Source organism: Miscanthus floridulus, chromosome 13, assembly GCF_019320115.1.
Source record: "Miscanthus floridulus cultivar M001 chromosome 13, ASM1932011v1, whole genome shotgun sequence".
Lineage (NCBI taxonomy): Eukaryota > Viridiplantae > Streptophyta > Magnoliopsida > Poales > Poaceae > Miscanthus > Miscanthus floridulus.
In genome coordinates this window covers 69734835-69806923 of record NC_089592.1, presented here as the reverse complement: position 1 = coordinate 69806923, position 72089 = coordinate 69734835, and the positions used below count along the sequence as shown (strand labels likewise).

At 45.4% G+C, this 72089-nt stretch overlaps 2 protein-coding genes across 2 annotated transcripts; one reads left to right on the top strand and one right to left on the bottom strand.

Annotated features, from left to right (window-relative positions):
- The first annotated feature begins 30563 nt into the window (after window positions 1-30563).
- On the top strand, window positions 30564-35723 carry LOC136500395 (abscisic acid 8'-hydroxylase 3-like). Its single transcript, XM_066495736.1, has 9 exons — window positions 30564-30971; window positions 31091-31409; window positions 31603-31755; window positions 31911-32171; window positions 32361-32450; window positions 32618-32696; window positions 34183-34289; window positions 35018-35139; window positions 35266-35723. The coding sequence occupies exons 1-9, from the start codon at window positions 30736-30738 to the stop codon at window positions 35363-35365; spliced, it is 1467 nt and encodes a 488-aa protein (XP_066351833.1). The 5' UTR covers window positions 30564-30735; the 3' UTR covers window positions 35366-35723.
- A 12351-nt stretch (window positions 35724-48074) lies between these two features.
- On the bottom strand, window positions 48075-57758 carry LOC136501134 (glycoprotein 3-alpha-L-fucosyltransferase A-like). Its single transcript, XM_066496628.1, has 7 exons — window positions 57228-57758; window positions 55441-55601; window positions 52310-52551; window positions 52031-52135; window positions 51458-51614; window positions 48875-49102; window positions 48075-48539 (listed from the first exon to the last, which is right to left on the bottom strand). The coding sequence occupies exons 1-7, from the start codon at window positions 57594-57596 to the stop codon at window positions 48284-48286; spliced, it is 1518 nt and encodes a 505-aa protein (XP_066352725.1). The 5' UTR covers window positions 57597-57758; the 3' UTR covers window positions 48075-48283.
- Between the last annotated feature and the right edge of the window lie 14331 nt (window positions 57759-72089).

The following is a 72089-nucleotide window of genomic DNA, read 5'->3' as shown; positions in this document are numbered from 1 at the left end:
TTCATGTAGATAAGATGTCCTCTGCACATGTATATGTGAGATTGAATAAAGGTCAAACAATGGATGACATGAGTGAGGGTTTGCTAGAAGACTGTGCATAGCTTGTCAAAGCTAATTCCATTCAAGGTTGGATAAACTACAAAGAGACAATATTATATCATAGATTTTGGCTTTATCTTTTCTTGTAAGAATGTGGAATATTATACTAGCTATAGTCTGGCACATGTGATGATTTCTTCATTTTGGTGCAGGTAATAAAGTTAATAACATTGATGTAGTTTATACTCCATGGTACAATTTGAAGAAGACCCCTTCAATGGATGTGGGTCAAGTTGGTTTTTACAACCCTAAATTGGTGAGAGCTCATCAACTTTTTTTTCTGTTCACTATTTTTACAGTAGGATTATGTGCATATGCTTTTGTATGTACCTTGACAAACTTTATATGCTTTATATGGCTGTGGATAAAAATGTGTAATACACGCTTCTGATAGGGTTTCTTAGTCTAATCTTATGTACTAAAATAGTACCGCTGCATCGTCGAATTCAATTTCTCATCAGCTGTTTATATTTAATCGTGGACAGTGCATTAGAACTTAAGAAATTATACACCATTCTAAACAAACAACTAAAGTGGTGGATAATAAACACTAAACATTTGACGCACAATAGCATGTTGTTCTCCTCCTCTAAATTGCTACGAACATAAACTACTCACTCCGTCAAAAAAATCTCATTTGTTCTATGAATCTAAACAAAACATACGGAAGTGTGGAGCATGGATCGATCGAAGGTCTAAGTCGAGTTATTAAAATTTGAAATAGTTGCCATAAATCTAAACAAATAGTAGGAAAACGTAGACCATGGATCGAGTCAGGTCAAGTTATTAAAATTGAAAATGGAATTGAGGAGCACGGCGTGGTATGTATGATACAGAAGTGAGGAGTAGTAAGTTCTAGATCTGGTGAGGACTCGGCTCGGGAGAGAAGATGCAAGCTAGGACCGGGATGGAGTTCCTTCCCTTCTCTTGCAGCTGCCACCGGAAGAAGATGTCGATGAAGGCGAAGACGATGGCAGGAGTCGGTGCTGCAGGCCGACAGACAGTGGGCGCGCACGATGATGATGAGGCTAAGATCCAGATGCAGAGTTGTTGCGGTGGGTGTGGACCTCTCCTTGGTTGCTCGGTTGGAGATGGATCGGGGGAGGTACGACATGATGGAGGTAGGGTACGGAGGCGGTGGAGGTAGGGCATAGAGGTGGCAGAGGGAGAGCGCACGGGCACTAGGGCCACCGGGGAGAGGGAGCACGGGCACTGGCAGCGGAAACCCTAGCTATCGTGGGAAGAGGAACGGCGGTGGAAACCCTAGCCACCGGGGAGAATGGTGGTGTGCAGGGTAGGAGACGCACCGAGGGTTGGAGGCGGATCAGGGGAGGTACGGTGCGACGGAGGTAGGGCACGGAGGCAGCGGAGGTAGGGCACAGAGACGGCAGCCTGCCAGCGTCGTGGAGGAGAATACCGCTCGGACTTAAAAAAAAATTTGCCTGCTCGCGGGCTCTGGTTTATATACTCGAGTTCATTTGTTGGGGCGGCTCCTGAGTTAGCCGCCCCTACAAATCGATTGGTAGGGGCGGTTCCTGAGTTAGCCGCCCCTATAAATATTTTTCAATTTATTTTAATTACAAATTCTATAATTTATTCATATATAAAGAACACAATGTAAATTTATATATTAGTTTTTTATTATTCTATATATAAAAATATATGTATATATAAACAATTTTATTATATATATAGATATAATTCTATATTTTCTTCTTTACAAAAACAATATTTTAAAAATTGAAAATTTGAATTTCAAAACAACTAATAGAATTTTTGCACACGAATGGACCTCAAATGAAAATTTTGTAAACATCAAAGTTATAGAACTTATCAACATGTACAACTTATATTTTGGTCATCTTTTCATTTGAAAAAATTTGAAAAGTTCAAATTTTGAATTTCAACAAATGGCAACTTCAAACAAGCTTTTGAAACCTTAAATGATTTTAAATAAGAAAGTCATGAACATAAAGTTGTTGAACACAACACTATCTACAACTTTTATTTTGGTCATCTATTCATTTGACTAAATTTGAACAGTCCAAATTTTGAATTTTAATAAATGGTAACTTTAAACAAGATTTTGAAACCTTAAATGATTTCAACTAGAAAAGTCAAGAACATAAAAGTTGTTGAACTCATCACTATCTACAACTTTTATTTTGATCATTTCTTAATTTAACAAAGTGTTAGTGAACATTGTTCATAAATCCATATATCACTCATAGTTTCATAAACTATACAAGAGACATATTGATTTATGAATAATGTTTACTATCACTTTGTCAGATGAAAAAATAACCAAAATAAAAGTTGTAGATCTTGATGAGTTATACAACTTTGGTATTCATCACTTTTTTAGCTGAAATCATTTAGTGTTTCAAAATCTTGTTAGAACTTGTTATTTTTTAAATTTACAAATTTGAATTGTTCAAACTTTGTCAAACGAAAAGAATGACCAAATCAACACAGTAACTTGATAGGGCATGATTTTAGAAAATTTTAGGAAAAAATCATCACATTTGGAGATAGTATGAGGGAGAAAGACTAGTTACAAATTTTACCCAGAGATTTCATAAAGTTTTAGTAGTAATAAAGTGGATGTTGAAATAAATTCATCTGGATGTTGCAAAGGGTAGTCTCACACACATGCATAAATGTAGTCTCACACATATATATAAATATATAATCTTACACACATATATAAATATATAGTCTTACACGCATACATAAATGAAGTCTTACAAACACATGCTTACACAAACACTCCACGTTCAACAACTAGCTAGCTTGTTGTAATGACTTTCCCCTTACACCTTTTCGTTCCCATGGCAATGTCTTTGGGCAGGTTCTTTTCCACAACACTGATCTTCTTAGGAAAGTCTGTGAATAGCGACATCTCATCATAGTTATTATAAGCTTCAACATCATCCACGCCATCAACTCTGATAATATGCTATTTCCCGGAGGCAACCACGTACTTTGTCTTCTTCTTTGGGGGAGGTTACTTTGTGGGTCAGACATATAGGAAACTTGTGCGATACGTGAAGCGAGCACCCAAGGGTCATCTTGGTAGCCTAGATTCTTGAGGTCTAGGACTCTTAATCCGATCTCGTTCAGTTGGTGTTGTTTGATCCAGCGGCATCGAAATAGGGCCACCGTTATATCCCTTCCATAGTCAAGTTCCCATATCTCTTCAATGATGCCAAAGTATTGGATCTTTTGCCCTGATCCATCGAGAGCCTATATTCGAACGTCGCTGTTTTGGTTCACATATTTACTATCCATTGCGTGGGTATAGTACGTATACCCATTGATGTCATAAGCATTCCAAGATGTCACTTATCTCGATGGCCCCTCCGCCAACCTACTGATTATAATAGAGTCTATGGTTTCTCTAGGTGGTATGTTTTGGTCCTTCAACCATGTAGTTAGTCATTGCTTGTGCTGTTTCATGACCCAATCATCCAAACGACCATTTCTCTCCGCCATAATGATAGCCAAGTGTTCATCAATGTATGTTTGCATCTGTTGCGTACTCTTCAAGACACTATAATGCGCCTGACTCACCTCTTTGTAATCATGGTCGATGAACACTTTTCTACCACTGGTGCCCTTCCCAGCTAGCCTACCCTTGTGACAAGAATCGAGTTTACCAATCCCTTTCTGTACTTTTAGGTACACTTGACAACACTCGATGACTTCTTCAATACTGTAACCCTCTATCATGGAGCCCTCCAGGTATGCTCAATTATGCACGTATCAACTTAGAACCGACATAAACCGCTCATAGGACCACATTTCATGCAAGTAGCTAGGGCCCAGCGCCTGTATCAGATGAACCATGTGAATTATGAGATGTGGCATTATATCAAAAAAAGCAGGAGGTAAACACATCTCTAGTTGGTTTTGTGTCTTCACAAATTCATGTAGGTCACTCAGCTCTTGCTTGCCAATCATCTTCTATGAGATCTTTGAAAAGAAGTAGCACATGCATGTGATGGCCATTTTCAAAAACTCTGGCTTTATAGCCCTGATTGCAACAGGTAGAAACACTGTCAGCATCACATGACAATCGTGAGCCTTGTAGTGTGTTATTGATAAGTCCTTCATCGATACTAGCTTCTTCACATTCGCTGAAAACCTAGTCAGGACTTTGACCCTCCTCAGGAAAGTGCATATAGCTCTCTTCTCATCTGGTGTTAGGTTGAAGCATGCCACGGGCAGAGTGTATTTTTCATTAGCCTCAAGTACCGAGTGAAGCTGTGGCATCACATTTAACTGCACCATGTCTTTCTATGATTTCAGACCATCCTTTGACTTGCCTGTGTTCATCAAGGTAGCAATGAGACTCTCAAAGACATTCTTCTGCATGTGCATAGCATCAATGGCATGGGGGACCTCCAAGTCTAGCCAATAAGGCAGATACTGAAAGAAGATCGGTTGTTTTTTTAAAGGTACGCCTTCGACAGGATGTGTGCTTCTATCTCTATTCATCCCATCTGGATTCTTCTTTCAATAGATGATGCATATGTTTTTCACCATTCTATACATGTGTTCTCCATTATGACATCTCTCTGGAGGGGGTTCAATCTCTGGGGTGTTGTCATAAAATCTAAAGAATAATTTGTTGTGGTACTTGTGACTTGTCTTTAAGAAGCATCGGTTCCTTAGGTAAACTATCTTCTTGGATGCATCTAGATACACCCATGTAGTACCATCCAAGCAAACCAAGCATCACATCTTTCCTTTGATCTATCCAGACAAAGCAAACAGCGCGGGGTAATCATTGGTAGTAACAAATATTATTGCTCTTTAGGGTTTAGGAAGATACATCTCAAGCGGTCGGTCACTGGTAGGTACCACATTACCAAGGTAGGAATCTTCTCTGCTTTGCATCGTTGCCTAATGGAGTGTCCTCTAGGGGCTGAGATTATTTTACCATCTTTTTTGTACCCTTCTTATTCCTCTTTTTCCCCATGGAGGCTTCGTCCCCAACATAAAGGTCATTGTTCTTGTATCGGCTGGCCCCATACCTGGGACATTTATCCAGTGACTTGAATGTTTTGCCACAAAAAAGTATGCAATAGTTGGGCATGCATGGATTTTTTCAACCCCCATTATCAATGGACTTATGACCTTCTTCGCTAAGTATGTGTTGGCAGGAACTGAGGTTAGTTGTGGCAGCACCCATGACATGAGACACAATAGATCATTAAAATTATAGTCTAACCAGCCGTACTTAGCCTTCAGGATGAGTAGCTCAAGCACAAAACATAGCAATGTCCAATGTGTCAGACAACCCTTTTCAACACCATAGACAATCTCCTTTGATGCTTTTGTCATCCTTTCCAAATTTTCTAGATCTTTCGAGCTCTTTAGTAAAATCTCTAGTCCAAGGGCTCAAATTATGTCCTCCAAATCATTTTTATCCCCGACATGTGCTCCACCATTATTATTGGCACCACCTTTGTTGTCACCATCCCAACCACCAGTATCACCACCTTGTTCATTGCCAAATTCAGGATCCATTCATGCATCAAGCTCTGTTGAATATTGGGATAGGGATTCTAGGGTTACGTCATCGTATTCCTCCTCATCCTCATCGTTAACAATAACCATCTCACCATGACGAATCCACACTGTGTAGTCCACAACAAATCCTCACATAATCAAATATGATACGATGATAGTCACATCTGTCCATGCCATACGGTTCTTGCAATCTTTATGGGGACAAATAATTGTATCCTTATTCTCTGTCAACTTTGTTGCATACTTCTTTGCGGCTTCAATAAATTTATCCACCTCTTCACAGAAACCTACCTTGAACCTTAACAAATCATACATCTAAGAGTTCATGTACTCCATCTTTTACAACAACAACAAAATAAACATTAAATGACTACTTAATCATATATATATATATAAATGAATCAAATTAATTATTACTTGATAATAATTGTATATACTTCAGATATATATGAATATAAATCAAATATAATTACATGAAGCATACAAACACACCATGGTAGAGGAAAATTAATTAATGGCCCATTTATCCATAAATAATTAAAATACATAGTTGTTGATTACAATAAACAATTTCAAAGACAACAATTAGCAATAATTATATTTTACCCAATATCTTTCATGCAAACCCTAGTCCAATTTCATCAAACATAAATTTACAAAAACAAAATTAATAAAAAAAACCAAACCCTAGATCTAGATATACATGCACATGAAACATCCATAAAACTAACTAATTGTTCACTAAAATCAAGAAACATGGACCAAATAAGGGTATTATCTTGTTCTCCTACCTAATTTACCCAAGTACATTCAAAACTTAGGTCTAATTTACTTCATAAGTAGCTCAAGCACCATAGAAGAGAGAGAAAAGCAAAACTCTAATTACTCACTAATCAACCATTAAAACTTCAAAAAAAGTGTGGAATACCATTTTTTTACCTTTTACAACCTCTCCACCAAAGGATTTGAGACCAAAACCTTCCCCTTAGTAGAGCAATGTTTGGGAGGTGCCCAATGCCTCCCTAGGTTTCTTTCATGGGTTGGAGTGAGTGACTCGAGTAGGAAGAATGTGCTGTAGTTTGTCTTATATGTGGGTCATTTATAGGGGCGGTTGGTGATTGAGCCACCCCTACAAATCGCAGGTATTTATACGCAGGACATTTGTAGGGGCGGCTCAATCACTAGCCGCCCCTACAAATAGCAACACCAGGGGCGACTAGTGAGTGAGCCGCCCCTACAAATCCGACCCATTTGTAGGGGCGACTCGTATCACCAGCTGTCCTGCTGTTCTATTTGTAGGGACGGCTGGTGTTGTGGCTCCCGAGCATGCCACTATAGGGGCGGCTCCATCACCAGCTGCCCCTACAAAGAATTTCTTACGTTGCTACAAACCGTTTTCCATATAGTGGCTAGCACTACGTCAGAATAGCACTTCACTGCCGGTTCAAAATACCCCATCACTGCCGGATTTTGAACCGGCACAACCCTACCAGCAGTGATGAGGGTAAGCTATCACTGTCGGTTCCTACCAACCGGCAGTGTTCTTCAACTTCACTACCGGTTCTTTACACAACCGATAGTGTTCATTTTCACCAACACTGTCGGTTCATAAGACCACCCGGTAGAGTTTAGTTCCAACAACACTATCGGTTTATATTTCAACCAGTAGTGTTGTAGTAAGAATCACTGCTGATTTGTGACAAGAACCGACAGTGATGGCTCAGCCAATGCTATCAGTTTGTGGCTCGAGCCAGCAGTGCCATCACTGCCGGTTTTGTTTCTAACCGACAGTGATGTTTACGACAACACTGTTGGTTTTCTGATAACCGACAGTGATGTCACCGTTCATATTTTATTGTTTTATAATTGATTTTAATTTATATTTTTTGTGGAATCGGGTTTTGCTTTATATACGCTACATAGACGATAGGTCCATCAATATTAAACATTATAAATGTTACTATTACACTTCAAATGTTCTTATCTAGATCTCGATCCCTCAAAATAAAAAAGAAATGTTCTTGGACTTCATAGATTGTGCAATGCTTCTCAGACTTCTTACAATAATCTGGCGAGCCACTCTGGGCCATACTGGTCCTTGTACTTCATGGATTGTGCAATAGAAAATACTCCATCTTTTTCAATACCTCGGCTAAGATGAATTTTGCCAGCTCCGATTGCAGTGCGACGATCTCCATGTCTAACAGCCTTTTATGGTTATATTTCTTGCGCTGTCGTTCAAAAAAGATGATATCCAAAGAGGAATAGTAAATCATTTTGTTGAATTATTAACATACATAAATGAAATGTGGATTATACACACTAACTTATCGGCGTCTTCTGATTTCCCGCCAATGTAGCGAAGCATTGCCCACATTACATAAAAACCGCATTCATTGTTTCCTGCCGGCTATGATAGGTACTTCCCCTCCATTTCGACAACCTTGAATGGGACCTATGTCCCACCGATATGCCTTCTTTGGACACTGAGCAACATTAAAGGGAGAAACATTAGAAAGCAGTATGTGTGATTAGAAAATAATATGTTATTAGGATCGCTTATTAATTCAGCACTGCCACCAGTGCATCCAGATGATAAAATGGTTTTTTCTTTGAGTCCCACACCTCGATCAGATTTTTGGCAAGATTAACACAAATGAATACGAAATGGTTGCTGCAATCACAGAATCCTAATTATCGAATAATCTTAACAAAAAAAGAAGCATAAAATTAAAAGCCGAGAACAGATACTTGCAATTGTAGGCTAGAAGTATGTGTGTTTTGTTCTTCATCGTAAATTCATCAAAAACAGCAATCAATCTCTGTTTCAGGTCTTCCATGTCACATCCATGGAGGCCTAGACATGTCTTCTCATTGACTCGTAAGGGGTCCAATAAGCCTATGTAATCCCATTTCCTTTTTAGAATGCAAAATTTTGCTATACACGACCATAGTAGGCCGGTTGCCCATGGTTTGCAAGGTAGGCCTGATGACTATAGTAGGCCCTCAAAGCTTCAGCTTCTGTGTTGAACTTTTTGTGCAAATTACCAGGGTAGTAATTGACTTGAGCATAGCAATCTTCCCAGGTTCAATAAATCCCAGTCATGTGACCAATATGCACGACATACCATGCCATGGTTGCCTATACATTTAAGTAAATTAGACATGTGGTAAGTGGTAATAGTAACTCACTGAACTAGGGAAGCTTAAGAGTAAGAATATTGTTCGGCAATACATTGTCAGTATTGCTCATGTGCAAGATGAATAACCAAATTCTTCATTGCTCCCAATAGTCATATTATACTGATTGGTTTATGAATTTTGGAGGAAGCTGAAATTGACTTATATAGTCATATCTTAATAAAATCCACTTATTCAGGTGTCACCTATCTATGTTATGTTTTACATTGCCATTAGTATCTAAAAACCCTCTCATTGAAGAAATAAAAAATCAACTAGATGCACTTTTGGGATGCTGGTGCATGTCTGTGCCATTGAAATGTATCATTTCTTCTCCTGACTGACAGAGAGGTGAGAGCACACAAATTTGTACTTGAACATCAAATACATAGCTACAGTGATTGTATCAAGATCACACAATACATCATCAATGTGGGCATTCACTATCAACTGTCTTAAAAAACTATAATACGCATAGGAGTGGATGTATTAGAACCAATTTTTCCTAACACAGTGTATATTTGTCACTTTCTTCTTATCCCTACCACTCCATGTTATGCCATCTTGTGACTCAGTCACTTTACTCATCTCGTGCTCTCGAGAAAATGCATGCTAAGCCACAACGTATAGCTCCATATGTGTTTCTACGATTTGTCAGGTGAGGCGTCGACTTCTTCTGCAAGCTACTCTATTTAGAAATCCACGAAGCCACTGAGGTCCCTAATTTTTTCCTTTACCTAGCATCCGAGCCTACGTGGTCTCAGGAGACTACTAATGCTCACGGAAGATGGAGTTAAGATAACCATGATTATACGTGTGATGTGGGTGATACAAAAAAATCAGCAATGTTACTAGCCATAGATGGTGGAAGGTAGGAACTAGGAGGGAGAAGCGCTACTATGAGGCACTAACACCGTGGGGCATTTCATCAAACACACAGCGGGCAGCGAGCCACGCACTCATCGTGGGGGAGGGAAAGCAGCTGTCCACGCGCTCCTAAAGGCCTCTATGGTGGGAGTGCTCCTGAATGCACTCACCAGGAAGGAGGAGGGGCACGGCCGGCGTCGTGGACTACGAACAAGGGCACAGATGGCGCGGTGCTTTGGCTTGGGGCGGCGGATGGCATGGGGCGGTGCTCCGGCGTGGGGCGGTGGACGGCGTGGGGCGGTGCTCCAGCGTGGGGTGGTGCTCCAGTAACATAGGCGGAGGGGTTGGCATGGGGTTGAAATGAATTTAGATAATTTCAACCCATGCCTCTTTTATAACAGTATCTCATCACTGCCGGTTGTAAGTCAAAATCGATAGTGATCGGTGTACATCACTACTGGGTCACTCCTGAAACCGGCAGTGATATGGTTTAGCAGTTAGGTGTTAAGTAGGATAACTTTTCATTTTCTTTCGAACTCCTCCGACTGTTTCAATGGTTAAGACCCTTCAACCAAGCCCCCGAGACCCGTGTTCGAGTCCTAAGCGGCCCAATTTTTTTTATTTTTTTATAAATTATTTAATTACTTTGGGAAATAGCTCATCACTGTCGGTTCTCATTATAAACCGACAGTGATGAGGGTACATCACTGCTAGTCCTTTCCCAAACCGGCACTGATGTGGTGTAGCAGTTTTTTTTTAAAAAAATATAGCAGATAGGTGTTAAGTAGGATAACTTTTCATTTTTTTTGAACTCCTTCGACTGGCTCAATGGTTAACACCCCTCAACCTAACCCCCGAGACCCGTGTTCGAGTCCCAAATGGCCCATATTTTTTTGTTCAATTTTATAAATTATTTAATTAATTCAGGAAATAGCTCATCACTGTCGGTTCGCATTATAAACCAACAGTGATAAGGGTACATCACTACCGGTTCATTCCTCAAACCGGTAGTGATGTTGTGTAGCATTTTTTTTAAAATGTAGCATTGTAATGTGTGTTTTATATACTGAATAAATAGAAGCATATGTATTCCTATATCGAAATGGCTTGAAAATTTTTTGGCAAGCTTGTACACCCAAATTAAGACCCCATACAGGATCTGAGGTTTTTCTGATCATTTTTTTTTATTTATTATATTTTTCTCTGTGTCGAATGAGACAAAAGAGGGTGAATTTCATCTTGGACCCCATATATTTTGTCATCCACCTCCACAAAATTCTTATCCCTAGGGCACATTAGAGCCTGTGTAAAAGTTTGGCACCATTCCAGATTTTTTTGTGGGTAGACTCAGTTTAACCTATAATTAAACGGTGTCGTCGCTCGGAAATTCAATTAAACCTCAGAAAGTAGCAAACCATCTTTGGAAAATCCTAAACTTGGTGTTTTCTTCACACGTGGCATGTGCAAGCCTAAGAAAAAGTTTGAGATGAATACGACACCAGAATACTTATGAACCACAGAAACATTGATAACCTATGTGTCTAGTCATGGTTTGATAAAAAGGCACATGTACCTCTGTGAAGCATGTATACTCCGCCTATGTCGACATGGCTTGAAATTTTTTTGGCAAGCATGTACACCCAAATTAAAGACCCCACACAGGATCTGAGATTATTTTTATCATTTTATTTATTTATTATATTTTTCTCTGTGCCGAATGAGACAAAAGAGGGTGAATTTCATCTTGGACCCAATAGATTTTGTCATCCACCTCTACAAAATTCCTATCCCTAGGGCACATTAGAGCATGTGTAAAAGTTTGGCATCATTCCGGATCTTTTTGTAGGTAGACTCAGTTCAACCTATAATTAAATGATGTCGTCGCGTGGAAATTCAATTAAACCTCAGAAAGTAGCAAACCATCTTCGAAAAATCCCAAACTTGGTGTTTCCTTCACACGTGGCACGTGCAAGCCTAAGAAAAAGTTTGAGATGAATATGATACCGGAATACCTATGAACCACAGAAACCTTGATAACATATGTGTATAGTCATGGTTCGATAAAAAGGCACATGTACCTCTGTGAAGCATGTATACTTCGCCTATGTTGAAATGGCTTGAAATTTTTTTGACAGCATGTACACCCAAATTAAAGACCCCACATAGGATCTGAGATTTTTTTTATCATTTTATTTATTTATTATATTTTTCTCTGTGCCGAATGAGACAAAAGAAGGTGAATTTCACCTTGGACCCAATAGATTTTGTCATCCACCTCTACATAATTATTATCCCTAGGACACATTAGAGCCTGTGTAAAAGTTTGGCACCATTCCGGATCTTTTTGTGGGTAGACTCAGTTCAACCTATAATTAAACGGTGTCGTCGCGCGGAAATTCAATTAAACCTCAAAAAGTAGCAAACCATCTTCGGAAAATCCCAAACTTGGTGTTTTCGTCACACGTGGCACGTGCAAGCCTAAGAAAAAGTTTGAGATGAATACGACACCGGAATGTATATTTCTAGTTGCCCAACAAATGTTACACGAATTACATGCATGACAATAATTAAACATACAAAGCCGTACAAATTAAAATTAGAACTCAATTAAACTATGACCTTGAAAACAACCTAATAAACATTAATTACTATCAGAATCACTGTCGGGTTTGATCGAGCCACACACACTAACGAGGAGGAGAGAGGAGATGAGAGTTCCATCAGGATCAAACATCCTTCACGGTTATGTGCATAATGATTACATAGTTAACAATAATCTAACTATCTTTACGTGCATCAACAATGAGGGCCTCATTGTGATCAAGCCATATGTAAACATGTTCGTCACCCTCTTGAAGGATAGGTAGGGGTACGTTCACCCCGAATGGAGGTATTTCCTGATAGCCCCTGTAGTCTTCTTCGTCCGTCACTCCATCGACACCAACAATCTTTCTTTTCCCTTCTAAGACTACTTTTAGCCTTTCTTTTATCTTGTTGTCCCTTGCATAGAAGACTTGCATAACATCTCTTGCAAGGACAAAGGGGTCATCTCTGTATGCGGTCTTAGTGAGATCAACGGTAGTGAATCCTTCGCTGTCAGTGTTGATTTCCTCAACAAAAAAGAGCTGCCTTCAATGGACCATAGGCTAGCTCCCATATCTTCTCTATAAAACCATAGTATGTCGCCTGCACGTTATCATTTTTGTTGTGAGCATCAAAACGAACACCATAATTTTAGTATGTGCTCTTTCCATCTTGCTTTTTTGTATAAAATGTGAATCCTTTGATCTCATACCCTTGGTACTTAAGATATGTACTCGAATGTCCCTTGGCTAAGGCATCCGGTTGATTACCCAACTTTATTCTAAGCAATCGATGTCGCAACCAATTGACAAATTCCTCCTTATGTTTTTTATCCAGCCAAGCCTATGACCTGCTCGGATATAGAGTTTGCAGTGATTGCCAGTGCTTGTCAATGTATGGCATCACACCCTCGTCTTGCTAGAGAACAGCGAACTATGCCTGTTTGAAAGAAACAGGGTCGTCTATTGTAACAGATTTCTCCCCAAATGTTCCTTTGCCACGTAGTCTTCCCTCATGACAAGATTCTGTAACTCCGACCCTTTTGATGTCTAGATAATATGTGCAGAACTCAATGGCCTCCTCTGTTGACCATCCTTCAACCATGCCCCCTTCTAGCCTGAATCTGTTCCTAACATACCTCCTAAAAACTTTCATCAATCTTTCGAAAGGAAGCATCTAATGCAGGTACATTGGGCCAAGGGCTCTAATTTGGTCAACAAGATGAATGAGCAAATGCAATGAGATATCAAAGTAAGTCGGTGGGAAATGCATCTCAAGCCTAACAAGAGTTTCAGCTATGTCCCGCTGCAGCTGCTCTAGCGTGGACACATCAATGACCTTTTTTGAGATTGCGTTGAAGAACGAGCAAAGCTTTATGATTGAGATGCGGACCTTTGGGGGAGGATACCACGTAGGGCAACAAGGAGCAGCTGAGTCATAATGACATGATAGTCATGGGCCTTCATAGGGCCATAGTTGAACTTGAGTTCTCTCATGTTCACTAGCCTCTTTAGTTTCGCACAGTAGCCCGTCGGGACTTTGAGTTCATTGAAGAAAGAAATAAGCGCATGCTTTTCTTCCTTCTTCAATGTCCATGACGCAACCAGAAGTTTGAACTGGCCATTCTCTAGTTTTATGGGATGCAGCTCCTTCCTAATTCCCAAGTGTTGCATGTCTAGGTGTGTGGCTAGTGAATCATACGATGTCCCCCCGGTGTTCATCAATGTGTTAAGAGTGTTAGTGCACACATTTTTAGAGATGTGCATGGGATCAAGACAGTGGCGTACACTCAGAAATAGCCAGTAAGGTAGTTTCCAGAAAACCGATTGTTTTCTTCCAAACGCTCCCATTAGGCGTTGCTACTGCATTGTCCCCCTTCCCAAGGACAACCTCTAGTTTGTTGAGTCCTCGAAGTATCGTAGGCCCATCTCAATATTTTAGAGCTAAGCATTTCTCAATAGTACCATTGAAATCTTTTATGTTCCTGCGATAAGGGTGATCCTTAGGTAGGAACCTATGGTGTCCCATATAAACTATCTTTGAGTTATTTGGTAGATTTACCGCATCGGTGTCGTCTAAGCACTCGACACATCCAGTATAGCCTTTTGTCTTCTCTCTAGACAACGAACCTCGACCTGGCAGGTCGGTGATTGTAGCGATAAGTACTCCCTTGATCGTGACATGTTCCTTTTTGTACTCGTCCCAAACATCCGGCACACCCTTTTCAAACATCTCCACTAGTTCATCGATCACTGGTTCCAGAAACACATCGATGTCATTCCCAAGTTGTCTTGGCCCTTGGATTAGTAGTGGCATCTGGATGTACGACCGCTTCATACAGACCCAAGGTGGAAGGTTATATATATAGAGCGTCACGGGCCAGATGCTATGATTGCTTCTAACCTGGTCGAAAGAATTCATCCCATCTATGCTCAAAGCAAACCAAAGGTGCCTTACCTTTCCACTGATGTCCTTATAGAACATAGTATTGACAGTCCTCTAGTCATGCCCATCGGTAGGGTGCCTCATCATTGTATCTTTCTTACGTCCTTCGCCATGCCAGGGCAACAGCTTGGCTGACTTTGCACATGCAAACAGCCTATGCACCTGTAGAGCTATAGGGAAATACCAAACAACCTTTACAAGACCTCCTTAGGTCTTGGTACCCTCATCTGATGGCCCTTCCTTGTACCATGGAGCTTCACACTTGGGGCACTTGTCCAAATCTTTGTATTTTTCTCCACAGTACAATATGCAATCATTGGAAAACACGTGGATTTTTTCAACCTCGAGGCCGATGGGGCAGATCATTTGCTTGGCCAAGTATGTCTTTTCTGGTAACTCATTTTTTCTAGGAGCATTTTCCTTATTATACCTAACAACTAATCGAAGCCTTTATCGCTCAATCCGTTTGTCGATTTGAACTCTAACAGCATGATGTCGGCTTTCTGTTTGCTCATTGGACAATCCATATACAATGGTGTTTTGCCATCTTGTCTCATTTTCTCTAGCTTTCTCAGCTATCTTTCACTAAGACATCCGGTCTCTACATTATGTAGCAGCTGAGAAATACCAACGTTATCCTCGGTGTCGTCAGCTAGCGTATTCCTAAACACATTATTAACTGTGGCCATAGGTTCCGTGTTGACACCGGGTTCCTCATTAGCATCGTGGATGGCTACGTCAAGCATGTCCATATCATCATCGTTTTCCTACAGAACATTCACACCAACCTGGCCATGCATAGTCCATATCGTATAGTTTGGCATGAACCCCCTGGTAACCAAGTGCGATCATATAGACTCAATTTGATGAAAGTTCCTTTGATTCTTACAATCTTTTCATGGGCAGAAGATAGGGTTTCCATTCCCATCATGGGCTTTGGCATCAGTGATAAACTGGCTGACGCCATGCATGTACCGATTGTTCATTCGGGACAGATGCATCCACTCTTGATCCATCTCTGCAAAAAAAAATACTGAGACAGTAATTACAAAGAATTATTAAGAAATTAAGCTTCATGAACAACAATTGTAGCTTGAAAGTGCCATTTTTGGAAAAAAAATTATTGTACACTCATTATTGGAAAAATTAAAATTGGTAGCCCTGACCCTGTAAATTGAAAATAGTAGTAAAAAACAATTATTGCACAATATTGAAGAACAACTATTCTACTCTACTTCTAAGAACTAATTATAGCATCACATACTAACAATGATGATCTTGACCACCATGGAATAATTAGCTAAGAATTTAAATGTGTTTATAGACACCAACCGTTTGGATGATGAATTCACCATAATTTGAGCCTTGCACAAATATCTAATTGGAAAAGTGCTCTCTAGAATGGAGAAAGAATTAGAATGAGAATCAAGCAATGTAGCCAACAAAATGAAGCTAATTAAGCAACAAAATCAAAGGAGTGGATGTTTGTTACTAACCTTAAAGCAAAAAGATAAAGCCATTCTTCAAAATCCAAGCGCTAGCTTCATGGTGAAGAACAGCCGCAACAATGGAGGGAAGAGCCCAAACGCACGCCTCTGTTCTCAGGATGGAAGAGAGGAGGAAGAAGAGGATGGCTGTAGCATTTTTGTGCTGTAGGTTTATCACCGTCGGTTCTTGGCTAGAACCGACAGTGATAGAGCCAATTCACTGCCGGTTTGTGGCTTGAACCGGCAGTGATAAGTGGCTGTAAAAATACTACTGGTTCAAGCCACAAACCGGCAGTGATGTGGTGCTTCACTGCCGGTTTTAGCCTAGCCCCAATTATTTTCTCATTTTCAAGCTCATAACCAGCAGTGAAGGTACATCACTGTCGGTTCTCACAAATCCGACAGTGATGATGCCAGCAGTGATGTCCAGATCTGGCGTAGTGTAGCTCCAAACATGGCCAAACTCAATTCTAGCTATATTATTATTATTATTATTATTTTATTATTATTATTATCATCATCATCATCATCATCACGCTCATCACTGACATCATATATAGTTTTTGTTCACGAGAAGTACCAGTCAGTTGACGATCGCATATGGATAGGCACTGAAAGATGTACTAGACTCCCATGCACACATAGAATTTTTTTTAATTTTAACACTTTTTGGAAACTAATTTTAAATTTAACATGGTCGGTTTTTTTAAACTAACACTTTTGGCCGCACCCTATTGCCCTGGCGCGGCCAAATGCCTATGTCACGCCATGCATCGTGATGAGGCATAGGGCTAACGTGGTGGTAACCGGGTCCATTGACCACTGACAGGGCAGGTCCTACCGCGCCACCGATCTTAGCGCGGTAGTGCCACGCCATGGAGCATGGCGTGGCTGCGCCAAATAAAACCCCCTGCCAGCCCGCTGCCGCGGCCGCCTGCCCGCTGCCGCGGCTGCCTGCCCGCCACCAGCCGCCTCAGCCCCGCCGCTGCGCAGCTCCCGCGACCACCTACGCCGCGCCCGCCTGCCCACGCCGCGCCTGGACACTCCTACCATGCAGTGCATGCGCCGGCCGCGCCCGCCCGCCCACACCGCGCCCGGCCAATCTCGCCGCGCAACGCCCACGCCAGCCGAGCCACGAACGCCGGTGTGTCAAGGCCGTCAGCTCCTAAGGTACCTCCCTCTCGATTTCATGTTATTTTGATTATTATTATTTTAGGATAATTAGTGATCGAGGATAATTAATGATTTATGATAGTTAGTAATTTAGGATAGTTAGGGTTTTATGATTGTTATTGATTTATGATAGTTTGTCAAATTTAGGATACTTACTGATTTAGGATAGTTAGGTTAGTAAATTTGTTTGTAATTTATGTAGGTAGTTTTTAGGTTCGAGGTTGTGTGTTCTAGTATAGTTAGGAATTTGGGTTTAGGGATTGATTAGGTATTTATTAATTAGTTTATAGTTAGTTATTTAGTTAGGGAATTTAGGTATACCTACTAATTTATAAACGTCGGTACTTACTAGTGCGTGATACATCGATTTTGATGACTTCATGAAGTTTCATCAAATGTTTATATTCCTAGTGAAGTTGTTTATATTACAAGTGTGTGATATGTCTGTTAATGTTACTTTGAATATATACATGTGCTTTCATATTTTGTTCGTATTGTATAACAAGTAGTTCAAATTTTGTAATGCTATATAATGTTAATTTAAATTTTATTAATTTGAATACACTAATGCTTTTTTATCAATTTATAACAGGATGGCCCCACCCACGCAGCACCTGTTGTACCCCATTCTTGACGTGGAGTACGACGACCAACACCAAGCATATATCTTGAGCGACAACGACGCAGAGATGGCCTTGGCTTCTTTGAGGCCCTGCACGCACACCAGGGCGCACCAGTGGGACGAGCATTACGCGCCGTACATACGGCGTGCCGGCTTCCTAGAGCTTGTCCGTGTTGTCAACCATAGTCTTCCGCCCCTTGACCCAGCACTACTTACTGCAGCTATAGACAGGTGCGAGTGTATTCTTTGTACACAAACTTTCTTGTAACAAATTTGAGGCAAATAATAGTCATTCTATTCTTATATCAGGTGGAGGCCTGAGACCCACACATTCCACCTACCTTGTGGCAAGATGACCTTGACCATGTAGGACATGAAGGCTATTTTTGGCCTTTGGTTGGTGGGACTTCCAGTGACACGGATAGTTGACAACGATCACTGGAGGAAGTTGGTGGCTCAGTTTACTAGCTTTCTTCCACCGGATGACCAAGCTTATTTAATACTTGCATTGCTTTCCTGTAGCCATTGGATCTCATTTTGTTTGGTAAATTTTAGGAAAACTTCTGGTGTTTCGTCGTCCTGAATCACGGAGCATTTTGATTACTTGGACCCACAGGCTGAGGAGGCTCAGATCGACAGGTTCGCTCGAGTTTGGCTCTGGCACTTTCTTGGTGCTTTCCTCTTCCCTGACGCCTCGGGCAACACCATCAGCTGGATCTTCCTTGACATACTACGCCAGTTGTGGGAGAACATAGCGGCGTACAACTAGGACAGTGCAGTCCTGGCATAGACGTATCGACAGCTATGCGTTGCCTGCCGTCGTACCTCAGTGTACGCGAACCTTAGGGGTTGCTCGTACCTACTCTAGGTTTGGTGTTGGGAACGATGGCCCGTTGGGAGACCACTTAGTACTGGTTTACCGGTAAGTACTTCAGTTTATTATATTCTTCGATATGGTTACATATGATGAGTTTATTAATGGCTAATTCATTATCGTGTTCAATGCAGCAATGGAACAGGCAGGATACACTCCGTACAACTCTATTTATCTGGACGGAATCAGAGTTAGTTAGAGGGAATGCGAGGCGCAAGTACAGGGAGTATACGGACGGTCTCGACGTCCTGACACAGCACCAAGTTACGCTCTCTTTACTATCATACTTGTGTTCGATCTACACTATATCACAACCTAACTCAATTATGAAATTTTAGGTGCATTGGTGTCCTTGGGATGCTCTGGAGCTCTAGTACTATCTCAGTCCTGTCGCTAGGGACGAGTCAGACGAGTATCGATGCAACGTCCCTCTTATTTTCTTCCACGTGGTCGAGATTCACTTGCCCATCAGAGTCTGTAGACAGTTTGGAAGAATGACAGGCTACCCACCACCGCTTTACTCCACCAACCAAGGATTGCATGAGTGAGTTATCGATTAATAACAGAGCTATAATTTAGAGGTGTGTATGGTATAACTAACATCGTTTTGTTACAGGTATGACCGCAGGAAGAGGTACAATACAAAGGATTAGCGCGTGACACACAACGCGCACATCCATTTGTGGGAGACCAGGGAATGGCAGCCGGTCCATGTGGGTCCTCCACACGACCAGCACACCTTCGACGAGTACCTGCGCTGGCTTCACAGGTCTACGAGGACACATATCAAGCCCCCGTACACTGAGGAAGTGATTGACGAGGACTCGGAGGAAGATGTGATCGAAGATGTGTACGACGTTGCCACTAGAGAGGACACACAGCTACAGAGAGCTCCGCTACAAAGATACGTGGTAATATACTTGAATGGTATAATTTATTATCCATTTGGTATTAAGTATGTATACTAAAATTGTTCAACCGCATTTCTGTACCCAGGCGACACAATTGTCGAGGCTGTCCAACGAAGCAGCGTACCGGCTTCACGAGTCTAGAGGGCTGGGGCCAGGCGTTCTCGCGGCTTTTGTGGAGGTAAACATAAACTTATCCGTTCCTAAAATGTTTGTTCAATGTATATGCGTTTGGAAAATGCACTAACTTTAATGCCTATTTATGTAGAAGGTGAAGAAGAGCTGCAGGAAGCTAGCTCAGAAGCTGAGCTGCATGGACACTCCTTATGAGGAACCGTCACTCCCAGCGCGGTCGGGTGCCACGTCTTTAGCCTCTTTGAGGACACCAGCCGGCACTTCTCAGCAGATGATAGGTGCCACTTCCGCGGTGCGTACACCACCACATCATAGCGCTGGCAAGGACCCTGCAACCGAAGATGAGGAGGACGACGATGACGACGACGACCAGTGGGAAGATTGGCCGCAGGACGAGATTGGCATGTCTCACCTAGGTGGTGTCCCGTTTGGTACCCAAGGAGCCTCACGGGTACTAATAAAGGTAGTTTCTTTAAATACGTAGGCTACATGAACTAACGATCATAAAGAATTCTAAGTAATCGTGCATATCACATACTTGCAGGGTACGAGCCGTACGCACCGGCAACACAACCACACCGACGTTGGCTACACTCCCAATGTGTTGCCAACAAATCCGAAGAGACAAAGACGTCCGAGGGATCCTTACACTCCTGGGTCTTAGTTTGTTAGGTCGAACTAATATTGGCGGTCGAACTAATATTGGTGTCCGAAACTTGCAGGCTTAGTTGGTTATGTTATGTTGAACTTATGTCAAACCAATTAAAATGTTATATGGCAGCTTGTCAACTTATGTTATTTACTTCATATCCGTTTCAATGCGTCGCGTCATCACTGCTTGCGAGATTAAGTACCAACTAGTTTGAAAACCGGCAGTCCCGGGGTATCTCGACGCCGGTGGCCGACGTCTTGCGCGAGGGGTCGAGAAAGCCGGGGTCTATGGTCGCGTCGCCGCCGATCCTACAATATGGGGCCAAAAATATCATTGACTTATCAAATTCTCTATTCGGCCGTGAAAAAAATTTAACAAAATATATAAACAAATTCATTATTGATTTTACGTTAAGCAATACTTATAATAACTCCCACTATCGGCGCGACGCGTTCCGGGATGGCGGCGGGCGCGGCGGCCAGGCTTGCTTGCTGCTCGGGCAGGCATGACTGGCAGCGGGGTTTTATTTGGCGCAGCCGCGCCATGCTCCATGGCGCGGTACTGCCGTGCCAAGATCGGTGGCGCTGCAGGACCTGCCCCGTTAGTGGTCAGCGGACCCGGTTACCGCCACATCAGCCCTGTGCCGCGCCACCATGCATGGTGCGGCACAGGCATTTGGCCGCGCCAGGGCAATATGCACGGCCAAAAGTGTTAGTTTTTTAATAAAAAAAGGTCATGTTAGATTTAAAATTAGTTTCAAAAAGTGTTAAAATTAAAAAAAAAATCCACACGTACAACACGGCTAGCTGAATCTGAATTCGATGGATTTGTACGAGATTGGTTAAATAGTCAGCGTTCATAGTATTCTTTACGTAATAAGAAATATAAAACTCTAAAGTTTCCTTCAGTGCATCACTCTGTTCGCTTGTTGGTTTCAGCCAGGCTTATTCAACCAGCCAACAGTGTTTTCCTCTCACAAATAACCAGCACCAGCCAGCCCAAACCAGTACCAGCACCAACCAGCGAACACGCCGCATAATTAAATCAGCATGCATAGTCTATCGATGTATACATACAAGTCGTGTCTTACAAACAAATGGACCAAGTATATATAGTATAGTTATATATATGTGGTAGGCGGGCGAATCTAGCCTATGTTATCGGGGTCGCTGATCCCGATAACTTCAGTAAAATTAGTGTAAAATTACTGTTTATCATAATTCATCAGCGACGAAGATCCCATTGTATAAATGTGACGACCCGATCAACTTTATGGCTGGATTCACCCCTGGGCGTCAGGTGCATGCATGCATAGTCAGTGCATGCGCAAAACATTACTATAATGCATCAATTGCGAAAATGGTTGATGAGACCCGTTGTTAGTATACATATATGTTCACTGCATCACCCGGCTTGTATTCCATGGATGACTTCATTTGAGTTTGACGCACATCGTTAGTGTATATATACGTGGCACGTGGTGCAGCTGCGAGGTTACACGTTGCAAGACCTTTGCTTCCGACTAGCCCAGCGCTGCCCGGCCGGTCAATGTAATGAATTCGAATAGAAAACGGGGGGCGCTGGGAGGGGTGAGGACCTGACACGCATGCAATGCAAATAAGCGCTGCGGCTGAGGTGAAGCGGTATTAGGACCGGTTCAGAAATGTCAAGCGGTGACCGTGGGGTGCCAATCAGTTTTCCTACGCAAAGTCAAACGAGCCTGGACCTGCGTGTACGCGAGGATCGCACGAGAGGTGGAAATGCAGAGCCCCAGATTTGAAACCGGGGGCATGCAGCCCGGCCTAGAGGTTACAGTATCTCCAAACCGCACCAACTCCTGATGCTGCAGCCACACGGGGACGCACGCGATTGGCCCGGAGCTCGGGGCCGAGTCGCGGGCAGGCAGGCGGCACAGTTGTTGCCGGCACGCGGCCGGATCGAGCTGTCGCTCTCCGGCGCCGAGCCGTGGCCACGGCCTGACACTTGGTTGCCCGCGAGCTCGCCACCTGTGGCGGCGAGCGCTCCAGGCTTCAACCGTCAACGGCGAACCAGCAGCAAGGCCGGGGGTCATAACTTCGTAATAAACGCCGGAAGAGTGTGCGTGATCCTCCTTCGTAAGCGATTACGTTCTCGTTTTTTGACGATGCATATGCTGGCGTGGCGTGCGTGCACTTGAAACGGACGGAGGGCCCGCGCGCGCGCGGCCGCTGCAGCAGCACCTGCTGCTGGTGTGGGATGGTAACATGTGTACGTGGCGTTCCTTGCGAGAAAACAACGCTGCATATGCAGGCATGGCTTTGGTCCATAAAGCTGAGTAGGTCGCCGCTAAGTTTCGGAACGACCTGTGTGCTGTATCTCGGTAACGCTTGCTTGCTTGCATTGTCAGCTTACATCTATGTGTGTCGTGTGGATCGGCTGCGACAACGGAGCTTTGGATTCACCTCAGCCTTCAACAAGAACTGAGCTAGTTCGGCCGTGTTTGGAGCTAGCCAGAAAATGGGGCTTTCTGCTGGATCATCTGTGTCGTCTATCCCAGTATATCCCACGACCGACGACGGCACGGCAGTGCTTCAGCTAACGTGACTTTCTAGCGAACATTTCTACAATGTGTAGTGTTGCATGAACTCTTGGAACCTTATCTTACAATAGTAAAGCCAGAGTACTTTTGGAAAACAAAGCCAAAATGCATTTATCAAGAATGCGCATGCACCATGTATTTCTACACTACGTGGCAGATGAGAATAACACACGTACGCTATTGTATCTGATCTGGCTATCTCTGTGCATGGATGCGTGGCCTCGAGTCGTGCATGATGAACTCAGGTTTGCATGGATCTGCTTGTTGACGTGGCGGCCAGGAAAGCACAGAGCTTACATGCACGGGCATGCAGTTTACTTGTGGGCATGCAAGGTGCAGAGCGAGCTTACGTGCAAGATAAATAATGGCGCGCGTCAAGCAGCATGCGAAGGATGACAGACGGCCGGGCAGTTTAATTACTTGTGTGGACATGAAAGGGTGCAGCTTACATGCAAGATAAATGGCAAACTGGCAGCTATTAGGCGACGGTTCTCTGCCCTATCATACAGGTGGCGGGCAAAAGGTTGCCAGGAGAGCCCACGAACATGAGTGAAGCCCACGAATAGGCGATGGTTAATTTCACGGTTCTACAAACAAAAGAAGAATGCGTGTGACTCCATGGAATATATCTAAAAAAACGTGTGCTACTCTTTCTTTTATATATGGGACAAAATGTGGATAAATTTCAAGACGTGTAAAGAACACTTGTCACAAATCTTTTCCCCATATTAAACCCAGGCCCCTAAGTTTATGAGAAATACACTTTTAAGCCACTAAATTTTGTTAAGTAATTCAAGAGAAGTCCTAGTCCCATATCGATCATTATCTCCTCGTCTACGTGGCATGCTGACTATGTGCTAGCATAGTCAACTGGACATTTCCCTCTTCGTGGGTGAGAAGATACAATATAGTGGTGTCATCCAGCCGGTCATGGATGCAACTAAATACAAAGGAGTAGAAGAGGCGCATAAATGAGGTGGCCACTCAGCGCACAATCAACATGTAACATAGCGAGGAGATAATAACATGGGGGACCTCATCAACCACTTGAAAAATTTAGCGGGTTAAAACTGTATTTTCGTAAATTTAGAGACCTATGTGTAACAAGGAAAAAGATTAGGAACTGTATTTTAACTTTACTGTCTTCAAAGAAACTAACTCTAAGAATTAGTTCGTGGTCATGATGACCTCTGTTATAAACTATAAGTCATTTTGACTTTTCTAGGTACATAGCTTTTGTTATGCATCTAGACAAAGTGTACATATAGGTGCATAGCAAAAGCTATGTAGAAAAAACAAACGACTTATTATAATTTCAAATGGAGGGAATAGTACTAAGGGTGGAGCTTCCTTAGAACCAACCTGGGCCATACCCCTCTCCTTGTCATCTGGCATGTCCATTAGCGGCGTTTGGTTAGGTTGAAAATAGCAAGATAAATCTAACAAAACCCACTGATTGTTGGTGTTTTGGCCCTAGTTGAATCAAATCCCAGGAATATTATATAATTATAGTATTTAGTTTTTTTCAATGTATCCTAAAATATGATTCGGGATACATAGATGCACTCTCGATAAGTATTCCCTTTATTAATTCAAACTTGATCTATAGTAGAAAGAGAGGTTGGATCAATAAGAGCAAGGCTACATTTTTATTTGAAGCATGGAATTTTAAAGTCATGGATGTGTTTGGAGAATGTGTTCAAAGTTGCATGTCAATGAAACAATGTGCAAACTAATAGACCAAGATAACTTTCATTCCAAATAAGGAATTCATCCATAAAAAGTAATGTATGAATCAAAATCCTGTTTTTGCCTAGAACCAATAATTCACATATCTGGAATGCATGAATCAAACTCCCACTTTGGCCTAGAACCAATGATTCACTTATCTCTAGATGGCCTGATGATAATAAGGGGATGAAAAGAATCGACTCACAATTAACCACCTAGGTGTCCTATCACACGCAAAGGGAGCAGGTATAAATAAGTCGGAGAAAAGGTAAGGGGAATGGCGAGAGAGGCGAAGAAGAAGGTGGTGCACATCCTTGAACACCAAGATGGTACAAGAAAGGCGAGATCTATATAGCGCATGCAAGAATTGGAAAGTACTAAAACTATCTTGATCTCACACAAGTGGCCAACTTAGTGTCCAGCCAGCCAATCCCAGCGTCATAGGCCTAATCACGGTAGTCAAAACATTGCACAACACATTCATACCATAAAATATCTTTTTTTGAAAATACATAATCACAGTAGTCAAACCTGGTAGATTGTCCAGCGACCTCTGTTGCAATCAATATCATCGCCGATGTGTGACCTCCAATGTTTCGATGCAAATCCCTGTTGGTGACCTCACATCTTGCTCTACGATTGCTTAGGAAACTAATCTTGCTATTTCACCATGAAGCCTCCACTGGTTCTTGCTATTTCGCCATATCAAAGTTGGTAGAGATGTGGCAGCGACGATTAGAGCTGGTGGATGATGGGGAGAGGGTAGGGTGGGGGATAAGGGAAAGACGGATGGGAGGTTCTTCGGGGTAACAAAAATTGTGATAGAGCATAGACAATGTGAAGGCATTGGGTAGGAGCAGATATTTGTAGAGGTTACTAGGTGGAGAGAGAAACCGACAAAATATGTTTGCGTGACAGATGTTGTCGAGTTGTGTGAGGTGTGAGAGAGTGGGGCGGAGTGACGGTCTTCCAAAAATTGTGACAGTAGTGCGTGGAAATTGTGAAGGCATCGGGTGGGGTAGCTACTTATAGAAGTAATTGGATGGGGAGAGGAATCGGTAAAATATGTGTGATAATGTTTTCAAGTAGTGCATGAGTGTGTTTTATTTTGGTTTAAACATGGGTTGAACAGATGGACAAATAAATAAGCTAGCACTAGGCTCAGTCCAAGCATGACATGACCTAGTCGACCTTGTGCCTAGAATGACATGGGACAATAAGGTGTGCCATCATGGGCCAAAGGGGCGGCCTAGTGTTCCGGCCCAATCCAACCCCATTTATACCTTGTATATATAGCTCCACTCACACCTGACCCAAACTCTAGACACCACTTGTGTAGTCATGCTCACACCACATGCATCCCCAATCGCCTTGCGTCTCGCATCTCACCACTCCTCTTCCTCTCCCCTCTCGTTGCGCCTTATCCCCTATGATGGAACTCACCCACTTTGGTGCTCCCCTTCTATCCAATTGACTTGAAGCTCGATGGCTAATGCATGCTCCCATGTCCCCCTAGATTAAGATTTGCACCTTGCCTTCACCAAGGTGCTCCTGGCCTAGATTGCTAGGCATCCATCACCTTTCAGTCTTATCCATCTTTGGTTTCTAGAATTACGAGTGTCTCTCATGAGATTTTTGGGTCATGTCAGCGAAAATCTAATCAGACCATGCCTGATCTATCCCGGGTCGCGCCATGTCGTGCTACCCATATGGCCATCTATAGGTTGTATTGCCCAAGCAACAATAGGAGGAAGATAGCATTTATCTCCATTGGGGTTCTTCGTTTAAGCTAAATGGAGATTGATATATAACATATACACAACACCTATTTTTTAATGCCTAAAATCTCCCAAGTTTTTAGGTGACGAAGCAACACAGAATGCTACTAATGGATTTGTTGAGATTAGGGTTCAAGTGTTAGGGATCTTGGGGTTAATAGAAGTATAGAGGAGACTTTCTTTTTAGCAGGGGAAGAGTAGGAAGGAGCAATGGTGGCCCTATGGCTCGAGGGCAAAACAATGCGAGCCACTGACTATAGGTGGTGGTGGACAATTGGATATGGGAACAATGGGTTAAAGGAACTATGAGATAGGTGAATGGCTAGAGGTGGGGACGAGCTCAACTTGCAATGGCACACACATGTTCAACGATGCAATCTTGGTAGATAGATTTGATTCGATGGTTGAAAGGTGTTGCCTAGAATTTTCCTTTTCTAGGTGCCTGGTAAATAACAACCCCCTAGCATATAAGAACTTAATTTAAGTCATATGTATCCCTAATTTCTGCATATATAAAAAAAATTACCTTAACTAACAAAAAATTATAAACTTACTAAAAACTGAATACCTTCAAAGCAACTCCAATAGTGGCCCCTAAAATAGGAGCCTAGTTTTCTAGGACTCTACAATCAACACTCGACTCCAACAACATCCCTTATTTTTTGCTCCTTGATTTAGTTATAGTACACACAGATACATGGGACCTAGGACCCACTTGTAGTTGGGTCCACATGTTTTTTTCTTTCTTTCTTCTCTTTCTGTACACCTTCTCTCTTACCGCTTCTATGTTGTCCTCTGGCCTGTGCTCGGTCCTCTTCCTCCCTAGGAGCGCTTGCACTTCCGGTGATGGATTCGACGGGCATGAAGAGGAAGGAAAGTGAGCAAAGCGTTGTGGAGGTGAGCGAAGTCGGTGAGGAGACATGCCTCATCCAATATCACTGGAAGTGTCAGTGGCTACAGCCCAGGATCTCGAGCTCCACATCGTAGGACATGAGCAGGTCGTAGGACCTCATAGCTTAGAGATAGGGGAGCTCTAGGAATGCATAGTCCCACTCAATTATGCGCCCAATTGCAGTAACGTAGGTGTCCTCTTCAAGCACCTATGGGTGGTGTCGCTTCAAGGAGGTGTTCGTGGTGATGGTGGTGAGGGAGGAGGCAGAGAGGACATTGGGGAGACCTAACAAGCGGTAGAGGGTGCAAGGTTAGTGATGATGAGAGATGACAAGGCAAACTGCTCAGTGAACAGAGCATTGTGGTGGCGATTATGGGATATACAATACCTTAGGAGGCTCATCACCACTAGCTTTGGAGACCCATCACTGTTAGTTTTCACACCTGTTGGTGATCATTCATCGAGGTCATCACCACCGGTTTGCAACCGACGGTGATAAGGTACAATCACCGCTGGCTTCTATAATGAGCCGATGATTAAATATCTTTTTTTTAAAACACCACCCTAAGGAGGTGCCCATTTGGTGCACTAGCCACCAACATCGGGGAGGCCACGCCTTCATCGTGGGGGCCATAGTCGCGGAGAGTGCCGAGGCTATTGTGGCGCCAAGTGAGGGCCGCCGCTTCGCTAGGGATCACCTGCTCCCATGCCAGGGGAGGAGGGAGGCTACGCTCATGCTATGGGCACCATTGCCATTGCCATGGAGAATGCTGAAGGCCACCACCGCTCCAGGGCTACCATCATGCCAAGTGTCGAGGGCCGCCTTCGCACCAAGGTCCGAGCCAGGTAGAGAGATGGAGGGAGCTAAAGGATGAAGAGGGAGCCAAGGAGAGAGACATGAGAAAAGTAACAGATGGCGGAGAGAGAGCGGGCAGCTCCATGCCATCACGTGGCGACACGTGGGCACACGGGACTCATCTGTCGGCCATAGCGAAGAAGCACACGTGGGGTGGAGGCGCTAGTCCATGCCACTTGATGGGCTCCGAGGCTGGGCACTTTTCACCTTCGCTTTTGGTTTTGAGCTGGTTGTGGAAATGATTTTTGTCATCCGATTTTAACAGAGCCACACTACTGCAGACGGGCTCTTTGCCGAGTGCTTAGGGCACTCGACAAAGCCCCTATTGCACTCGGCAAAGGCTTTGCCGAGTGCCGCACTCGGCAAAGAGCAGTCGGCAAAGGTTTCTTTGCTGAGTGCCACATATCGGGCACTCGGTAAAGCCTTTGCCGAGTGTCACGTCAGCACTTGGCAAAAAAAATCCGACGTCAACTCTGACGGCCTCTTTGCCGAGTGCCCCCTCAGTGGCACTCGACAAAGAATTTTTTTTTTGAAAATTCTTTGCCGAGTGCCATACTCTTGCACTCGGCAAAGAAATTTTTTCTTTGAAAAAAAATCTTTGCCGAGTGCCATGGCTCTGGCACTCGGCAAAGCTGGGAAATTGGGTCTCTGCTTCCCAGCTTTGCCGAGTGCCATGGTCACGGCACTCGGCAAAGCCCTCTTTGCCGAGTGTGGCACTCGGCAAAGAGGGGGAAAATGCTATTTTTTTTGTTTTTTGCTTTCCATCAGCACAAACAAAGAAATCACATATATATCAACACACAGCACAGGATATATCACATACACATCCATATTCCATCACATACACATCCATAACCCATTACATACACATCCACCATCCATAATACATCACATACAAATCCATTGTTCATAATCCATCACATATATTCGCATCATCCATGACAATATCCATCACAATATATATATGTTTCTAGTAGTAGTCCAACATAAGGCTAAGCCTAACACAAGTCCATGCAACATAAAAAGAAACAAATAAACGGTACCTACTGCCAGCCTCCCCACCCGGAGTGTGAACTGCCACCTTGAGGAGGGCCAGTTGGACACCCGGCCTATAGAGAAGGGCCACCTTGAGGAGTTGGGTTCAAACCCGCCGACTGTGGCTGCACAAAGGAGAAGCAAATTCATGAGTATCTATAGGAGGGCCACACAAACTAAAGGAATAAACAACCATATATACTCACCGGAGTCCCTACAGGAGGAGGAGCCACAACTGGAGCGAGCAGCGATTGGGGCACGACCACACCTGGCAAGGCCTGAAGGCTCGCCATGAAGCTGAACATGTCCTGCAGCCTCTGCGCCTCGGCCGCCCTCTGGGCTTGTATAGCCTCCATCTCCAGCCGATGGGCCTCCGCCTGGGCCGCCTGCTGGGCCTCCAACCTCCGCAAGTCGGCCTGCAACATTCCACCCGCAATGTTTAAACAATGCAAAGGCAAGGTAGATGTGTAAAAGCAATGAACGACGAATAAAACAGTACTAACCTGGAGTTCCGCCATCTGTTGTTGTGAGCTCTGCTGCCGAGAGCGTATGGGGAGGGAGGAGCCGCTGGATGCCGTTAGGCCCCTACCAATCTTTGCCGAGTGTCTGCCTTTGCTGGCACTCGGCAAAGACAGCCTTTGCCGAGTGCAGGTCTTTGCCGAGTGCCAGGCACTCAGCAAACGCCTCTTCGCCGAGTGCCATATTTTACCGAGTGCAGCGCTCGGCAAAGCAGTTCTTTGCCGAGTGCCCGAAATTTGGCACTCGGCAAAGATTTTTGCACTCGGCAAATCACGTGTTTCCCGTAGTGCCAGTGCTGAAATATCGATGGTGAAAACCAGTTATTTAGTTGTGATAGCAAGGAATCGAGAAATGGATAAAGGTGGTTAGAGTACAACTTTTTGCCTCACCCCTGAACATAGAGTAGGGGCTATGTTGGAGTTACTCTAATGACTCATGCTCCCTTATCTTCTTGGTTTTAGCCTATTTTATTTTGTAGACCCCCTAATATTTTAGAAATTGTGATCAGGACCACATAAGTGTTATTTTCATCAACAACCCTCTCCACTTCCCTCCCGGGCCTATAAATACCACACATGTGGCTCCTCCTACCACCACCATTTCGAAGAAGATCCTCTCAAGATCGCTCCCCTCGTGTCCCTCTCGCCTAATTAACACCACAGCGCCACTGGCGCAAATCACACTCGGATACGAAAGGGAAGTACAGCGAAGGCACTTGCCTGCCTTCTGATCTTGAAAGGATCACTCTTAGAAGCTGCAGCGTAGGGGCGGCCACCGTACCACATGGCTTTCCTCCTCTCTGTAGCTTGCATCTACATCGTTTCACTACTCACTCTGTTGGTGCTGCTGGTCGAGGCGAGCAGACGGAGAACGGCGGTCGGTGCCGGAAAAACCGGAGGTGGCACCACCGAGCAGGATCAAAAGCTGCCTCCTGGCTCCCTGGGCCTGCCGTTCATCGGCGAGACTCTCCAGCTCTACACCCAGAATCCAAAGGACTTCTTTGCCTCCAGGCTGAAGAGGTATTTTTACAAGTGCATATGATTGCTAGCTGCCGGCCATTGCTGCTCTGTTACTTGCAAATGCTTACCGGTTAATTAGCTAGCTAACATGTCGTCTGTGCCGGCTCCGCCGCATGCAGGTACGGCGAGGTGTTCAAGACGCACGTGCTGGGTTGCCCGTGCGTGATCCTGGCAAGCCCGGAGGCGGCGCGGATGGTGCTGGTGTCCCAGGCGCACCTGTTCAAGCCGACGTACCCGCCGAGCAAGGAGCGCATGATCGGTGCGCAGGCCCTCTTCTTCCACCAGGGTGATTACCACCTCCGCCTGCGCCGCCTGGTCCAGGGCTGGGTCGGCCCCGACGCCCTCCGCGCCCTCGTGCCCGACGTCGAGGCCGCCGTGGCGTCCACGCTCCGCGGGTGGGAAGGCCGCGTCACCAGCACCTTCCATACCATGAAGACGGTAAGTGCCAGCCAAGCCAGCACGTACCATTGAGATGCGTGTGCTGCCGGCCTTTCATTCTCTTCCACTGTACGGTTGCGCGCATGCGTGGACGCGTGGTGCCTGCGCCTACTGCCTATGCCTGCCGTAGTTCCTGTCCTGACGGTGGTCTCCCTCCCTTGGCTTTTTCCTGTCCTTGTTGATTTATTTGCAGCTCACCTTCGACGTCGGCGTCGTCACCATCTTCGGCCGCCGGCTGGCCGACCACGTGAAGGAGAAGCTGAGGAAGCACTACTTGATCGTGGAAAAAGGCTACAACAGCTTCCCCATCCCCGTGCCCTTCACTAGCTACAGCCAGGCCATCAAGGTATGTGTACGACCACGACGCGCGCGAGGATTTCTGTTCTTCTTCCCTCCGATCCTCTTCTCGAAACAAGGACGACAGATCAATGGCGCTCGAGATCGATCCCATCCCTTCGTCACAATGTCACCAAACCGCCTCTTGCTCATGCATGCATGCAGGCGAGGCGGCGGCTGGGCGCGATCCTGAGCGGCATCCTGGCGGAGCGGCGGGCGCGGAGGAGCGACGACCAGGGTGACGACGACGATCTCCTGAACACCCTCATGCGCTACCGCGATGACAGCGGGGCGGCGCTCTCGGACGACCAGGTCGCCGACAACGTCATCGGCGTGCTGTTCGCGGCGCAGGACACCACGGCGAGCGTGCTCACCTGGATCCTCAAGTTCCTCCACGACAACCCGAAGCTTCTGGATGCCGTCAAGGTGAGATCGAGCGCGCCGACCGGCCGGGAGACGACCTTCCACTTCCACAGCAATTTTTTTTTTGTAGCATCGACAGCATATATATGATCAAGAGTGACTGGTGACATAGTCGTAGTACCAACGCTCGGTGTTTGGTTCTAACCATCGTTGACACCTTGTCCTGGCCTCGGCCCCCGTGTCGATTTGCAGGCGGAGCAGATGGCAGCCTACGAGGAGAACGATGGCGGCAGGCTGCCGCTGACGTGGGCGCAGACGAGGAGGATGCCCATAACACACCTGGTACGTTAACTTATGCAGCCAGCACACATCTCTGTCACAGAGAAAGGCCTTCCATTTGGAACCTTGCTCTTGTTTCATTTCAGCTGCTAAGGTTATTAGAACCTCACATACATTAATTAGGGCCTTCTTGCATTTTTTTTTCTATAACTTGTGAAACTTGTCTGCAGGTTATCTTGGAGAGCCTGAGGATGGCCAGCATCATCTCCTTCACGTTCCGAGAGGCCGTTGAGGACGTGGACTATCAAGGTACCTGTACGTTTCCTTGCTCGAAAATGAAAAGGACCGACTACAAAGGCTGCACGTGTAGGACATGGAAGCAGCAGTGCCCGGCCTGCTTGCCTTGAGTGCCGCAGCAGTGTAGTGCAGTGTGCTAACAAAGTTAACTACTTTAGCCAGATGGAGGAGCCCTTTATTAGACACCCATGATGCATCGAGGTAGTACACACCCAATGCAAGGACATGCTGCTTTTAGGGAAAACTTGAGAACCTGGCAAAACTCACGCTCTCTTCTCTTCTTTATATATACGTACCATGAAAATAAGTCATACAGGACAAACACGGTTGTGGAAGACTAAACAATCAACATGCCAAAGGTGGAAAAGTTCTTACGCACGCCACTCTGAAGCAAGAATTTTGCTAGTGTAGACTTAACTCCTAAAAAGCACAAAAATGACTGAAATTGCTTATATCCTAGTCCCTCTAATTCAAATTGTAGGTCGTTCTAAAAATAGAATTATTTTTCCGAACATAGATTTTTGCTACATATCTAAATATAATTATGTTTAGATATAAAATAAAAGGTATATCTATCTAGAAAAAAAAGCCAGGACAACTTATAATTTGGAACCGTGAGCGTATTCAATAAAAAAAGGATGATAACAAAATTCACAAGGGATTATTGAACGAACGTTCCTGACGAACTCTTTCATATGCAAGTTCTGTCGAGTCAAATCCACCTAGCAGCGTATAATAGGTGGAGATCCTATATATAGCATCATCCAGGTGGCTGAATCCATCGTCATCTTGCATATAAGCCTCAGAATTCATCGTCTTGCATATAAGCCTCAGAACATTAAAAGGGGGAGGCATTATTAATTAGTCCTGAAAAACCCTACCATGAAGGAGACATTTTTGTGCCTGGATCGGCTAGTCAGCTGTTTGTATGAACACGGCTGCATCCGAGCGTTGATTTTGGGCGTCGGCCCAAGCTGGGACGGTCCATTCTTCACCTCTCGTTTCCGATTAATATCTGAGCCATCCGCCTGTGCTGCCCCTGCCACCGACGGCCGCTGCTCCACTCCATTCCTGTAGGCAGTATTACTGCAGGAATCAATGAGACAGACAGGGGAAAGCCGGCCGGCGACGGTGGACGGACACGTGCAGTTCGTTGTTTGGTTATTCGATCGGGAGACATGATTATGATGAGCATTAGTTGCGGCGTTTAATCTGTAAAGCTAGCTCCTGACTGATTGCGTTGGATCAGCCCTTGTTTAGTTCCACCCTAAATTCCCAAAAAGTGCTACATCGAATGTTTGCGGCCCGTGCATCGAGCATTAAATGTGGATGAAAAAAAAAACTAATTGCACAGTTTGGTGGGAAATTACGAGACGAACGTTTTGAGCCTAATTAGTCCATGATTGAACACTAATTGCCAAATAAAAACGAAAATGCTACAGTAACCCCACATTCCAACTTCCTGAAACTAAACACGCGCTTATTGTTTGGTTTGCAGGGTTCCTGATTCCCAAAGGGTGGAAGGTGATGCCTCTGTTCAGGAACCTGCACTACAGCCCGGACTACTTCCAGGATCCACACAAGTTCGACCCGTTCCGATTCAAGGTAATGAATGAATGGCCTAATGGGGTCAGGTCAGGCTGATCCCATGGCATTAGCGTGACGTCAGCATAAGCATCATCACTGATCGAGCTGCAAAAGATTTGGTTGCATTAGGATAGATATCCTGCATAATAATAGCAACACAAGTCGTAATCCACAGAGCGCAGAGTAGCATTACTAGTGCTGCTGTAGTGAGGCCAGGCCAGCTCTGTTTTTCGTGGCTTGCTTGCCTTGCCGGTCAGCTAGTATATATCTGCCAGTTATCGTTTGCTGCTGGGATCAGACAACTGAAGTCAAGGACAGCAACAATTACCCCTGCTTTGTTTTTTAGGTAGGGCATCAATTAACCGGCGGCACAGTCTCATTGTTGACTCGTGCTGTGGTGGACTCGTTAAACGCTACTCCTAAGGGACCAATCACCCGGCCAGGCCTGCAGTTGGGGGAGAGAGAGACGAGAGACAGACAGCGCTCGCTAGCTTATCAGTGACACCTCTAGCTCTAGCTTTGTTACCGCACAGCCAAGTGACAGGCCACACGACAAGCAGTAGTCGCCACACCACACCCGACCAGCACGTACGCATGCTTGTTTCGTTGGCAGGCTAGAGAATGAATGAAACAGCAGCAGGCTTAAGTAGCATTAGCGGGACTGCATGTACCATCCAGACGGCATCGGAATTAGTCGTTTTGGATGTACTGACGCGTGCGTCGTGTTCGATCGCATCGCATCGCAGGTGACGCCGCCGCGTCCCGGCACGTTCCTGCCGTTCGGGAGCGGCGCGCACGCGTGCCCCGGCAACGACCTGGCCAAGCTCGAGATGCTCGTCCTGATCCACCGCCTCGTCACCACCTACAGGTATCTACTATCGTTCAATTCACGCATGCATGCATTTTCCTTTCCTCGTACCATGCAGCTCCTGTTTGGATCGGCAGCTTGCTTGATTTTCTTCAGACGTTTATTAATTTGGTGCTTGCTTGGCAGGTGGCAGGTGGAGGGGTCGAGCGACGACGTGACCTACAGCCCGTTCCCGGTGCCCAAGCGCGGTCTCCAGGCGAGGCTCACCAGGGCCGCCGCCTCCTGAGCGCTGCATGATGGAGGATCTGCTCTGATCAGACCTCCTGGCGCTAATAATAGCTCGCTCCTTCGGACCAAATGCGAATGATGCAAGCACCCAGGAGATAGATAGGCCCCCGGCAGTCGTGTGGCGGCGGCAGCTACCCTTCTGCATGCGTTTCCTTTTCCTTCCTTCTCGTGTCGGCTACCGGTGGACTAATGTTCGCCGGCCCTGGGGCATGCAAGTGTTCCTTCCTTCGGTCCCCTTACACATGTAATAATAATAATAGCTGCTCAATCAGTGGGATGACAGTGTAGAGTGTCCAACCGGTCCGGTTTTATATATGCATGCTGCTTCTAAAAAGAATACATACAATTCATGTGTTCGTCAAACGTCTAGTTTTGAACGTACGAGAGTGTGTGTATGTGATGGTGGATGCCTGCTGGGTGGTGGTCGATCTGCTTGGGAGGCCTCCGTCTGAAACAAAACAGCTCCTAAGACAAGCTCTCTGGGCGCCTCGGCATTCCCGAGTGGGTTGTGATATCCCAGATTCCTAGTCCCAGCTAGCAGCAGCAGCAGCTCCTTTTCGGTGCAAAAGCAACCAGGGCATCGTCCTCGCTGTCAGACTGCAGATCATTGCAGAGCAGGATCGATCGTAGAGTTGATGATTTCTCTGTAGTCTGTACCTGTACGTAGTGCATCCTTTCTCCTTTCCGTGATGCAGAGAATATATATATACTGGGTTGGTTGTCTCTTGTCTGCAAGAGCACATGTGCCCCCACACAAAGGCCACAAGAAGACTAGAAGAGCTAGTGATTGTGCTGTGTTTTCATCGGATCGACGGAGACGACTCCGCCGGTCCATCCATCCTCTACTAGCTCATCGGCAAGGCCGCCCCGTACCCGGTCGTACTCGTACGTACCAGCCCGTCCCGTACTGACCTTGACTTGACGTACGTGCTCACGGAGAAATAAGGAGACACAGACCACAGTGCTCTCAGTGTGCCAGCCACAGCTGCTCCAGTTCGGTCACTGCTTTCAGCGATCGTGTGAGTTGGCATCCGGTTCTTGTAGGGGGCCGGCCGGTGCTCTTCGGACAAGAGCAAGTCCTTTCGTGGGGTTCAGCTCGAGACAAACTAGTGTTGGAGTCCAGCTAACGAGCAAGTACTCGCAGTGAGTCAGTGGTGACCGGGCAGGGGCAGCGCAGGGACGGCCGGGCGACATCGCGACAAGCCCCGTGCCGGCGCGCGCGTCGCTGAGGCATTGGCGAGCCTTGCCCTGCTTTCGGAGCCGTTAAGGTCTCGCTCACCTCCCGACCAAAGTACACGACCCGTGCCGAATCTAATATATCAAGGCAGGAGACTTTGGCCACGGCATCCACGGTAGTAAAAAAAAATTTCATCTGTCTGATTCTAATTTTACGGTCCAAATTTACTTCCAACGCTCTTTCCTGTTTGCTCAATGTGTTACCCTATCGGTGGTTGCTCTAAAAAATATTGGCTCTCCAGAAATTTCTCCTCGCTTCCGCATCCTGCCAGCAGCCTCTTCCTCCCCTCTCTGAGCCGCCCTTGCCAGCGCCGCCGCTGCCGCTCCACGCGCCTCAACCACGGGGACGCTCCCTCCCTCTACTCTTCCTCTCTCTCTCTCTCTCTCTCTCTCTCTCTCTCTCCCCTCTCTATATATATATATACCCACGCGGTGCCGCACGCCGGCCGGCTACCATCGCGGGCGGGCCGACGCCCCTAGCTCGGTCGTTTGCGGTTCCCCACTCTGGGTTCGGGTGCACTACGTCATAATCGATTTCCAAGGGCAGCTAATGGGCATTTGTAGGGGCGGTTCGGCCAGCCACCCCTACCATACCGTCTCTACAAATCATGTATTTGTAGGGGGCGTTTCCCAGCCGCCCCTACAAAATCGATTTACAGGGGCGGCTACAGTACCAGCCGCCCCTATAGTACCTATTTGTAGGGGGCGGCTACAGTACCAACCGCCCCTACAAATCGATTTTTCACCAAAAAAATTTTAAATTACCAACACGTGCTGAGGCACTGGTATAGGTGAAGGGCCTGGCTGTTGGTAGAAAAAAAATGTCAAAATAAACAATGAGTGTAATAATTTTGCATTGCCTTAAATGGAAAACGACACAAAACACTCATTAACTTCAGATGAGGCAAAATTCTGCTGGTCAACCCTCAAAAGTAGCATACACTTGAGCAAGAAAATTTTCAAATACATGGGGGTGAGGGGCTATATGTTCAGACATACCACAATATATCCAACATTACATTTCTTTTGTTCAAACACAGCAACAAAACAAGGGAAACCAAATATTTGCTATTTTGCAGTCTTAATGGCACAAGGGCGTGCAAATGAGACAGGTGATAAGTTCAAAAATTCCAACATAATGTACCAAATACTTGCTGCAACGAACTGGGCACTCAAAACTACAAACCACTGAGAAGCTTCTCCAAGCACAACTGGCCTATTGGGTTGTTCACGTACATGTGATGCTAAAAAAAAGGATTTCCTGAATTGCCGGATCCGAGCCACGACAGCCAGATCCGTGACCCGCCGCTGCCGTGCTGTTGCCGGAAGAGGTGCCCGTCGCCGCCGCCGTGCCATTGCCGGAAGAGGCGCCGCCGCCACCACCGCCGTGCCGTGGTCAAAAGAGACACCCGCCGCCGGATCTGCTGCTGCTGGCACTGAGGAGAAGCGCCGCTGGGGCCGGCTGGAGGGGGAGGTGGAGGGTGCCATTCAGAGGTGGATGTGGAGGTGGAGGGCGCTGCCGGAGGTGGAGGAGGTCGGCTGGAGGTGGAGGTGGATCTACTATAGCCGGAGGGGAAGGGCGCAGCTCGGGGTGGGGAAGAGCGCCGGTAGTGCTGAGGGAGAAGGAGAAGGGGCGCCACTCTGGCGTACGCGAGAAGAGAGAGAGAGGAGTGCGGCGTACGAGAGCTAGGTCCTCGTCTAAAATATTGAAACGGGCGTGCTAATGTTAGGTGGGGCCAAGGTGTCATCAGTTCAGGGAAAACACAAATTGCATGAACAATGGACATTGATCCATGTGGCCTTCTATCCAGCCGTTTAGGATGTCCACGTCAGCGATCCGTGGTTTCGATCTGGTCTTCATGCACAAGTGTCAAGGCAAGAAGGGGACAGCTGCGTGCGCGGATGCGTGCGTTCACTGGAGGGGCAGCGTGGTTACAGGGAAGCAGGCCAGATCCAGGTGTGGTTTCGATCTCTATGGCCATTTGTGTGGCGTCCAGCAGCCTTCAGTCTCAGTCACGGGCAACCAATGCCCACACGAGGAGAGGAGGCACCCACGGGCCTCCACGGATCAGAAGCACAACTTCCATTGCAGTTCCTGACGACAGCGTATAGTTGATAGTGACACCGGCTCCAGACATGAGACATGCAGTTCCAGTTCCAGTTCCAGTTCTTGTACCGGTTGCAGTTTTTTTTATATGTTGGTCATTTGTAGGGGCGGTTGGTGATTGAGCCGCCCCTATAAATAGCAGATATTTATAAGTAGGACATTTGTAGAGGCGGCTCAATCACCAGCCGTCCCTACAAATAGCAACACCGGAGGCGGCTGGTGAGTGAGCGGCCCCTACAAATCCGACCCATTTGTAGGGGCGGCTCGTATCACCAGCCACCCCAACTGTTCCATTTGTAGGGGCGGCTGGTCTCGTGGCTCCCGAGCACATCACTATAGGGGCAGCTCCATCATCAGCCGCTCCTACAAAGAATTTCTTCCGTTGCTATAAACCGTTTTTCACGTAGTGGTGGGGCGGCGGTGAGCCCCCGACAGGTGCTGCGGCGGCGTGTCTAGCCCCGACGGTTATGGCCTCCGGTGCCTCTGCTACAGTCCCCTCTGCTCCATTCGCTTGTTATCTCCCAGGTGAAGCAAGAACATCACTCTCCTCTATTAGTCCCATTACGGTCACCTCTATTTCCCTCTTCTGATCTGTGCTAGACATTGACGGATTCGAGAAGAAAAGGTAGTTGCTTTCCCTTAATCTATGTCCCTTCTTCTGATGGGCTCTCTTCTGATCTATGATAGAGATTGACGGATTCAACAAGAAAACCTACGTGGTTTCCTTAAATCTCCATCACATCTCTCCATTTATTAAACACTGATGCACGTATCAATGGATCCATTCATTTCCTTGAAATGGGAACACATCTCGGTACATCTACGAATGGATAGCACCTCTGTAAATCCATGCTATGCTCCATTCTTCCTCCCTGAACTTGCTTGGTCTTGGTATGGTAACCTAAAAAATCACATTTATTTCCTTTGGCGCCTTATATCTCTCGTAATGATCCCTTAATTTTGTTTCCTGTATGTATGGATTTATTTTGCTTGTGCATAAGGTTCAAGGTTTCCGGCAGAAAAAATCTAAGCATGTCTCTATGCACTATGCTGCTATTGTAATATTTTTAGTATATATTTTATTTATTTTACCATCGACGCGCGCAAGGGCGCGCGTGATGGAGTAGTAACCTTTCAGCGATTCTACGCTGAATCCACACTTAGTACTCCTCAGTGGGAGATTTCAATCTTATTAAATGAAGCCGTCGCATAAACAAAAATGATGACATATCAAGGTATATTTATAATAAAGAGAGAGAAGAGATGGATTTGATCATGATAGAATCGGGTGTACACTAGTATTTCCAAAACTACGGAATCACGTGGAAACTGGCATCGACGAAGGCTAGAGTTTCATCTCATTTGACTGCACCCACTACTATGTGTCATAATTAAATGCTACGAGTAGGCTATAAAATCGTGAAATGAGACTGTACATCAAGAAACTCTATTTTATTCAACAGCCCCAACCCCTTTAGATGATGTGGTAGTCTTGATAACCGTGGAACAAAACATGGCACTGAGGATGGCCTTGATGAACATGTCTCTCAACATCCAATCGATTGTTCAGTCTATGGATCATGATCCATGGTAGATAATGCTTTTAATTTTCTTCCGTGTGTCAAAGCCGCCATCGCCTTCTAAGTCATTCTCAGCTCTGGCGGGCTAAACTGTTGGCATTCGCATCAATGTACCCGCTGTCCCATTTCCCTTCCTCTTCTATGATGGCTCCTATTGCTAGTTAGATGTGTGACACCTGTCACCTCGCTAATCTGTTGGTGTCATGCCATCATCTCTCTAGCTATGGAATCATGTTGAAACTGGCATCGACGAAGGCTAGAGTTTCATCTCATTTGACTACGCCCACTGCTATGCGTCATAATTAAATGCTACGAGTAGCCTAGAAAATCATAAAATGAGATTGTACACTGAGAAACTCTATTTTATTCAACAGCCCCAACCCCTTTAGATGATGTGGTAGTCTTGATAATCGTGGAATGAAACATGGCATTGAGGATGGCCTTGATGAACATGTCTCTCAACATCCAATCGATTGTTCAGTCTATGGATCATGATCGATGGTAGATAATGCTTTTAATTTTCTTCCGTGTGTCAAAGCCGCCATCGCCTTCTAAGTCATTCTCAGCTCTGGCGGGATAAGCTATTGCACTGGCATCAATGTTGTTATATAATCTGTTGCATCCCTGTGTGAACACACGGCAGGGGAAGGCAGCGTCGAAAAGGCTCCCTGTTGTGGTACTGTAGCCGTTGCAGGAGCAGGCGCTGAACGACTCACCTGCCGCACTATAGCCACAGTAGGGGCAGGCGCCAGAGTCAGCCCTGTTGTCTTATCTAGTCACTGTAGCAGCATGACAGTTGTACTAGAACTAGATGGGTAGAGTTGTATATATAGTTTGCCACTGCAACTCAGTAAAGAGAGCGAGCTCAATTTTGCCATCTCCTCTGTAGAGCTCCGTCCAACGCTGGTGCTTGTGATGTGTGTGTGCTCTGTTCTCCCTCCCATCTTCTACCTCTAGTCATAGTGTGTGGTCGGACAACGTTTGTCGTGGTCGACAAGAATGGTGATTGGTCGACTCACATGAGCCGGTGATCCTATGGGCCAACAAGTGGTGTCGGAGCCGTACAAGCGTCGTCGCCGGACTAACCGCTGACGATGACGGATGGTTTGGAGTTGGACGACAGCAGTGGCACTGTTGTGGCTACCCAGCCACGACAGGAGGTCGTTGTTCGCACGGTGCGGGAGGTCTGCGGCACCAGTTGCCGACGCTGACTCGCACCAACTATGGTTAGTGGGCGGTGATCATGAAGGTCAAGCTCAGAGGCCGACAGCTCTGGAATACTGTTGACAAGGGCACCAACAACGAAGAAGACGACATATCAGCGTTGGAAGCTATCCTCGCTACTGTACCGGCGGAGTACAGGGAGCATTTGGGGACGAAAAGCTCTGCTAAGGAGGCGTGGGAGGCCATTGAGGCGATGCGCGTCAGTTTCGACCGTGCAAAGAAGGCTACAGCCCAACTTTTGAAGTAGAAGTACGCCAAGTTCAAGATCAAGGATGGTGAATCGGTGGAGGACTTGTCCACCCTCACCATTGAGGATGTGACAGGCCGTCTGCGGGCGGTGGACGAGCGCATGGAGTAGGCCACGTCAACGAAGGACAACGACAAGCTGCTGCTGACAGAGGAGAAGTGGGCTACCCAGAGGAACTCCAGGGTAGCCTCCTCCAGTCGCAGTGGCGATGGCAAGTGCCGCGGCAAGGCTTCTTCAGAGAAGAAGAAGCAGGTCGACCTAAACGTCTGTCGGCGCTGCGGGAAGATGGGTCATTGGGCAAGAGAGTGCCTAAATCATAAGCAGGAGAAGAAGACTGAGGCTCATCTGGTGTAGGCTGATGATGATGATGAGGCCACTATCCTGATGGCGACGTTCTATGCACTGCACGACGTTGAGGCCGAGAAGGGAGAGGTGATGGCGGTGAAAGGACCTAGGAAGGCCCTGAAGGCTGTAAACCTTGACGAACCGTGCGCCCAAGTCCTCCTCGGACAAGTGGGCGACGAGCAGAAGTAGCAGTGGTATCTAGACTCTGGCGCCAGCAACCACATAATGGGATCCAAGGCAGCCTTCGAGCTCGATGACGATGTGACCGGTACGGTGAAGTTCAGTGACGGCTCAACGGTGGGAATCCAAGGGCGTGGCACCATCATCTTCAGGTGCCAGAACGACGAGCACCGCGCGCTAACGGATGTATATTACATCTCGCAGCTACGTTCAAGCATCATCAATATTGGCCAGCTGGATGAGCGTGGTAGCGAGGTACTGATCAAGGATGGAGTCCTCAGGATCAGGGACCGGGAACAACGACTTCTTACCAAGGTGAAGAGGTCCCAGAATCGGTTGTAGCTGCTCGACTTGAAGGTGGAGCAGCCGGTGTGCCCGGTAGCAAGGCACACCGAGGAACTATGGCTGTGGCATGCCTGGTTCAGCCATCTTAGCTTCGACGCGCTTGGTCGGCTGGGCAAGATGGTCCGAGGGCTGCCCCACATCGAGCACAGAGGCGAGCTGTGTGATAGCTGCCTAGCCGGGAAGCAGAGGAGGCTGCCATTACCAAAGGTGACCAAGTATCACGCGGCGGACGCTCTCGAGCTCATCCATGGCGATCTCTATGGGCCAATCATTCCAGCCACAAACGGTGGTCGGTGGCACTTCCTTCTGCTTGTGGATGATTGTAGTCGCTACATGTGGCTGCAACTCCTGACAAGCAAGGACGAAGCGGCGACGACGATCAAGAAGTTCAAGATGCGCGTGGAGCCCAAGAGCGGCAAGAAGCTATGCGTGCTGAGGACTGATCGCGGCGGCGAATTCACTTCGGTGGAATTTACTATGTACTGCGTAGATCAGGGTGTGGTGCAACACCACACCACGCCGTACTTGCCACAATAGAATGGCATGGTGGAACGGTGGAACAAGACGGTGGTCGGCATGGTCGATCCATGATGAAGGCCAAGAGCATGCCGTTAAGGTTCTGGGGTGAGGCGGTGACTACGACAGTATTCATCCTCAACCGCATGCCCACCAAGGCCCTGAAGGGCAAGACGTCGTTCGAAGCTTGGTATGGGCGTAAGCCGAGAGTGTCCTTCCTCAAGACATTCAGCTGCATCGGACACGTCAAGAAGATAAAGCCGGTCCTCACCAAGCTGGAGGATTAGAGCACACCAATGGTGTTCCTAGGCTACGCGGAAGGTACCAAGGCATACCGACTCTATTACCCACGCGGAGACAAGGTGCTTGTCTCACGTGACGTTGTGTTCGACGAGAAGGTGACTTGAGACTGGAATAGTCCAAGCATGGGGGAAGCGAGCGGCTTCACCAGCACTTTTGTCGTCGAGCACTTGGTCATCCACGGTGGTGGAGACGCTAGGGAAGAGGTGCCGAGCACTCCAGCAATAGAGCCAAGCACTCCTAGGGCGGTGTCGAGCACTCTAGGAGGGGTGCCGAGCACTCTAGGAGTGGAGCCAAGCGGTCCTGCAGTGGTGTCGACCACTCCAGGATGGGTGCCGAACACTCCCATAACGGAGCCGAGAGGTCTTATAGTGGTGCCGACCACTCCAAGACTGGACTAAGCACTCCTGTAGTGGTGCAGACCACTCCAAGAGTAGTGACGAGCGGTCCAAGAGTAGTGTCGAGCACTGCATCTGGGGTGCCGAGCACTCTAGGTAATATGTCGATCACTCCAGCGGAACAGGGAACTCCATCGGTGACGATCGAGTTTGCCTCACCTCCAAGTGACATCACTGAGTTCGTGGATGCCTTCCACAAAGGTGAGGAGGTGCGGTTCCGCAGGCTGGACAACATTGTCGATGGCACAGGGCCCTCAGCCCTGGCGGGTAGGCTGCTCAATGACCCAGAGCTGCTGCTTGTCAGTGCAGAGGAACCACCCACGTTTGTGCTAGCCGTGTGCGATAGAAATTGGCGATGGGCGATGTTGGAGGAGTTGAAGGCAATCGAGAAAAACGAGACTTGGCAGCTCGTCGATCCACCTCCAGGATGCTGTTCGATCGGCCTGAAGTGGGTGTACAAGGTCAAGCAGGACGAGCACGGTGCCATTGTCAAGCACAAGGCATGATTCGTTGCCCGAGGCTTTGTCCAGCGCGAGGGCATCGACGCCGAGGAAGTCTTTGCGCCGGTAGTGCGCATGGTGTCTGTCCATTTGCTACTAGCTTTGGCAGCAGTAAAGGACTAGCGTATCCATCACCTAGACATAAAATTGGCCTTCCTCAACGGCGAGCTGGCGGAGACGGTCTTCGTCAGACAACCTCCGGGTTTCACCGTCAAGGGAGCGGAGCACAGGGTGCTCCGACTGTGCAAGGCGCTCTACGGGCTGCGGTAGGTCCCGCGAGCGTGGAACGCCAAGCTTGACACCATGCTAGGCGAGTTTGGGTTCACAAGGTGCGCAACCGAGCATGTGCTCTACACGCGGCGATAGGGAAAGGAGGAGCTCGTCGTCGACGTGTATGTGGATGACTTGATCGTCATCGGCGCGCGTGCGGAGGACATCGACAACTTCAAGCACGAGATGGCGGCTCATTTTCAAATGAGCAATCTCAGCGTGCTCTCCTACTACCTCGGCATTGAGGTGAGACAGGAGAAGGAGGCATTCACGCTCAGTCAGAGCGCATACGCCTCGAAGCTATTAGAGCGGAGCGGCATGGCTGAGTGCAAGCCGTGCGTGACTCCGATGGAGGAGTGGCTGGAACTGACGAAGGCCAGTACTGCGGCGAAGGTGGATGCAACACTCTACCGGAGCATCATCGGTGGTCTGCGCTACCTAGTCCACATGAGGCCAAACATTGCGTTAGTCGTGGGCTACGTCAGTCGCTTCATGGAGGATCCCAGAGAGGATCACTAGGCTGCGGTGAAGCGGCTATTGCGCTACGTCAAGGGGACGGTGGATCAGGGGATCATCTTTCCCAAGTCTGGCGGAAGTAGGTGGCAGCTCACTGTGTTTAGTGATGCAGACATGACGGGGGACATCGATGGACGGCGGAGCACCTCTGGCGTGCTCGTCTTCCTCAGATCGGCTCCAATTTCATGGCTATCGCTAAAACAGAAGGTGGTGGCGCTATCCACGTGCGAGGCAGAGTACGTGGCGGCGGCCACAGTGGCATGGCAAGTTGTGTGGCTGCGTCGGCTGCTGGGCGGGTTGACCGATATGGAAGCTCACTCACCAGCACTGACGGTGGACAACCAGCCTGTCATCGCCCCTCGCGAAGAATTCGGTTCTCCATGACCGGAGTAAGCACATCGATGTGAAGTTCCACTTCCTCAGGGACTGTGTCGATGGAGGGCAGATCGTCATCGAGTTCGTCGAAACTGGTCGGCAACTCACGGACGTCCTCACCAAGCCGCTCGGCCATCTTCGACTCACGGAGCTGAAGAAGATGATTGGCATGGAGGGGGTTCTAGGGTTAGCAGCAGAATTAGAGGAAGAATTATTAGATAATCTGCTGCATCCCTATGTGAACACACGGTAGGGAAAGGCGGCGCCGAAAAGGCTCCCCGCTGTGGTACTGTAGCCGCTGCAGGGGCAGGCGCCGAATGGCTCATCTGCCACACTGTAGCCACAGCAGGGGCTGGCGCCAGAGTCAGCCCCGCTGTCTTATCTAGTCACTGTAGCAGCATGGCAGCTGTACTAGGACTAGATGGGTAGAGTTGTATATATAGTTTGCCACTGCAACTCAGTAAAGATAGCGAGTTTAGTTTTGCCATCTCCTCTGTAGAGCTCCGGCCAACGTTGGTGCTTGTGCTGTGTGTGTGCTCTGTTCTTCCTCCCTTCTTCTACCTCTAGCCATAGTGTGTGGTCGGACAACGTTTGCCGTGGTCGGCAAGAATGGTGAGTGGTCGATTCACCTGAGCCGGTGATCCTGTGGGCCAACAAATATACCCGCCGTCCCATTTCCCTTCCTCTTCTATGATGGCTCCTATTGCTAGTTAGATGTGTGACACCTGTCACCTCGCTAATCTGTTGGTGTCATGTCATCATCTCTCTAGCTCTGTCCTCTCTATTGGCTCCTGCCACCAATGTTTTTAATAATCCCCAATGTTATTTAGCAGCTGAGTTCTACAGAGGTCATAGAAGGCTACAGCCTCAATAGCCAAATTTAGCGGCTTAACAAAAGCACTTGTTAGAACTCAATGAACAGTACACATGTAAACATGGAATGAATATCGTTTCATCTATCTAATCAGGGACTCTTGTCTCCCTGCTACTAACACTTCAAAGAATCAAAGAAAAGAACTCGATCTAGAACAAATGAGAGAAGTCTCAGAACTATGAGAAGCATGGTTTTGTAGGCGTTGTGGCATCCACCTGGATGCCTAGGTGATGACTAGGCGACACCTCGAAACCATGGTGAAAAGAGGGAATGAAATTTTGTCTGCTTGTGTCCACTGGCTAAGACATTGTGTCAAATTGAAAGTCAAAAGATGGAGTGCTTCAAGCTTAGCTTGGTGGTGTTCCTTACTGCAACTGTCACGTGGTTGCACTCATAGCCATCGTACCACCGCCGTCACAGCCAAAGCCACTCTTTTCGGAGAATTGGACAATAGGAGTGTGAAATGCAACGTCAAGGTTGAATGATGCCTGCATAAGTGGCACATAAGTCATGTTAGGACTTGCTGGTTTGGCCTAGGAAGAAGCCACATCTTCATATTTGGCTTGACAACCCTGAATAGCGCCGCTAAATGGTTCTCAATTTTGCAGACTTAGCGTGCTAATTACCGCTATTAGCACTAAAAGCTAACTATCGTAGCTTCTGCCCTCCACAAACACAATAGCCACTATAGAGGTGGCTAAATCTGTGTATTTAAAACATTGTTTGCCATTCGTGCCGCCTCATTAACCCACCGAACGTCGCTGCTGTAATCCTAACCCTACCCACCAGTTTGTCCTCCATCGCTTAGATGACGACAACACCACTACACTTTGTAGAAAGCGCTTACTGATGTTGGGGAAGTTGGCCTAAGTTGGCAATCATATGACACTAACTCGTCTGTCTGAAAAATCTGAGTGTTTCGTTCTTAATTGGCATCATTTTTCATTCGGGATCTGGACCTGGTTCTTGTTCCGTTGTGTGCGTACACTGTGGAGGGACGCTGACCGCGAGAAAGCGGCTGTGCTGCTGCTGAGCTGAAATCACGAGGAAGCCAATCATGCCGGCGGTGCTGCCTAGCTGGGCCATGACGGCCAACCGACCGGCCCCGGAATCTTTTGTTTTGTCAATCTAGGAGATCTTGAGCAGCAGGCCGGGGTCGACACGTGGAGAGCCTCGCACTCCTTTGCGTCGTGTCACGTGTGCGGTTGGAGAGCTCAATATGATGGCCCGTTCGGCTTATTTTTTCAGCCGGAACAGTATTTTTCTCTCACAACAATTCAGTCAGAATAGTATTTTTCAGCCAGTTTCAGTCAAGGTTCAGACCAGCGAACGAGACCGACATGACTGACTCCGACCTGACCTGTAAAAGAAGGGTCGCCGCTGGGCTCCAGGTCCAGGTATCCAGCTAAAGCTAAGACATCAACAGGACATGCCTATGCCAACTCACTGTGTGCGTAAGCTGGCGAGGTCCCGAGAGCAGCTCACAGATGGCACGGCAGGCGATTTTCATCTGCTTTTCAGGACGCCCAGCTCAAGCGCACCGAGGTGGCGAGGTAGGTGCGGTGTTTGAAGTATAGGTACCTGACTAGCTGATGTTGAGGCATCGACATCGTCCCCTGGTAGCAGAGTAGCATGATCAGTGAGCTGATTAGGTCAAACAGAATTTAGAACAGCGATGAATTTGCGAGCCTATGAATTCTTCAAAGAAACGTGTCAATTCCTTTGCGGTTGTTCCTGAAAGAAGGAACTGCTGTTCACTGTCACGGAAAATTTACAACCGGCTGATGATCTGTACTAGCATGAGTTTCTTTGCTACACAAAACACCCTACATTACAGTACAACTGAAACTCAGCACACGGAGTTCAGCAAGAATCAGGGAGGAAACGTATGCCTAGAGCATAGTTACACAAAAATTACTTCAAGCTTTGCACAGGGATGGTCTTTGATATATTGCTCGAGTTCAGAATCATCTCTAAATCTGAAACCGTACAAAGCCTGACGTTGCGTTAGACCGACTGGGTAAATTCTGTATACTTTCAGGTCATCCCCACCTCTAATACTCGGTGGTCTTTCGTCCTTCCATACAGGAACGTGGTTGAGGGACCTAAATTTACCGAGCACTGCAGATTCCAAGGCTCTCAGTGTTAACTGGCCCGATCTGCACAGTATAGATTGCAAACATGTTTGAACATGTACAGGGAGCAAGATGCAATGAAAGATATTGTCATTCAACACAACTTGGCAGTCATTGAGGCATTGAGCAACACAACTAGCAGGATAGCTCGCTCAATTATGAGAAAACAAGCAAAAGAGATGAGACTACAACCCATATGAAGTTTCGCCAGTAAGACCTAAAGTTTAATTTGCACTTCTAATCTACGTCGTTATAATATAGCCTCACCAATCTAACCATTCTAGATCTTTAGATTAAAGATTTTTGTAGCTTTCATATCTCAAAAGTAAAGGGTGAGAACAATAGTAAAACTTCCATACCTCATATAAATGCTCTCTGACTTAAACCGCCCCCTCTCTCGGATAAATAAGTGGTAAACTGTTCCCTTCTTGCTGGAACAGCTACAAGGACGATTTGCAAATTTTGGAGTCCTTTCCTCCTTTAAATGGATCTTGGTAGCAATATGTATACAAAGACGACAAGATGAATGAACTGCTGCCATGTCAATAAGAGCTTTGAAAGAATCAGATGGACCATCATACTTCCACCTAAGATGCAAATAAAAGAATGAGATTGTGTTTACTGTTAGTACAAAACCATGACGGATGCTATAATAATGTCTGCTTGATGATCTTTGACAAACCCACATGCTTGATGCTACAATAAGCCTTTATCAATATAGCTAGGATCAAACCCATATGTTACTCAGGAAATTTTATTCACTCTTAATTTAGTACAGATATTCAGGATCAAAACTTCAGATGCTTCAGAACTATCAATATTCAAAGAAACTGTGAACAGGGACCTAAGGCCCCGTTTGGGTGTTCCTGTTTCCTCAAACTGTAGTATTGGGAAACCACAGTTTTAAAAACGGTAGCCATCTAATACTATAGTATTTATAAACTAGAGTTTTTCTCTGTTTCAGAAAAGCCATGACATGTTTGGCTACGTAGCAATACCGCCAATACGCTGCTTTTAAAATTCGTTGGTTCTGTCCTTGTTTGTAAAAATAGCATGTATATGTGTGTACATATCAATCCATTCTTTATTTAAATAATGTTTATAGTACAACGAAACAGATTGGATGAGCAATCAAACTGTCCTTCTCGATCAAAACAGAATTGTTTTTGTTACTAGTCTTGCCATATTTTTTATCCCATTGATGATCGGATAACACGAAACCTTGAATGCAAACTAATCACGTGTCTTAGGGCGTCCCCAACAAGCGCATGCAAGCTAGCTATTTGCATACATGGACAGCAGAGAAATATTAAAAAAACTCAACGCTAGCGAGAAGCTCGTCGCTCAGCTCGCGCACACCTCCCTATGAAACCTGCTGTCTCTGTCATCCTGACCCACCCATGTAAGCTGTGCAGCTAAATATTTGTTTATTGTTTCGGTTCCGCTCCTCGCCTGTCGATTTTAGGCCGCCGTTGAGGACGCCCTTAGCTTGCCCTTTCCTCCCATCCTGCCCATCTCTGCTTGGCACGAAAGCAGCACGGGTGGAATCGTGGAATGCATGGGAAAGGAGGCGTGTCAAGAAAATGAGTACACGCGCCGAGTGCCAAGCTCTGTCAAGAAAAAAGAGGGTCCAGGTGGAGTTTCCAGAACTCCAAAAATACTGTAGTTTTATAAATACTGCGGTTTCTAAAACTTCAAAGTTTATTCTATCCAAACACTTCCTTCTTAATACCTAGGTATTCTGTAAAACTGTAGTATTATTCATATAAAACTCCAAAATAACTTTGTATCCAAACAGGGCCTACGTCTTATTTGGAGTGGTAAACAAAATGACTTTAGAGTAAAACATACATACGTGACCTTAAATTTGTTGTGGAGTGCTATCAAGGTCCATTGAACTTTGAAAAGGCATATTGGACCTCGATGACACGTTTAACAGGTTTATTTATGGACCCTAATCTGCAGTTTCAAAGTTTATATTAGATATGGACCTGAATGACATGCCACGACAATTTTAAGTATCACTCATGAATTTATCATTCCTTTTCACGCTGTATTCTTCACCAAAATATGTTGAGGAAGTTTTAGCTTCACAGAAACTGTGCTCTAGGTTGTATACGTAGGTGCATTTATGTTCACTGGATTGGAAGTGTGGACTATTGGAATAAATGGACTGATGTGGCGCTATTAATTTTGGTTTGATGGAAATTTCTGGCAGCATATCTTGCATGAATATGTTATGTGCAATTGTATTCTTAGGATTAAAATTGGATGGTGGGATTAATCAGGGTGATGTTGCCCTTTCTCGTGCCCTAGTTTGTGCTCAGTTTAGATGGGAGATAAGATATCAATTTTGGGTAGAAAAATCGTAATACGCCCAATGATAACAGCACACAGTAAACTAAGACTTGAACGTAAGTACAAAAATACAAGAATCTAGAGTTTTGCACCAAGTAATTGATGCAAGCAGATAATTTAAGAAATCTATATAATCTATAAGAGTGAAACAAGAAAGTAAAATCTAATCCTGGTAGAGGCTGATAGTAGAACACTGCATTCCACAGCCACAAGCTAGAAAACATCATAGTTTTGTCATTCAGGGGCATATTTGTTTACCCAACTTATAAGACACATTATACAATCCAGGGTTCTCTAGTTTATTTAATCCTATAAGTTACCCTGGACCAACTTATTTCAACTTTTATCTTCCACACATATAAGCTTGATTATATAATCTGGCAGGCAAACAAAAAGAGCATAAATACAAGAGCAGTAGAGCACTGCTATGTATACAGTGCCTGAGCAATAATACAGTACAGTCCTTACAAGTGGAACAAAACTCAAACAGCTACACATGACATCAGATTCATTCCAGATCATGTTAAATCAATATACGACCTTCCAGATATCATTGACTTTAAAATGATTTGCAGCACAATTACCTCAAAGATTGATTGAAGGCATCAGGATTTGAAGCAATATTTTTCATTGTTTTAGCAACCGAAGCAACATCATCAAGCTCCTTAATATGTAATATTGCGCCTTCTCCCGGAGAAAACTCTTGAATATTTGGAGCGCCAACAACAACTGGAATAGAACCTGTAGTGAAGGGCAAATGAAATATTAAACATCGCAGTTTGCTTTTCCCAGGATTTGAAGCAACTTTAGGCTTCGCAAAATATAGAATGTGAATCAATCTGTACAGAAATGGAAGGTTATCGGGAATAATTTTTTCAGAATATATTTCAGTTGATGAAAATAAACATCGCAGTTTGCTTTTTCCAAGTCAAAAATATAAAATGGAATAAGTTTCTACATCAACTAATCAATTATGAAACAATCTAAAAAGGAAAGGAAGCCTACCCATGAGGTGAAAAAAACGATTCATCCTATGGAGATGAACCAAACAACAAACATAACCTCATGCTTAGCATGCCATGGGGGAAGAGAGTTTACAAAGGCAAAGGCAAATCATGCGGGTGGATGGTTAAGGAATAAGGAGTATAAAAAGTCACCTGCTACCAGTGACTGAAAAAACTTCTCTGTTACGTAATCCTCCTCATTAGAATTCTCAAATGCCAAGCTGAATCTGTAGCGCTTCAAAGTGTCCACTTTGTCCACTGCACCCAAGCAAAAGATGTGAAGTGCATTAAATTTAGTTCTACATAATATAGCAAAAATGCAACCCCACAGAAGAAACTATGCCTCAAGAATAAAAAGGATTACTTATCATAGACAAAGCATCTATTAAATCAAGAACCTGAATCTAACCATATGCAGCAGAGGAAGTGTACCTTTGCCATCACGGTTACGATGACAACTACCATATGAATCTATTTTGACATCCAAATTTTCAAGCATCTCAAGGGCTTGCAAACGAAAGTTTCGTGCACCACAGTTAGAAATAAAGGCTGCAGCAAGAGCTTCTTCAGTCTTTGGAGGCACAGGTGCCATGATATCATATTCAGCCCATGAAAAGTAGCCAACTGGTACATCTGAAGAAAGGCTGGTTGTCATCACAATCTTGTACCCTCTCCTGTTATAGAAAGCAATGAAATTGCCAGACCATTAGAACATTAATTCTCAAAGTTAATAAATCATGCTTTTGAGGACAAAAGTCCAAAGTTGAATACCAAGGCATGAATGATAAAAACATGGTTTAGTATGAGGATAGCAATCAATGACGTTACTTAATTCAAGACCAAAAGTATTTCAAGCAGATGGGCTTGTCATGGATGCATGCTTTGACCGACACTTCCTCTTTAATTGAAAGAGAGAATCTCATCTAGTGACCTTCAGTAGCGGACAACACTCTAACCAGATTGACTTTGTCCTCACAAGAAGAAAGGACAAACGAGCATGCTTGGGTTGCAAGGTGATACCAGGGGAGTGTGTTGTTTCTCAACATAAGCTTTTGGTGGCAGACTTTCGTTTTCAGGTGCGTGCCCATAGGGATAAACAAGCTAAGATTGAAAGAACAAAGTGGTGGAAACTGAAAGGGGAGACGTCAGAGGTATTCAGGGAAAGGGTTATCAAAGAGGGCTCTTGGAAGGAAGAAGAGGACATAAACAACATGTGGGAGAAGATGGCAACCAACATTCGGAAGGTGGCCTCAGAGGTGTGTGGAGTAACCAAAGGAAGTGGAGGCGAGACTAAAGATACTTGGTGGTGGAACGAGGAAGTCCAAAGGGCTATTAAGGAGAAGAAAGAGTGCTATAGACGCTTGTACCATGACAGGAGTGTGGACAACATAGAGAAGTACAAGGTGGCAAAGAAGACTGCAAAACGAGCTGTAAGTGTGGCAAAGGGTAGAGCGTACGAGGATCTTTACCAACGTTTGAGTACGAAGGAAGGAGAGAAGGACATTTATAGAATGGCTAGGGTTCGTGAGAGAAAGACAAGGGACTTCAACCAAGTTAAGTGCGTTAAGGATGAAAGAGAGCATCTCTTGGTGAAGGTGGATCAGATCCGACATCGATGGCAAGAGTATTTTGACAAATTGTTCAATGGTGAGAATACAGACACAACCTTTCAATTGGATGACTTTTTTGATGACACCAATAGGCGCTTTGTGCGGAGAATCCAAGAATCTAAGGTCAGAGAGGCGTTGAAAATGATGAAAAGAGGTAAGGCGATGGGACCGGATGGTATCCCAATCGAGGTGTGGAGATGCCTCGGGGACATAGCTATAGTATGGCTAACCAAGCTGTTCAACCATATTTTTCGATCGAACAAGATGTTTGATGAGTGAAGAAGTATATTGGTACCGATCTACAAGAATAAAGGGGACATTCAAAGTTGTACTAATTACCGAAAAATTAAGTTGATGAGCCATACTATGAAGCTATGAGAGAGAGTTATCGAGCATCGCTTGAGAGCAATAACGCGGGTCTCTATGCACCAATTTGGTTTCATGCCCGAAAGGTCAACCATGGAAGCTATTTTCTTAATAAGACAAGTTATGGAGCGGTATAGGGAGAAGAAGAAGGACCTACACATGGTTTTTATTGACTTGGAGAAGGCTTATGTGGTGGGCTTTGGACAAACATAAAGTCCCAACGAAGTACGTCGGGCTCATTAAGGACATGTACAACAATGTTGTGACTAGAGTTCGAACAAGTGATGGAGACACGGATGACTTCCGGATTAGGATAGGACTACATCAAGGGTTAGCTTTGAGCCCTTATTTGTTTGCTTTAGTGATGGATGAGGTCACAAAGGACATCCCTTGGTGTATGCTTTTCGCGGACGATGTAGTGCTAGTTGATGAAAGCCGGACAGGAGTGAATCAGAAACTGGAGTTATGGCGGGAGACTTTGGAGTCAAAAGGTTTTAGACTCAATAGAACTAAAACTGAGTATATGAGATGTGACTTCGGCACTACTACTCGGGAGGAGGAAGATATTAGTTTGGAAGGTCAAGTAGTGCCTAGGAAGGATACCTTTCGATATTTAGGATCAATGCTACAGAGAGACGGGGATATTGATGAAGATGTTAGCCATAGAATCAAAGCAGGGTGGATGAAGTGGCGGCAAACATCTGGTGTCCTATGTGACAAAAGGGTACCACAGAAGCTAAAAGGCAAGTTTTATAGGACGGCGATTAGACCTGTTATATTGTATGGTGCAGAATGTTGGCCTACGAAAAGACGACATGTTCAACAGATAAGTGTCGCGGAAATACGTATGTTGCGTTGGATTTGCGGTCATACAAGAAGGGATCGAGTTCGGAACGATGATATACGTGATAGATTAAGGGTAGCACCAATTGAAGAAAAGCTTGTCCAACACCGGTTGAGATGGTTTGGACATGTCCAACGGAGACCTCCAGAGGCACCGGTGCGTAGTGGAATCCTAAGCTAGGATAGTAACGTGAAGAGAGGCAGAGGAAGACCGATGTTGACTTGGGTAGAGGCAATAAAAGGAGACTTGAAAGGATGGAATATACCCAAAGACTTAGCCTTAGATAGGAGTGCTTGGAAGACAGCTATTCACGTGCCTGAACCTTGATTACTTCTGCTGGGTTTCAACTCTAGCCTACCCCAACTTGTTTGGGACTTAAAGGCTTTGTTGTTGTTGTTGTTGCTGTTGTAATTGAAATAACATAATGGTTAAACATCAGCAAGAAACAGGTTTGGCAATTGAATAATACTCCATACATTCTTACAGTTCCATAAAAAAATAAGAAGAAACTGCAAACTGCATTGGCATTGGTCCATTAGCCTTGCACTTCTTAGCATAGATATCAGAAGAAAAACTAGTTCCAGTGTAAAATAACCAATATGCAGAAATAGATAATTTTATGGCCCATAAGTATTAAATGAAGAGTGCAGTTTAAGTTATGTGTACAAAATTCAGAATGTCAATTCAAATGGGCAAAGAAATCGTAGGAAATCACCGATCAGAATAACTTGGTTCTCACCCACCCTCGAGCCACATCAATATTATTCTCTGAATAATATTGAGATGATTCCATTGATCTAAGGATACCATCTACAGAAGGATCTGGTGCAATTCCAAAAGTAGCATCAGGTGTCTTACTCGCAGAAAAACCAAATTCGCATCCTACGTAGCATTTATTCCAATCCTGAGTGAGAAAAAGAAATACATAAGTTTCAGATGTAGACAGATGTGGAGTAAGACATGGATGGGCCATTAATGTTACGGATATGCAGCACAATCTCCATAAATAGCAGCACATCACTAATTGCACAAACACGAACATACAGACCTATTATGCTTAAAGCGTGTACAGTCCAACAGAAATGAAATTTCAGAAATCATTTTTTAGATAAAACGCCTTGTACCCTTCTTACTATACAAATCATAAACTCGTACATCAGTTTTACGACACAAGTTCTACTCATCATCAGCAATATCAAACAATAATAAATTAAAACATGTAGTGGGACAAAAAAAACACAAAAAACTTCCTTAGCAGGGGTGGAGATTCGAGTCAGCCAGCTTGGGCTGTGACCCCTTTTCATTCTGGCAAAATATGTGTAATTAAAAAGCTAATGGCTTGTAATGCATGCTCGGCTCAAACTAGTATTTTGCCTACTATAATCTACCACTCTGTAAATTTAATAATTTATAGAACTATTATTTCCTGCGGTGATCTATAATTTCTATAGGTGGCCCCACTCTGTATTTTAGGCAAGTTCCACCAATGCTTTTAAAACAAAATACTTCCCAAGCTTTCAGTCAGAACAACAAAATTGCAACTGAGGATAAAATTGAATGGAGGGCATTGAGCAGTTGCTTTTGCGAATTGTTTACTCCTTTGTATTTAGAACACACTCCTTGAGTAACACATGAACACTACCTCCACTTTCCTTTGTACATCAACAGGACACAAGAATCGTTCTAATCTAGGAGCAATACAATTCCCTCCCTCCAGAAAGAGAGGGATTGATGAAGAATAAGTGCCAAATGACAGTTTCCTAAACCATTGCTATTCAAACTTACAACATGTCTGAACAAACTATTCGAATTAACCATTTGAGACAATACAGGCATGCAGAGATGACATGAACTAGCATTTCCACAACTTTCTATTTTCATTCAAGGAACAGAGTACTAATCTAGAACAAAGGTTTAGGGCTTTAGGCATATATAAACATGACTGGACATAAAATCCAACCGGTTGAGCAGCTAGGCCGAGACAAGGCTGTCAGCTCTCATGCCAACCATGACCACAATGAGGCAGGACAGAGAGGGGAAACTAAAATGAAGCATTTCATTTTGGGTGATCTTATTTGTATCAGGCTCAATTTCTCTCTTTAACCCAGTTAAGCCACAAGCTACATGGATATGTGATACTTAAGGTTCGGTAATCATATAGGAACTAGTGGTACTCTCTCAGACTATGCACATACAAGTAAGCCACAAACAATCTGAAGAAGCCCTTGCATCATTCATTGATTTGTTATATTGTTATTCGGACGACTCAGTACTTCATAAATTCGTAATGAATGAAGATCTAAACTTGAAAAACACCAAGCATAAAATCCGTCATGCTTCACCGAGTATCGAATACTTCATTGGACGAATGCTAAGGTTACATGGTCTAGGTTTCACACGACAGAGATTTCACCCGAACTTATGAAGCAACTTCGATCCACCTGAGCAGCAGATCAGTGGAGCCCATTCGTTAACAAACTAACTTCCCTAACTCAAACTAAGAGCACGAGGGAAAAGGTATGCACTAGACCTTGGCAGCGCCACCGACAAGCACGGGATCCCTGTCGAAGTCGCGGTCGTAGGGCACGGCGTCCTCCCTCTCGAGCCGCTGCTCGCACCGCCGGATCTCTTCGTCCTCCCCGTCGCCGTCGCCGTCGCCGCCGCCGCCTGCCCTCGGGACCGCGCCCCCGCCCACGGCGTCGCCCCAATGGGCGGAGCGGCGGTAAAAGGAGGTGGTCCAGCTCTCGACCGCCTCGGCGTTCTTCGCCATGTCGAGGCGGCCGAGGAACGCGATCTCGGCGAGGAAGGCGGCGCCTACGAGGAGCGGCAGCAGCCACCCCCAGCGCCGCCGCCGGCCCGCCTGCGCCCCAGCCGCCTGCGAGTGGGAGGAGCCCTTCATCGCTGGCCCTCCTCGAGGCCGCCTCGCCGGCGCCGGCGGGGGAGTGGTGGAGAGATCGTGGGGGCCGACCGCGAAGGGTAGTGCGCGCAGTCGTTGGACGACCTGGTCAGACGAGTTTGGAACGAGCCAACGACCCCAACGCCAGCAGCCCGGATTTCGTTCTGTTCGGCCGCTCGGTCGGCTCCATTGACACGGACGGGCGCCGGCGAGAAGCAGGCAGGTGGTGTGGGCACCACATGTCAGAGAAATGGTGTGGGCAAAGCCGCAAAGGCCTTTTTTTTTTTTTTTTGAGAATCCGCAAAGGCCTTTGTTGGAGAGCCCGCCGGTGGGAATTGGACCGCTGATTCCATCTTGTAGCGGGCTGTTACAGTTGGGCCCAAAGTAGTCCTGGTAGTTCAGGACTTAGATGGAAGCTTGGGCTTGAACTGAAACCAGGCCGACATCGGAAATTTTCCTTTCGGCCTCCCTCACTATTATAATTCATTTTTTTTAAGAATTGTAAAAACAAACAAACGGCATCCCTCAACTACCAAAACCATTTAAATTATCTACTTGCCCCAGTTAAAATATTTTTAAGGAAGTTTCATCTTCTTTTAATTAAATTCTAGGAAACACCCAATAAGATTTTTAAACCACAAAAAAAACTTCTCTAAGCTTTTTTTAAACCACAAAAAAAAAACTTCTCTAAGCTTTTAAAAAATCCGAGAGAAATCCTAGATATAGATTAGGACACAAGGCCCCAGATAAAATATTTAAATCTTATGGAAACTTCTGGAAATTATATTTGTCTCTAGGAAAATGGAAAAAAAATAGTCTCAAAACATTATAACCCATGTCTAAATGTGTTTACAAACTTTCCATGACAAAAATTATGACTCATCCAGTGCAAAGGCCCTATTACGTAATAGTTGATGTTGAAAATGTGATGCTTGAATTTAGGGGTATATATATTCAACAGGCCCAGCAGGAGAAGGGTCAAGCCCCACTGCTGCAACATAGTGCAGATGTTGAGGGTAATGTTGATGTTAGAGAGGAAGCTAAAAAAAGAAATAGAGGGAGGGAGGTGAAGGAGGAATGTGACATGCAATTTGGCCTCCGCAGTCTGCACCCTCCTGATTCTTGCTCTGCGTGACATGCATACGCCATACTTACCCATGTTATCAAGATCTAACTATCTTGTGTTCACCATTTTTTGAGTGGAAAACCTATGAATGATTACATGTTATCCAACAAATTATTGTTTGAACTGTCATCCACATTTTTACCAGTCATGAAGCACTCTGTCGTAAAGATTCTTTGTACTGGTTTCCATGATTTGGTGAAAATAGAGTATTTATAATGGAAACAAACATTACCAAACATGTAGTTGGCCGCATAAAACTAAGACGATGGCTCACGCGTATTAACGTGCTGCCAAGATCGCCCCGCACATAAAAATGAATCGCTGCTGTTAAAACGGAATGAAAACAAGGCAAAGAAGAACGAATTATAGCCGGGAGAAAAGGAAAAGTTTGAAATTTCATCACGTTTTTGGATGCAACTACGCATTGGCCTTTAGCCAACTAAATTAGCCCATGTTATATGTGCCAACTTTGCATTTCTTATCTTAGTATAATAAAGAAAATCAACAAGAGCTTGCGTTGCTTGTACTCAAGTAAGGTGGTCCTGTAAAAAAAGGTCCTGAAAAGAGGTGGTTAAAAAGACATGTTGATCTCGACTGGACCACACCATGTTATGACCGTAGCTTAGGACATGAGGGGAATATAAATCATTTGGGACTGTCATCTAAACTTCATGTCCTCCGGGAACATCAAAACAACGACAGATCAGTAGCCGGTTTATTTATTAAAAACAGCTCGGAAAGGAACGAACTGTTCACACCATGCCCCCCATGCATACAGGGGCGGATCCAGCGGTGGGACGGGGGGCTCAAGCCCCCCTACCCAAACCGAATCAGTGCAAAATTACTGTAGAGCCCCTATAAATTTTTAGGCAAAGTTCTATAGTGTAGGAGGACTGAAACTTAAGATCGAGCAGCAGTGTTGTTCAGTCCCCTCTAAAATATTTCCTAGATCCGCCGCTGCATGCATATATGCATCCTGAGCATGTTGTATGTGGCTGGCAAGTGGCAGTTCATTCTTTCAACATTAACAATTTAACATTGTACATATGCGTACCTTGTACATATATATGTTCTTTAATTACATATGTGGTCCATCAAGGACAGATAGCTAGGGATAAGATTGAGGGAGAAGTAGTTAAGTATATGTACGATAGTATTGTACAGCCAGCCCTAACAAGAGAAATGGCAACAAAAACAAAAATAAATAAAGCCATGGGGTTTGTAGTTTGTTGGTCTCCTTCGCTCTTCTTCAGTTCTTTTACATACTAGTATATAATATGTGGATTGATTCCTCCATCAGAATATTTACAGAAAAAAGAAGTAGATTAGTTGACGCACCGTCCACAGCCGTCCAGACTCTAGAGTCGGCAACGGACTTGTCAGGTACGTAGCCATGCAGTATACTAGTGTGTTCAGGGACCAGCAATATGATGATAGACGTACGTAGACGAGATCAATACTTCAATACTCAGTCTGAAGATTTATTAAGCCCTTCCCCGTGTGATTACATTCCTGGCCTGCTCTTAATTAGTTTGAAGCACAGAGTACCGGCCGATCCAGATGGTCACAGACAGCAATTGGATTGGATCGATCGCGACACGCAACTGCACAGCAGGAATTTTCAAAGATGCCTCTCTTCTCTATCTCAACGTACAGCATACACACGCACGTACGCATGCAGCCTTTTGCTCTACCTGGCAGAAGGTATCTTTGGTCTCGTTCCGATCAATCATGTTCGATTCGATCACGCACGGGTGCCCAAGGCCTCTTTCCTAATCGATCGTGCATGCCCATACATCGACCGTATAACCATCTAAAAAGCAAGCGATCATGGCATCTTCTTTTGATCTCTTCCACAGAGTGTATGCCTGCGCCTACTATATACGTGCCTAGGATGGCTAGCAGCTGCACCTAGGGCTATTAGCTTTAGTTTCTTTTTAGCTGGACCAAGTGTATACCTAGGGTTGTTCGTTTGTTTAGTTATTATAAACACGCCAAGGAGTACTGGTGGTTCGCTTTGCCGGCCGTAGAGGTGTTGGAAGAATACGTAATCAGTTCATTCATGCGAAGAGGTTCCTAGAAGAGAAATACACTCAGAACTCATTTATGGGCGGTGATAGTATACACTAGTTCATAAACCCATGCTCTTATACGAGTTAGTATTTTTGAGAGAAATAATAACCATTAGAAATATTCCATGTGTAAACTTAGGGCCCATAGCTAATAAGTAATAACCCAACTGCACCTCTTCCTTACTTGTAGGCTTGCCCGAGAACATATTGACATTCTCTTCATTTGCACTTTGGGCATACTAGCTCAAGACTTAAGTTATTTTTAAAAGCTTTAAATCACAGAACTAGCTATAGGTCCCTTTCTTCATGGAGATTATAGGGCTTATGTGTTGGAGTATTTGGACATCTAGAAATGACTTCATTTTCCGAGGAATTCAGCCAACTTTACAACATTGTCCATGGACTTTTAAAAGAGAATTCAGCCTGGTTATCCATCGGGCAAAACAGAAGTATTTCCCGCTCATTAGGCTATCTCCAACAATAAGACTCATTCGTCATTTGGCAAAAGATTCAATACATATTTGTCATCTTCTCTAACAATAAGACCTAAAAGAGAATCATTTCTACAAATTGGTTTCCAGGAGAGAGGATGCCCATATTTGGGTTGTGCCTCTCAGGCAACCCAAAATAGGTCTTCTGTATAGATACTCTGTTGGAGGCTGATTTTTGGTCTCTTGCTACCCATTTTGGGTTTGGATGCCCATATGGGTTCCTTGTTGGAGACAGTCTTAATCAATGGCTAGAAGCTTCTGTAATCTTCTTAATTTTCTTTGTTACCTTTTTTTTCTTTCTTCTTTTTTATGGCTGTTACTCTTTCTTATATAAATATATTTAACCAATATGAGGCAACCTCTCCTGATTCATTCAAATAATATAATTGAAAATTTCTTGTATTTGCTACTTTTAGTTTGTTTCTGTTCTAACATAGTACTCATGTGCTCCTTTATTGATACATAAACCAACAGTACAGGAAATCATTTGTCTGGTTAATTTACTAATTAACTTAGTGATGTCAACCCATCTTGTTGTCTAACAAGTTTTGTTAGTGTTGTACTTTTGCAATACTTTTCTAGGCTATTCACCCCCTTGTCATCTAGAGATCCGTACAGGTTTTTTGGCTAGGAACCAACTAGAAGCCTCTCTAGAGATGGTTCTTGATCTAGTTGTCTTGGGGGGAAAAACAGATGTCTCTCTGTAGTAGTGAACTAATTTATTTTAAATCCCAAAAAATATGAAATGTGTACCGTTTCTGTTAAATATATATTCATATGTTGGTGTTCTATTTGGATCTTATTTGTTTATATTCCTAGTACATTATTGCTCATAGTTGCACTAGCTATTTATTTTAAGATTACTGTTTAGAACTATACTAGACCAAGAGATCGCCGAACATGGTGTAGTAGGTACATACAATGTTTAAATGAGCTCTATTTGTGGTAGAGCATGGCACATGCGAGCTTGGCTTCGTCTCCTGGATCACCTACATACTCATGAACTACTCATAGTCTGATGGATCCTCTTTCTTGATCTTCAAGTCTAATATATATAAGGGGGCTCTTGCGTTTGTACCCTTGTTTTATGTCGAAACTGTGATTTTGCCCTTATTTTTTTTTGACTTTGTGAATTTACCCCTACTGTGCCATTCACGAAGCACCAGTTTGCCCCTGCTCCGTCATCCACCCCTAACGGTGTTAAACTTTGTACAAAAGGACATGAATGCCCATGCGATTTTGCCCCTCGTTTATTATGCCTAATTGCGATTTTGCCCCTGTCTGGCCGAGGCAGGTGGGCGCTCTGTTGCTGCTGCTCTTATGCACCGATCGGTGAACCATGCGCTCTCTGTCTTTAGCCTATGTGAGCCGAGTCTATGGACAGGGGAAGAGGAAGACAGAGCCACTGACGCGCGGGGTCCACGGGGCGAGGTGGCGCGCCCTGGTTGGCCCTGGCGACGATGCTGAGAGTTGGGCATTGGGTGCCGTCAGCGAGGCGCATCTGCTCCTTTTCCTTCTGAGTGGTCTACGGAAGAGATCAGACAGAGCAAGAGAGAGGGAGAGAAAGAGAGAGAGAAGCAATGCGGTGGGAGACTAGAGGGCGGCGTTAAGACCGGGGAGCACCAGCGACTGCCCCGGCGACCTGCGGCCGTCCTCTTCCAAAAGAGGCAGCAAGGGGAGGGGAAGAGCGGAGCGCTCGGCGCGGAACGGAGAGAAGAGAGAGAAGCAGGGAAGTAGAAGGGCAAGAGGGATGGGGGAAGCAGAGCAGCGCAACCTCGGATCCGGCCAACGGAGGCGAGCGCGATGGCGCTCGGCCTTGGGCGGAGCTGCAGGGCAGGGCAGCGGCGGCGGATGACCTCGGCTTCATCGCGAGGTGCTCGGCAGCAACTCCGATATCGTCGACCGTCCGGCCATGGCGCGGCCACCGGAGATGCGGTGTGCGGGAGGGCGACGGCTCCGGGTCGTTGGTAGCACCAGCACGACCGCCGCCGCCTGCCACCGTGCGCCGGCCACCGCACGTCCGCGCCCGAGCGACCGAGCCGCGGCTGCTTCCGAGCGCCGCACGCCCGAAGCCCCCGCACCGTGCGTCACGTGCCAAGCCCCGCGGCCCTCGCACGCCCCCACACCGCGCGCCACGTGCCGAGCCCCGCCGCAGCCCCGCGCGCGACGAGCCCCGCCGCCGGGAGCCGTTGCCGCACCGCGCACTGTGCGCTGCCAACGCCACCGCCGCCGGATGCCCCCGACGCCCCGGTCGATGCAGCCGGCCCGTGAGAAAGGCACAATTTCCATATGGAGGCTGAATATAAGGACAAGGGGCAATTTGGTCTTTTCGCCTTTCTTTTTTCAGATTTTAAATTTTTTAATTCATTTATTCCATGACCATCTGACAGCATCTAAACCAGGGGCAAACGGATGATTCAATTCAAAATAGTAAGGGCAAAATCACAAAGTTGAGAAAACAAGGGTAAAATCACAATTGGACTCCTGCATAAGGGCAAGAACACCATTTTCCCTATATATAAATATATAACGCAACACAACAATTTAAATCAATAACACAAGTGCGACTACAAGCAATAAAATACTAGTAATTAGAACAAATACTATCCAAATAATTCAAAATAAAGCACCAATATATTGATTATCTTTTTAGAAAACTTTGGTACTGGTTTCATAATTTTCGTAGATAATACGAATTAGTTAAGTTTAGATAGAGATTTAAAAAGATTCTTATCATTTCTAAAAATATAAAACCACATTTGAAATCACTTAGATTGACACTGTTGTCAGGTTTGCAACTGCGTCGATCGCATGCATGCACGACACGAAGGCCGCTGTTTTTACACGGCGGCTCCACTGCCCTACCTAGCTAGCCTCTGTGTCAATGTCATTGTCATCGATCGGCCGACATGGCTTTAACCAAGTGTCTGGCAACCGTGCTGCAGAAAAGGCTCACGGTCGCCGCTCGCTCGGCTCCTCAAAGGACAAAGGACTCAGCGCAGCCACGCACCACCAGCATGCACGGACGCGCAAAAGAAATCAAATCGGAGCTAGAGTAGCTGCTAGTACTACTGCTAGTAATAGTGGAGAAAAAGGATTCATGCCTTTTGCAACGACACTGAGCTGAAGCAGCACGAAGAGTATCTATGCATGGCTAGAACGGCAACGGATAGATCAATTGCTCACTGCTAGTACTAGCAGTAGGTTACTAGCCTACTAGTGCCGGCGCGCGTGGAATCACGGGCGCTTTCGGTTGGCTGCTGGCTGGCGCATTCTCTCTCACCCGCACGCACACACGGACGGGACCGAGAAAAAGGATGGTCGCCATTGCACAAAACACTCTTAGGAGAAAAAACTTAACACAACTTCAGACAAACTAAGGACCTCTGGCAACAGCTTAGCGCCTTAGCACATGATGCCTTCACCTTTTTGAACGCCTAATAAAAGGAAAAAGAACTCAAGCCATTTAACCATCGCCAGTAATCTGCTTCGAGTGGGTCTTTGTTGCCCTCTTCTTTTTAAGTTGTTGTCCATGCTCGACCGGTGCTTCGAGGGTTTTCATATTTTCCTTAGTGAACGGACGAACAAAGTGTTGTGCAAATTATTCAAACTGATCAGCAGCAGATGGTTCCAACTTAGAAGATAAATCACCAAGTTCTGCGCTACTTGAATTGTCCATTTTCCAATTTTACTTTTGGCTTTGTTAGCAACTCTACTACTTTTGCGTTGAGGACTGGATTTGTTCCGCCTGCGAAAAGGAGTACGAGGTGACCGAGCAGGGAACCCCTCTTCAGGAACAAAGGAGGGTAGCTGGAGTTGAGAAGATTGCATAGTGCTAGAGTTAAAAACATCCGAGTCTTGAGCTTCTAAATTTAAACTAGGTTGTTGCTGAATCAATGGAGGAGATAGCGGTCTAGTGATTGATACAATGAAATCATCGATGCCAAGTGTTGGAGTCACATCTGATGAAGGGCATTTTTCTTTGATTGATTGAACCGAGCTGTCTGGTACCTCTATTTGTAGACTGCTTGGTGGCACAGATTGCGCTGCAAGTCCACTCTTTAAAGTTTCACCATTGACTCCCGCTTCTGTTTCGATGTTCCCTGGCCCAACTTGTTCAACCGTCAGAGTCAGTGGTGTGGAGATGCCCGAAGTTGAAGATGTGGCGATGTGTTGTTCAGGGTGATTCATTTCATGTACTTCATCATCGAGAATTGGCCGCGATAAAAAACATGAGCTGAGATTAGGTATAGCCTCGTCCAGTGACGAATCAGCAACAGTGATCAGGTTCAACTGGTCAACCTGCGATGGTGAGGTCCACTCATGATCTGTTGCTGCATTCAGCATCCCTAGGATCTTGTTTGTTGTGAATGAAGATGGGGCGGTGGCATGTGGTGTGTGGATGAGTGACTCGTACTGCATGGGATCACAACTAAAAATACTCTGTTTTGGTACCTCGACGCTGAACATGTTGCCCTCGATGAGTAAGTCACTATTGTCTAACACTGGCGTTATTTGTTCCTCACAAACTTGGGTAAGAGATGTTGCAAATGTGACGTGCTTGGTCTTTCTCGTGCTACAACCTGGAGAGCCTTCATGGGATGAAGCTGCAACAAAACCTCCTAAATCAGAGTACAAAAAAGGTGGGAGCCCTCCTTGTTGCAATCTCCTCTACGATGTGGAGAAGAGGATTCATGGTGCACCCTAGTGCGATCCCAACATGAGATGGCTTTGTGTCCCACCTTCAAGCATCGCCAACACCTCACTTGATATCTTGAACTAGAATAGTATGACCCTTTAAACTGCGAACAGGCATACGATTTATGGCCCTCGCCTAGGCAACGCCAGCAACGAGTTGGCCTTTTTGCAATCTGTAACTCTGTGGTTAGGTGACAAGCAATTGAAGCATTTGCCTTCTACATGAATGAAAAACTTTGACTTCCTCTTAGCCTGTGCACTGGTCTTAAACTGTAAGCGATAGTATCCTGGGTTTGCTCTGTTCTCATACTCTCTGCCCCGTAATTTTGGTAGGTGACCCTTTCTCTGTGAACTTGAGTCCTCTGTGTTCTGATTCCACCAATAATCTGGGCGAGCCTTAGTCCACCCAGCATCATTGTCTTCCAAAATTGCTTGCCTCGAAATTGCCTGATGCAGCAGCTTATTTGGAGCAAAGGCTGCAGTGAAGCCATTGGGCGCAGACCTGACATCAACCTTGGGATGTTTAGCTGGATGGGCTCTCTTCTTCTTCCACCTCCGCCACCTTCACCTCAGAGCACCATTTCTCTTTCTCTTTATAGGAGAGCCTACCTCTAAGAAGCTCTTCTTGATCGATGTTGGGCTGCTGCAGGTTGGGGTTAATGGCGTCCATACTCTAGCCTGATGCATTAAGCGGATTGGAGTGCTTTTGGAGCAAATCTTGAACTGTCGGGTCCATTTGCAGGTTTGTGGTGTGACCGGACGATTGCCTTCGCTGCCTTGAGTGCAAGAGAGTTTGCAAATCCTTGGCAAGATCTGGGAAAAAACCCTGAACCTGAGCCTTTAGTGCCGGATTGATTTCCCGCGGACTTGACACCACATCAGAATCTAGAGGATCTTGTATTGTGTTTTCCATTTCCAGGGTTGTAGTCGATTTACCTTGAAGGGAAGGCTGCACTTCACTGATCGGAGGCTCCCAGACTTCATCTGACCCATGGGGATGTCGATAATGGTGAAGAGCATCTAGATCTTGCGAGGAATCAGCTGATTTGGCTACATTTTTCGTGGGTTTGGGTGGATCGGTGGTTTGGGGGAGGTCAATGTCGAGAGGCAAGGGAGGAGCGGACAGGAGCATGTCTCTCACCATGGGCAAAGCTAGCTATTGCAGCTCCTCTTCTACACTCCATAGAGCTCGATCTGTACTGTTGGTTGTTAGATGATCTCCACCAATTGGCCCAACAGCCAATTGGGCCCTTGGATCCGCGCCCTGATCGGGGGCGCCAAACCGTTTCATGGTTGGTGGGCCCCCATCGCACAGCGTCATAAAAAGGGAGGTGGGGGCCGGGCACAAGGCATGAGGTTCACCGAAGCCACCAGATGCCCCACCTACATTCCCTAAACCCTAACCGATCTAAGTGAGGGGGCATTGTCAGCAACGGGAAGCACCACCACCGGCCAACACCGCCACCGCACCGCCGCCTTTCACCGCCACGCCTTCACCGAGTCTCCACCGAGCACCGCGATGGCCAGCTCGTCTTCTACGAAGGTGGCCGATGGTTTGCTACCCGCATCCCGCTCTCTCTGTTAATTTCATACTAGTATATGTTCTAGGGTTTACACTTCATCAAATATAAGTAGGTATGCTAGATCTATGGCTAGTGATCCTGTAATGTTTCTAGCAATGGTATCAGTCGCCTAACTAGGCGTAGATCTAGCCTATCAGAGTAGAAAACCGAGTAGCAGCATTTAGAAGGAGGTGATAGATCTGTTTTCGGATCTAAACAGAGGGTTCATCGAACCCTAAACCCAAATTAGGTGAAGAAAAGGAGAAAGAAAGGGTCTCAGTTTTGAAAAGGAACACGAACCCTAACCCTAACCCTAACCCCAATCGGACAATATCCGAGAAGAATAGATCGAGATCCAAGCGAGAGAAGAAGGGGAAAGGGGAAGGGCTTGGGAGACGGCTTACCTTGCCACCGTACCGCGCTGCCGTCTCGTCGGCGTGCGAGAAGAAGGCCGAGCCGCTGCTGCTCGTCGGGCTTGTGCGAGCTCTGGCCAAGGGTGCCGTGGCTAGGCCGCTCGATGGCGGCGCGCTCACCCTCTGGGGAGCCCGCGCGCCGGCGAGGGGGCCAGCGATGGCACCATCACCTCTCGCCTTCGCTCGGTGCCTGCTGCTCGCTATGCTGAAAGAGGAAGGGGAGGGAAACGAATGAACCTAGGGTTCAGGGAGAGACACCGCGCGCTGGTTTTGATCCATCGAGGAGCGTGCTCGACCGTCGATCCGCGATGAACGGCTGAGAATGAACGGGCCAGCATTTGGCCCAGGCGGGCACGCACGGCGGCCGGCTTTGCCGGCCTAGGCCCAGGTTGTGGCCTAGGAAGGCACAGCGCGCGAGAGCAGAGCAGGCCGGGCCATTTTGCAGTCTGGGCCAAATGAACAGTGAACTACGAGTTTATGTTTTATTTATTTTTAGAAGGAAATTTTGATGATTTTTTGTCCAGTTTCAATCTCTGTTAAAATTTGAACCAACGGGATAATTTTTTGGAGAGTAGATTAGTACAGTAAAGCGCTTCTGAAAAGTAGATAAATAATTTTTCATGTTTCCACTGCAATATAAAAGTTTATTATCTTCTAATTAAATTCGAACCAATAGAAGAATTTAATTTGAAGAGTAGTTATTTTTAGTCAGTAAATTATAATATTGTTAATTTTCTTAACAACGTTGATAATAACAATATTATAATGTTTATTCATAAGTTTTCCATGCATTAATTCTATTTTTGCCCAACGGTGATATAGAATTAGTGTATAAGAATGTTGTATGTTTTAATTTTGACCAACGTTAAATTAAGGCATGCAATTATTATGTCATATTTTCTCACTATCTCTGACGGTGTTTTTCAGGACTCAACCCAATGGCTTTTATCTCGCACATACCGCCTCTTGAAGGGGGCAACTATAGGGTATGGCGAGAGAAGTATGAACTAGCACTTGAGCTGTCTGAAAATGACCTAGCGCTTACCTCCCTGTGTCCGATTGAGCCAGTGGACCCGGTAAGGGAAGAAAATGAGACTGATGCTGATTTCACTTCTCGGCAGCGAGATCATGCAGAAGTGCGGATGAAGTATGATCTCAAATGTAAGAAATGGGACATTTCAAACCGCAAGTACTTGATGGTGGCTAAGTCCACAATTTGAGATGCAATAAGAGGGTCTATCCCAGATTGTGATACCGCCACAGAGTATCTTAAGAAGGTGGAGAGTCAGTTCACTAGCTCTTTAAAGGCTTATGCCAGTACTTTGATCAAGAAATTATTCAATGAGAAATATACTGGTGGCGGTATTAGAGAGCACATACTGAAGATGAGCAACACGGCTTCGAAGCTGAAGCCAATAGATTTAGGGCTCAAGGATGAGTTCCTGATTCATTTGGTTTTTGCTTTCTTGCCAAAGAAATATAAAACTTTTATTGTTAATTACAACATACAGTCTGATAAGTGGAATATAGAAAAGCTCATCGCAATATGTGTTCAGAAAGAGAAAAGGCTGAAATCCTTACAGGGTGACTCTGCTAACCTTGTGAAGGACAACAAAAAGAAGAAATTCAATAAGAATGTCAAACCTCAAGGGAAAACCCCTCAGAATGACCACCATCAGAAGAACAACAATGCTCAAGTTGAAAAGGATCAGTGTAAATGGTGCAAGAAGCATGGACACTACCAAAGGGACTATCTAGACTTCCTAAAGAGCCTTCTGAAGAGAGGTGAGGATTTTATTACATTCATAGATGAATCCTTTTATTTAAGTTATGCAAAATCTACTTGGTGGATTGATTTAGGTGCAACTGTTCATGTTGCAAATTCATTACAGGGATTTTGTACGAGGAGAACCCTGCAAAGACGAGAAAGAAGGATTAAAGTAGCAAATGGAGTTGAAGCTGAAGCTGAAGCCATTGGAGATCTCTCTCTAGAATTAGATGATGGTTTTAGACTATAGCTTTTAGATATTCTTTATGTACCCTCTTTGCGTAGAAACTTGATAAGTGTCTCACGACTAGATGATGATGGTTATGATTGCCATTTTGGTAATGACAAATGTTGGATTGTGTATAATGGTAAATGTGTTGGTCTTACCTTCCGACAAGACAAGCTTTATTTATTATCACTTTCTGAGAATGTGAATGCTGTGAGCACTGAGAATGAGAATGTTTCCTCGTTTATGAATGCAACAAATAAGCAGAAGAGAGTGCATGATGTATCTTCAAAATTATGGCACTATCGTTTAGGCCATATTTTGAGGGGGAGAATAGAGCGATTGATTAAAAAATCAATTCTTCCGCCTTTAGAATTTTCAGATTTAGAACAATGCATAGATTGCATAAAAGGAAAGTACGTTAAGAAAATAAAGAAAGATGTCAAACAAAGCGCAGAAACTTTAAAAATAGTTCACACAGACATCTGTGGTCCTTTTCCTATGAAGAGTTTGGATGGTTATGATTCATTTATAACATTCATAGATGATTATTCATGTTTTGGCTATATTTATTCAATTAAGGAAAGATCGGAAGCATTGGATAAATTTAAGATCTTTAAGGTTGAAGTAGAAAATCAGAATAACTTAAAGATTAAGGTAGTAAGGTCCGACCATGGGGGAGAGTACTATGGTCGACACACCCCATATGGCCAAGTTCCTAGACCCTTTGTAAGGTTCTTATAGGAAAATAGCATAGTAGCCTAGTATTCTACACCGAGCGAGTATCAGTAGAATGGAGTAGCTGAAAGACGCAACCGTACCTTAATGGACATGGTGAGAAGCATGATAAGTTACTCTACCCTACCGATAAGTTTATGGATGGAGGCGTTAAAAACTGCCATTCATATTCTTAATCGAGTGCTAAGTAAGTCGGTGCCTAAAACACCGTATGAATTATGGACATGAAAGGAACCCTCACTTAACTATTTACGTGTGTGGGGTTGTCCAGCGGAGGCAAAAGTTTATAACCCAAACATAGAGAAGCTAGACTCCAAGACAGTCATTGCCATTTCATTGGCTCTCCAGAAAAGTCAAAAGGTTACTGCTTCTATTGTCCTGACAGACAAATAAAGTTTGTAGAAACTAAACATGTTGTCTTCTTGGAGGATGATATGATCAGGGGGAGCATGGTAGCGCGAGAAATTAGTTTTGAAGAGAAGCGGGTATACGTGCCCACTCCTATGGTTCAGGAGCCATTCTTCACGCTACATGTTGTTGTTGTACCAACAGTGCAAGACACTATAGTAACAACATATGTTATTAGTTCTCCTGTGGCAACAATGAATGAGCATAAGGAACCTGTCCTTCAGGATCCCCTAGAACCTGTTGTCACACATGAGGGAGAGCAACAACAGCCTTATATAGAACAAGCGTCATCTAACGAGGCCCCTAGAAGGTCTCAAAGAGTCAAGAGATCAGCCATTCCTGGTGATTATGAAGTTTATGAATGTGAGGAATTTCAAATGGAGAGTGATCCCACCTCATTTGAAGAAGCCATGAGAAGCGCTCACTCATCCAAGTGGCTTGAAGCCATGAAAGATGAAATGAAATCAATGAAAGCCAACGATGTTTGGAACTTAGAAACAATTTTTAAAGGAGCCAAGACAGTAGGCTGTAAATGGGTCTACAAAACTAAACATGACTCCAAAGAGAATATAGAAAGATTTAAAGCACGACTTGTGGCGAAAGGCTTCACACAAAGAGAAGGTATAGATTATAATGATACATTTTCTCCAGTCTCATGTAAGGATTCTTTTAGAATCATAATGGCGCTTGTAACACATTACGATTTAGAATTACATCAGATGGATGTAAAGACGACATTCCTAAATGGGGATCTGGAGGAAAATATTTACATGGCACAACCGAAAGGTTTTGTTGTGGAAGGAAAAGAATGCATGGGATGCCGCCTGAAGAAACATATTTATGGATTAAAACAAACTTCAAGAAAGTGGTATTTGAAGTTTAATAGTACAATAAAAAGTTTGGGTTTTAAGAGAATGTAGAGGACAATTGCGTTTATGCAAAGTTCAAGAATGAGAAATATATTTTACTAGTCTTGTATGTGGATGACATCTTG

What these genes read in the sequence shown, in the direction of transcription:
- LOC136500395 (XM_066495736.1), top strand. Translation starts at nt 30,736, where the DNA reads ATGGCTTTCCTCCTCTCTGTAGCTTGCATCTACATCGTTTCACTACTC. An exon ending in TTTGCCTCCAGGCTGAAGAG is followed by an intron (nt 30,972 to 31,090) that starts GTATTTTTACAA and finishes CGCCGCATGCAG; the next exon opens with GTACGGCGAGGTGTTCAAGA. An exon ending in CCTTCCATACCATGAAGACG is followed by an intron (nt 31,410 to 31,602) that starts GTAAGTGCCAGC and finishes ATTTATTTGCAG; the next exon opens with CTCACCTTCGACGTCGGCGT.
- LOC136501134 (XM_066496628.1), bottom strand. Translation starts at nt 57,596, where the DNA reads ATGAAGGGCTCCTCCCACTCGCAGGCGGCTGGGGCGCAGGCGGGCCGG. An exon ending in TTGTCGGTGGCGCTGCCAAG is followed by an intron (nt 55,602 to 57,227) that starts GTCTAGTGCATA and finishes TTTCTCACTCAG; the next exon opens with GATTGGAATAAATGCTACGT. An exon ending in TCAGAGAGCATTTATATGAG is followed by an intron (nt 48,540 to 48,874) that starts GTATGGAAGTTT and finishes TATACTGTGCAG; the next exon opens with ATCGGGCCAGTTAACACTGA.